At 42.5% G+C, this 72,089-nt stretch overlaps 1 protein-coding gene across 1 annotated transcript; it reads left to right on the top strand.

The window, feature by feature from the left end:
• Positions 1 to 16,651: 16,651 nt before the first annotated feature.
• Positions 16,652 to 48,418, top strand: VGLL3 (vestigial like family member 3). Its single transcript, XM_063127596.1, has 5 exons — positions 16,652 to 16,721; positions 31,303 to 31,558; positions 35,164 to 35,667; positions 46,791 to 47,915; positions 47,949 to 48,418. Exons 2-4 carry the CDS (start codon positions 31,327 to 31,329, stop codon positions 46,832 to 46,834), a joined length of 780 nt encoding a protein of 259 aa, XP_062983666.1. The 5' UTR covers positions 16,652 to 16,721; positions 31,303 to 31,326; the 3' UTR covers positions 46,835 to 47,915; positions 47,949 to 48,418.
• Positions 48,419 to 72,089: the final 23,671 nt, after the last annotated feature.

The raw sequence follows: 72,089 nt of genomic DNA, 5'->3' as shown, positions 1-72,089 counted from the left end.
GTATAATTTTCATCTTATTTTTGTCTTGTTATGTTGTATTTTATTATGAACCATTGAGGGATTTTAATAAGGTAAGGTAAGGTAAGGTAAGGTAAGGTAATAAATAAATAAATAAATAAATAAATAAATAAATAAATAAATAAATAGATAGATAGATAGATAGTTTGTTTAAAGGGATCTTAAACCCAAGGTCTCCAATTTGCCTCAGAAACAGCTGGCACATGGAGGGCCTCTGATTCTCATTTGAGAATAGATGAATCTGCTGCTTTCCACCTGCACAAGATGCCTCTCCTTTCCTGCTGCTCCTTCTTCTTGTCCTAGCCTTCTTAGGCTTCTATGGCTAGGATAGATACATTTGATTCACTTTCTGCCACATTGGACTTTTTGAAATCACAACTTCTTTCTAACCTGTTTATGAAGAACTGGTAAAATGTTTGGTAAATTCTTATCAAACAACAAGCCAAAGGGAATTCTCATCTGATTGTGCAGTCTGAACTCAGTAGGTACAGCTATTCCCACCACAGCAACATGTTGTACATACAAACATAAGAAGAGTTATGCTGGATCAGATTAAAGGTCCATCTAGTCCAGTATTCTGTTCACACAGTGACCAACCAGCTGTCAAAGGGGAACCCATAAGCAGGATATGAATGCAACAGCACCGACCCACCTATCTTCTCCAGCAAGATGGGTGGGACGGCATAATACACACACACACACACATACACACACACACACTGCCTCTGATACTGGAGGAAGCCTATAGCCATCAGGACTTGTAGCCATTGATCCTATTCACATGACATGCTAAGCCTTGGAGGTTAAACATTTTTGAGCTAAATATTATGGCCTAGCATGTCAAGTGGACCATTTGTATTGTAACCATGGTGGCTACATAACCATGGTTTAAACATGCTAATGAACCATTTCCTGCAAAGCGGTTAGTGACCTAACTACGGATTAGTGTATTGTCTGAACAGGCCTATTGATAGCTTTCTCCTCCAAGTATTTGTCTAACTCTCTTTTAAAGCCATCCAAATTGGTGGTCATCACTACACAGCAGTTTCTGCAGCCGAAACTCTCCCCACAGCCTGAGTTCGATCCCAGCAGAAGCTGGTTTCAGGCAGCCGGCTCGGGTCGACCCAGCCTTCCATCCTCCCGAGGTTGGTAAAATGAGTACCCAGTTAGCTAGGGGAAAGGTAGTAACGGCCGGGGAAGGCAACGGCAAACCACCCCGCTATAAGGCCTGCCAAGAAAATGTCAGCGAAAGCTGGCATCCCTCCAAGAGTCAGTAATGACTCAGTGCTTGCACGAGAGGTTCCTTTCCTTTCCCTTTATTTTCAATTCCTTTTCTAATTATACCTTACATGGAATTTGCCTTTTTCACAGCCACTTCACACTGGATTAACATTTTCATTGAGCTATCCACTATAACCCCAAGAGTCACCACTAGCTGGAATCCTCTACTCCCCCTTCCCAATGAGCATCACTTTAGACTTGCTTATTTGGAACCACATTTTCCATTTGGATGCCCATTCTCCCATTTTGGAAAGATCCTTTTGGAGGTCCTTGCGATGCCACTTTGTTCTAACCACCCTAAATAAGTTGGTGTCATCAACAAACTTGGCCACTTCATTGCATACACCTAATTCCAGATCATTTATGAATAAGTTGAAAACTATTGGTCCTTAATACAGATCCCTGTGAGACTCTACAGTTTCATTAAGAGAATTTCTCATTTATTCCTACTCTTTGCTTCCTGTTCTTTAACTGGTTAATGATCCATAAGAGGACCACTCCTATTATTCCATGACTACTAAGTTTCTTCAGGAATCTTTAGTGAAGGACTTTGTCAAAAGCCTTTTGGTAAACAATGTCTACTGGATCACCCATATCCACATGTTTATTCATACTCTCAAAGAAGTCTAAAAGGTTAGGACTTACCTTTGCAGAAGCAATGTTGATTCTTTTTCAGTAGGGCTTGTCCTTCCATACTCTTACTAATTTTATCTTTAATAATGCTTTCAACCAATTTACATTAAGCTAGCCAGCCTGTAATTTCCCAGATCCCCCATGGATCCCCCCTTTTAAATGGTATTGCATTGGCTAACTTCCAGTACTCTGGTACAATGATATATTCTGGTTAGAAGATCAGCATTTTCATGCTTGAGTTCTTTGCGAACTCTAGGATGGATACCATCTGGGCCCAGTGATTTATGCTTTCAATTTATCAATAAGGTGGAGAACAACATCTTTTGTCACCGCTATTTGCCTCAGTTCCTCATATACCCAGATATTGTGTTCAGGCACAAGTATCTGTCCTTTGTCTTCTGCAGTGGAAACCAATGAGAATTCATTCAGCTTCAATGCAATCTCTTTGTCCTCCTTCAGTACTCCTTTAACTCCACTGTCATCCAATGGTCCAATTGCCTCCCTAGCTGGTTTTCTGCTTCTGATATATTTAAAGAATTCTTTATTGTTGCTCTTGATATTGCTAGCAATATACTCTTCAAAATGCTGGTTTGCACCTCTTATTGTTTGCTTGCATCATTTTTGTGCAAGCTGTGCTCGCTTTTATTTTCCTCACTTGGGCAAGGTTTCCATTTTCTAAAATAAGTCTTTGTTTCTCTAATAGCTTCTTTGACATTGCTCACTAACCATGCCAGTGACCTCCTGAATTTGATGCTACCTTTCCTTACCTGTGGTACACATTCTAGCTGAACTTCTATTAGTGTGGTTTTGAGTAACCTCCAGAGCCTCGTGTGGCGCAGAGCGGTAAAGCAGCAGTTTCTGCAGCCGAAACTCTCCCCATGGCCTGAGTTCGATCCCAGCGGAAGCTGGTTCTCAGGCAGCCAGCTCAGGTCGACTCAGCCTTCCATCCGTCTGAGGTCGGTAAAATGAGTACCCAGCAAGCTGGGGGAAAGGTAACTGTGACTGGGGAAGGCAATGGCAAACCACCCCGCTACAAAGTCTGCCAAGAAAACGTCAGCGAAAGCAGGCGCCCCTTTGGGAGTCAGTAATGACTCAAGTGCTTGCACGAGAGATTCCTTTCCTTCCTTTTCTGAGTAACCTCCAAGCATTTTGAAGGTATTTAACCCTATTGATTCCCCCTTTCAACATTTTTTTTACTAGTTCCCTCATTTTAGAGATGTTTCCTCTTTTGAAGTAAAATGTGACTATGTTGGACTTCCTTGGCAATTTAATCTGACAGTACTGCTTCCAATTTGTTCTACATTTCCATCTTGTAACTAGGTCCTGGACAACACCACATATTGGCTTCCAGGATCTCATAACTATGTTTCCCCAAGGCATTGTTACCAACATGGATCACAACCACTGACTCCACCCCAGCACTATTTAGGGTCTAGATCTAAACTGCACAATTCTAAAGATTGGCCCTGAGCTTTGTTGATGGTGATTGCAAACGCCAATCGAACTGGGAATTGCAATCTCTTAAATTGAAATGGCATATCTGTTGGAATCATAGGAATGCGAGGAATGAGGACATCGTCACCTTTGAAAGGTCCTGTCAAGATTGATCTCCGACTATAACAATTGCAACTTCATCTCTAGTTGGAGCATTGAATCTTCACACATGTTCTCCAGCAGGCGTTTTGTCAGCATGAATAACAATCTTGTGTGTATCAGATGGCATCATGTCAATTGCTGTTTTGAACAAATGTACTAAATTGTTTTTTTCGTGAAGTAGCTGTTGCAGTTTTGAAACGATGGACCTTTTTATGCCGGTATAAATTCCGCAGCGTGCATTCAATTCATCATTGCCATCACCAATGAAATACATTTGTAGGAATTTATGTTGACTATCTTGAAACGGAAGGAAGGAGCTGGCTTTATGATAAATTTGTCCTTTGACTTTGAAAGTTGGCATAAATGGAGCTGTGATGATTTCTGCACCGAACGACATCATTTGGAAGCATGAGTTGTATTTCCTGATGTTAGATAGGAAATGCTTTGATTCTGCGGTATATCCGGCAAGCAAAGTTTGTAATGGCTCTGGTGGTTCTCTAAGTTGAGGCAGTTTAATTTTTCCAGCAGCGCAACACATTCCTTTTGTTTCTCCATTAAATTTAAGAGCCTTGCATCTTCCTCAGTCTGATTTGCAATTTCTCGTCGCAGTGCTTCTGCTCCGCGAGTACGACGACCTAAGTGTGATCTTCTGCGAGGCATTATTTGGATGAAGTAAAGCAGATTGTTTGGTTTTTTAAAAAGGATGTTTTTACGGTGAGAGGGTTAGTGGAAACTCCTGGCAGTTACCTTTCTTCAGAACGTGTAACTGTCACAGGTGTGACATCTATATTCACTCAGCCAATTGTGAGAGAACATGCAAATAGGAGAGGAGGCATTGGCAGCGGATTGGCCTACTGGTTGGCGATGTCACAATGATCAGCAGGACTGGTTTTGAGGAGGCCTATTTCTTCGATTTTAAGACAAACCTTTGACCCCATATAGAACATAGTTACATAACAACGCTCGTGTATTCGAATGCAACGTTGTGTCAAAATTTCAAAGCAATCGGTGAAGAACTTTCGGAGATATAACGTCTGTTTCGAACGAACATTTACATTTTTATTTATATAGATTATCTGTTGTTGTTGCTTACTAGGAGGAGGTGGGAAATTTATATATAGTTATTTATTTACAGTTACTTACTACAAAAAGGGAGGGAAGAGTTGACTGGCCTACTCTCCTTGTTGCTACACTCGCATGGGTGTTTAACTCGCTTGTTTGCCGACATTTTGTCACTGGGGCTGAGATGCTTCATCAGTGAGGCTGATTCTTGAACCTGCCTGCCATTTGGCTGTTAGCAATGAGGAGCCTGTCAGAAAAGAGAGTGCGAGAGGTGCCAAACCTAATTCAGCACCACAGACATGGCTGTATACACAGGAATTCAAACCCAGACTTTTAAGACCAAAGCACTCAAAATCGTGGTTTTGCTATCTGTCTGTTTTGCTTTTTCCCATGTTCATGTTTTTAAAATCTCAAGGTCTTTGTGTTGATAAAGAGGTTCTTAACAAAAAATGAACTGAATAAAATTCTCACCCATCCTGATCTATGGCATCAAGTTGAAACATGTGAATGCACAGGGCACCTTGCTGTCCTCAAGGCTGCCTCCTTTGCAAGCACCCCAAGCTTAGCTTGTTTTGATTTTTTTCTCTAGTTTTTGCTATGTAAGGAAGAAGACTGAATAAAAGCCTGAAATGCCCACTTGTGCCATAAAGTGCTTCCTTTGCTAGTAGTGCTTGCCCACTACAAGCTCTTATCTGGAGAGCTGGATCTAATAGCCCTCCCTATGCCTAATGCATCTTCTTGTGTTAACTCTGTATGTAGGTCATGATGTGGCAGGCTAATGCATTCATATATAAACTCTTTTTGTTCAATTTTCTTGAGGATTTGGGACTTTTCTTCTGTTTGTGTTCTTCTTTGTTTCTGGAAGTGAGGGAAGATGCCATTTGGGTTCCCTATGGACAGATGGGAGGAGGAGGAGGAGCGTTCTGTGGAGATAATGGTTTGTTAGACAGACCAACTTGAACTAATTGGGACAGCTTTTGCATTAAAACAAACAAACACCATCCCTGTTTTTATAGCAGTCAAAGCAAAGCTCAGAGTTTGGTAGATTTTTCATTAATTGGTTTATTTTACTGTGACTTTCCCACTGCCTCAATGGAGCTTGAATAAACACCATATTTTTACTTGTTCCAATATTTGATATTCAGCATGAGGCTGATTCTGGATACCAGAATCCATCTTTTCCCGAATGCTCCTGACCCATGAAATCCATCAAGAATGTCCTTGTGCCCAATCACATGTTGGTTATGTCCCCACAGCCATATCAGGGCAGGCTCTACCATTTGGCACAGTGAAACAGCTGCCTCAGGTAGTGGCTTCTCAGTGAACCGGGGGAACACTGGTGGCAACCCCTGTTCTTCTTGAGCCTCTCCTCGGCTCTTCCTCCAGAGCCCACCCCAATATGGAGAGGATCAGGCTGCACAAGTAATTCCTCATAGGTCAATGCTGCAAAAAATGGGGAACAGAGTACACATAAGCCCATAGGGTATACTGTAGCCCAGCATTTTTGAATCTCTTTCAGCCTGACTGATGAATTCAATTCAGGAGCCACATTCCTGTGGGGTGTGGGGTCAAAGACAAAGGGGAGCATGGCCAAAATACTAGCTTGTAGCTTAAAGCTCATACTGCCAGCAACTTAGGCTTAGGAGTGGCAATTTAGCCTTTCAGAATGCGGATAAATATGCAAAACTGATGAAATCACCAAATATTTGGTGGTCAAGGAAAGACGGCATGGCCATTAGGGGAAGCCAGATGAGCTGGATTTATCTTGCCAGGGCTAAGGTTCGCCACCCCCCCCCCCAACCCCCGCAGTCCATGCCAAACGATACTTATCTCGGATCCTGCTGCCACAGTTCTTTGGGAGGTCATGTCTCCAACCCTATGGAAAGAGAATGTAAATGGAATTGTAGTGTGAATCAACACCTGTATCCAGCTTTATAAAGCCATTCCTTTTGGGATCTTGCATGGATAGAAGTCACTTTTATCCCAAGCCCAAGCCTGTACATTTTCTGGAAGCACTCTAAACTTAAACATGTTTAAAGTTTTAATCTTTTGTGAAGTGCCCAGAGAACTTTGGCTGTGGGGCGGTATAGAAATTAATAATAATAATAATAATAATAATAATAATAATGGTTTCTTGTTTCAGCTGCCTTTTGATGACTGTCATTACTGCAGATAATATGGGGCAATTCTCATTCATTATACAATATCCTGGATTTTTCTGTATGCTGGATTAATTATTTAATAGCATTTTAAAAAACCAAATAAATATGAATCTATAGGCCATTCCAAAGATCTGTGAGAGAAGGAAATAGAATTTAAATTAGAATTACAGAAATATAAAATATCTCATTAAAATTCAGTCAAAATCCAATCGAACAGCCAGATAATTCCATATTATTTGCATTACCATTGCTTAATTCAGTTATTGTGTTCCCTCTTCATTAAACATTCTTTCAGAGTTCCTTGTGAGAGGAATAGTAATACATATTATTATCACTGTGACTCTGCTTTGTTAACAAAAGGAAAGTCTTGTTTATTAAATTTAATTATTTTCTTGGTAATTACAGCTTTATCCCCTTGTATTACCAATTTACCACATAAGTGTTATGATTGATTTCTATATTAGTTTTCAAAATATAAAATAACTGTACAACTCTTATCACTTATTTTTGTGAGATAAATCAAGCTGAGAATTATTGATTGACCCAAGGATACATAAATAATTCCATGCATGAGCGATAATTTTGATGTGGGCCTTTTAATTCTGAACTACAGCTCTACTGTGCCACACTGCCTGTGAAAGAGAATACATGGTGAATATAATTTTGAATTAGTATCTGGGATTCAAATAATTCCATAACGAGTTCTGCATGCCCAAAGGGACTTGTATTTCTCTCACAGAAGTCCAGGTTCTGAAAGATGCTTGCACTTTAGCAATTGTTAAGGGGCTTAATACCATTGGGTGATATCCAACATTGTGCAAGGAACTTCAATGCACACAATGGAACTTTCCCCGCCTGTCCTCCCTCCAAGACTTCTCCAGAGGGCCCCCAACCCACAGGAGCAGATTTCAGTGGCACACAGAGGATCATGCGGTGGGGAATTGGGTTTGGTCCCCCTCCCTGTTCTACTGATTGAAGCAATTCCATAAGCAGGAGGGGTACTAATTGGATACTAGTATGGTGACAAAATGCCACCTGCTCTTTTGCGACCTCTTCATTTCCCAGTGAAAGTGGCAGCTGGTTTTCTGCCTCTTCCATTGAGATGTTGAGAATTTCGGAGAAATTTCCCTGGGTGCAGGGCTTCAGGGCTTACCTTGCTGTAAAGAGGTGGCGGAGGGGTTCGTAGGTGCTCTTTATTTTATGATCCCTCACACCCTGGTTCAGATTCCTAGCCATTTCTTTCCATTCCTCTCACTCTCTCCCTCCCTCATTTTTCTCCCCCACCAACAATCAGCCAACACACTCAGGACTCATTGGCCGTTTTGCACTCCCCACTGCTTTAGTTTCCCCCCCTAAAGGTTTGTGGCTTTTTGTGTGTGTGTATTTTTGAAAACTTTGGGGTCTCCTGAAGCACGCTGATACCTCTTATGTGTGTGGATGGTGTCATTTCGTCTATATTAGGATCAGCACTACAAGGATTAAGTTGGCTTAATACATACGATGTGACATCTGCAGTGAGCAACTGTTTCTCTAGCAACCTTTTCCCTTCCTCAATATTTTGTATTGTTTTCTCTCTTTACACTCTGCGTCTCCCCATATACATTTATTTGCCTGCTCCGGAAACAAACAAACGTTGAACAAACTACTGCCACAATAAGCCCTGAATTAGATTAATGCTGTAGCACTAGGAGTGGAGGAGTTAATCCTCCTCCTCTGTCATTTTCCCATTCTAAATTGCATCCCCAGGCTGCTATTTGCTCCACTCTGAAAAAGCATATGTTGAATCATATATTGAGTGTATTCCCTAGCTCAGTGGAAGCCCAAGACCTTTTGTTGCCTGAGGCAAAGAACAAGTTGGCTCCCCCTCCCATTCCATGTACAAAAGCCAATTGGATGGTCAGATAGATCTGTCTTCAACACTGAAAATGGGAAAGTATCATTCACTGCCCCTGAAGACTGTGACAGAAGGTGCAGAGCAGGCCGCATGGCCCACAGCTCTCTCTTCCAACACCTTGCTGCCACCACCCAGCATCTGCTGCCTGAGGCAACTGCTTCACTTTGGTTAATGGTAGAGCCGGTTCTGCCCTAGATAGACAAAGATCAGCTTTGGGGTGGGGCAATTTCAGTCAGGGAAATGGGAGAGGTTAAATTGTTTTTTTAACTCTTTCACTGCCATGACCCTGATCTAGTTGGCAGTGGGGGGGAGGTCTATACACACACACACACACACACACACACACACATCAGGAGATCCAACTACAGACATTTGTGATATCATCTGGTTTGTCCCTCATACATAGGACTTTTGGATTGAAATAATTCATTTTTCCCAAAAAGAAAGATGCCAAAGCATGGACTGATCTGGGACATTTGCTGTTTAATATCGGATGGTAAGGCAGGATACATAACAAATTTTGGAGACATGTTCTGTTTTAATGGCCAATCCTTGTCAGGTCTATTCAGAAGCAAGACCCATTTGTGTCAAATGGGTCTTACTCCTTAGTAAGTGTATTTACGGTGATAGCCTTTATCCTTTTCATAACAAAAATAAAAACAGACTCACAGAACCCTGGCTTCAATTCTGGCAAGTTTGATAAAAGCTAGTGCTTGACAATTCATCTGCTACATTCTAATTCTTTCAGTGACTAGAGCTAGACTTTTAATAGCAGATAGATATATGAAAGCTCTTCCCCTGCTGACTGTCTCTCTGAATCAGTTCCATTTACAAATAACTGAAGGGCTGCTCTCATCTCTCCATTAATGCACTCCCCATCTACACTGCAGACTAATGGAAATAAGAAAACATAAATTATTTCAAGTGGAGTTTCGGAAAACAGATACACAGTGCATGCGCAGAAAAGGTGCCTAGTCCTAGTCATTTTCTCACCTTGCTTAAATGTGTTTGGTAGGCATGTGCTCTGCTCCGATTAGGAGCGGAGAAGCAGTAGCGGATTGGCCTGCTCCGCCTTACCCAGAGGCGGAGTAGAAGCGGACCGCGGACCCCTAGAAGCAAGGCGAAGAGAAGCAGCCATTTTTCGGAGCTCCTAGTTCAGGAGGAGCGCTCCGATCGCCATCTTGAAACATTTCGCCCATAGGATTGCATTGTGGAAAACAATCGGGGATAACTGGGTTGATTTTTAAGCTATCGTTCTGAAAATTCTTGTACACAGAGAGTCATGGATGGGGGTCATTTTGAGACTACTCTCACCTCTCTGCGTCGTGCGGGTCGCATGCTAGAATTTTTTACAAATCAGGTCAACAAACGGACAGCGCGGGTCAAACGGCGGTTTTCGCCCATAGGATTGCATTGCGGAAAACAATCGGGGATAACTGGGTTGATTTTTAAGCTATCATTCTGAAAATTCTTGTGCACAAAGAGTCGTGGATGGGCGTCATTTTGAGACTACTCTCACCTCTCTGTGTCATGTGGGTCGCGTGCTAGAATTTTTTAAAAATCGGGTCAACAAACGGACAGCGCGGCTCAAACGGCGGTTTTCGCCCATAGGATTGCATTGAGGAAAACAATCGGGGATAACTGGGTTGATTTTTAAGCTATTGTTCTGAAAATTCTTGTGCACAGAGAGTCGTGGATGGGGGTCATTTTGAGACTACTCTCACCTCTCTGCGTTGTGCGGGTCGCGCGCTAGAATTTTTTAAAAAACAGCGGGAAAAATACCTTTTTCAAAGGGCTTAGGGACAGAGTCAGCTCCCGGTCATGATCACATGATCCCAAAGTTAGAGGAGGGCATAGGCAAAACGGGTAACTTGGGATTCTGGGAAACTTCTCTTTCTTAATCTGAACAGACTTTTCCCAGTGTTTTTTAACACAGTAGCCCCACCAAATGCACAAACACAACCTGAAATCATATACTAAGCCAAGAATAAGAGATAGAAACACAGCACTGCTACCCACCCTAACTTTGGGGAACAACTGAAAAGATGTGGTGCAAGGGGATGAGCTCCCCTAGGGCATCTCATCGTGGACGTGCCCCCACTCTCTCCTGCACTGGAAGGCCATCAGAGCCTTCCAAAGAGAGTAAAACGGTGGAGCAATGCCTATCATGAGTCGAAGTGAGCGTTTACTTCTTAGTGGTGGAGCGATGCCTATTATGAGTTGAAGTGAGCGTTTACTTCTTAGAGCTCTCATGGTGAAGCAATGGCTTTCTTGAGCTGAACTGGCAGCTGCTTCCCTCTCCCCCGGGCACGTCCCCCTATTGCTGGTAAAAGACAGATATAGCCTTTTAAAAAAAGTTCTTCTTGCTGTTTATTCAGCAACACTGCTGCTTTTAATTCCACCCCTCCTTCGTTTATTTATTTGTTTATTTATTCCATTTTATATGCATTACTGGCTTATCCTTGGCTCACTTCCTTATGCCCCCAGAAACGCCAGCTGCATGCCTGCCTGCCTTCCCTCCCTCCTCCCCTGCCCACCTCGCAGGGATGTTGTGTGTGTGTGGCTTTGACTCAGGGGAGAAGTCCTTCCTGCGCTCACTTGGAGTTTTGGAAGTTCCAAATTTTGCAGGTTTAAGCCCCGCCCAAAAACAGGGGATGATGGGACTGCCTTGAGTCTCGGCGTGCGTATGTATCCCTGGATAAGCTTTCATGGTGGTGATTTTGAGGGTTTTTTTTTAACGTGCAAAATTGACGGAGCTATGGAAAGGGGTGTTGGATTTTCATAAATTCCCCCAAAATCAGGGGATGATGGGACTGCCTTGAGTCTCGGCATGTGTATGTATCCCTGGATAAGCTTTCATGGTGGCGAGTTTGAGGTTTCTAACGTGCAAATTGACGGAGCTATGGAAAGGGGTGTGAATGGGGTGCCCGATTTTCAAAAATTCCCCAAAAATCAGGGGATAATGGGATTGCCTTGAAACTTGGCGTCCATGGGGATACATGGATAAGCTATCATGGTGCCGAGTTTGAGGTTTCTAACGTGCAAATTGACGGAGCTATGGAAAGGGGTGTGAATGGGGTGCCCGATTTTCAAAAATTCCCCAAAAATCAGGGGATGATGGGATTGCTTTGAAACTTGGTGTGCGTGTGTATACCCCCATGAGGTTTCATGGTGCCAAACGTGAGGTTTCTAACTTGAACAGAAAAAAAGTTGTATAATTTTTTAGCTTTCAATGCAAGCCTATGGGGGGGGAAACGGAGCTCCGATCCGGATCCGGAGCTCGGAGCGGAGCGGAAGTGGGCGGAGCGGGGGCGGGGCGAAGCGGCCCACTCCGAAAATCGCGGATCTGCAAGTGAAGCGGAGCGGGGGGTCCGTGCACACCCCTAGTGTTTGGGTTGTTACAGCTGGGGAAAGGACTGTACCATTAAAACTGCACAAGCCCACATGAACTTAGAGTCAGTTAACATTACCAGCCTTATTTGCTTTCTTTTAATTACCAGAGTGCTTTCCACACAGAAAGCAGTTTAAAAGACAGCGGACAGTGCTCATGTGAATCAAACTGTATTCTTATAAGTGTCATGGTAGTTCCTTTTGCATTTCACACCCTTACTTTACAACTATCCCCTTTGCTTCTAGGACTAATATAGCGGGGTCCACCATAAATATTTGGAAAATTATTGTTTACTTCCTAACACGTTGTTGTTTTTTGCACCATCGATGGGACTTCACAGAGCAATTTAAGGAAAGGTGTCGCATGGACTGAACAATTTGATAGGTGAATATGATTTTACACAGGAGAATTCTGGGCAGAGGACTTTGGCGTACCAGTGGAAGACTAGGAGGAAAAGGTTGTACAGTTGAGGTGTGAGATGAACAGATCCCAAACCTGAGTTTTCATCAAGTAGATGAAGAGGAAAGACAAGATGCTTGTACTGTCGTCCTGACTTGGGTGTCATGACTTGATGATGTGGACTGAATATGGGAAGAATAAAAAGTTGCCTCTGGTAGCCTCCTCTTAAATACCTGAGGGTATTTAACATAATCTGAGGGAGAGCAAACATTTATGGCCCTTTTAATGTAAATTCTTAGTGTCTTATTTTAATTCTTTGTATTAAAATTAACTTTTACATATTTGTGGGCACCTTTTAATGAAAACCCTTTTAGTATCTTTTTGTATTTTACTTCTTTGTATTGTAAAGTTTTTGTGTGCTTACCTATGCATTTGTAAAGTTGATATGACCATGACAGTTGAAACAACAAATAAACAAATACTATTTACGAATAAAAAGTTAGACCAAGATGTTGCATCTGATCGACAACATGAATCATGATATTGGCAATGCATGTTGACAGTACTGGATGTTGGAAAAGTTGGGAAGAAAAGTTGTTAAGTTCCATCTTGGTAGGAGGTGTGCACCTTGGATTACTCTTTTAGAGTTCTGACTCGTTCTGATGGAAACCCAGAGCGGATTCACCGCCCCACTGACATTGGAGCCACCAGCCTCCACTGAAAACAACAATGTTCACTGGAAAATTAAATAATCAAAATGTTTTGTAAAATATCTAATTACTATACAGAAATAAACAAAAGGGAAGAAAAGTCTCTCTTGAATATATAAAGAATTTGTAGAAAAGAAAAAGAACATTGTTCTTTGAAAATATGTTAGAGTAGTGTCTTCCTGCTTCATAGGTAATATTTCCCTTCCAACTCAAATACTGCAATTATTCTTGAGAAACAGTTTTTTTTTGTTTATTCATTCAGTTGTTTCCGACTCTTCGTGACTTCATGGACCAGCCCACGCCAGAGCTTTCTGTCGGCCGTTGCCACCCCTAGCTCCCCCAAGGTCAAGTCTGTCACCTCCAGAATATCATCCATCCATCTTGCCCTTGGTCGACCCCTCTTCCTTTTGCCTTCCACTTTCCCTAGCATCAGCCTCTTATCCAGGGTATCCTGTCTTCTCATTATGTGGCCAAAGTACTTCAGTTTTGCCTTTAATACCATTCCCTCAAGTGAGCAGTCTGGCTTTATTTCCTGGAGTATGGACTGGTTTGATCTTCTTGCAGTCCAAGGCACTCTCAGAATTTTCCTCCAACACCACAGTTCAAAAGCATCTATCTTCCTTCGCTCAGCTTTCCTTATGGTCCAGCTCTCGCAGCCATAGGTTACTACGGGGAATACCATTGCTTTAACTATGCAGACCTTTGTTGTCAGTATGGTGTCTCTGCTCTTAACTATTTGATCATATCGAGGCAGTAGCTAAATCCTGTCGTTTCTTCCTGTATAATATTGCCAGGATTCGACCATTTTTGTCTGTTTCTTCTGCCAAGACTCTCGTTCACGCACTGGTTATCTCTCGGTTGGACTACTGCAACCTTCTTCTCTCTGGCCTTCCTTCGTCTCACATCAGTCCGCTGGTCTCTGTTCACCACTCTGCCGCTAAGATCATCTTCTTGGCCCGCCGCTCTGACCATGTCACTCCACTTTTGAAATCTCTTCATTGGCTTCCAATTCACTCCAGAATCCAATATAAACTTCTCCTGTTGACTTTCAAAGCTTTTCACGGCCTAGCTCCTGCCTATCTCTCCTCTCTCATCTCACACTATTGCCCCGCTCGTGCTCTCCGCTCCTCTGATGCCATGCTTCTCGCCTGCCCAAGGACCTCTACTTCCCTTACTCGGCTTCGTCCTTTTTCTTCTGCTGCCCCTTATGCCTGGAACGCTCTTCCAGAACACTTGAGAACTACAAACTCAATCACAACTTTTAAAACTCAGCTAAAAACGTTTCTGTTCCCTATAGCTTTTAAATATTGAGTTTGTTCTGACTCTATACTGTTTAGCTTCACCCTACCCAGTGCCTGTTTACACTTCCCTGTGCCTGTTTGCATTCTCTTTCCCTCCTTATTGTTTACTACAACTTTATTAGATTGTAAGCCTATGCGGCAGGGTCTTGCTATTTACTGTGTAATCTGTACAGCACCATGTACATTGATGGTGCTATATAAATAATAATAATAATAATAATAATAATAATAATAATAATAATTGCTCTCCTCCCAAGAAGTAAATGTCTTCTGATTTCCTGGCTGCAGTCAGCGTCTGCAGTAATCTTTGCGCCCAGAAATACAAAGCCTGTCACTGCCTGCACATTTTCTCCCTCTATTTGCCAGTTATCAATCAAGCTGGTTGCCATAATCTTGGTTTTTTTGACGTTTAACTGCAACCCAGCTTTTGCACTTTCTTCTTTCACCTTTGTCATAAGGCTCCTCAGCTCCTCCTCGCTTTCAGCCATCAAAGGGGTGTCATCTGCATATCTGAGATTGTTAATGTTTCTTCCTGCGATTTTAACTCCAGCCTTGGATTCGTCAAGCCCAGCACGTCGCATGATGTGTTCTGCATACAAGTTGAATAGGTAAGGTGAGAGTATACAACCCTGCCGTACTCCTTTCCCAATCTTAAACCAGTCCGTTGTTCCGTGGTCTGTTCTTACCGTTGCTACTTGTTCGTTATACAGATTCCTCAGGAGGCAGACAAGATGACTTGGTATCCCCATACCACCAAGAACTTGCCACAGTTTGTTATGATCCACACAGTCAAAGGCTTTAGAATAGTCAATAAAACAGAAATAGATTGATTATTCAGAATGGACATAGTCTTAAATAGGTCCACAACTACCAATCCAGCATTAAGATAATTGTCTAAAACTCTCCTGCAGCTGCCTCTGCCAAATGAGGTGAGGCAGATTCTACAAGAGAGAGGGCCTTCTCAGTAGTGGCACCCCATTTGTGGAATGCTCTCCCCAGAGCGGCTGGCCCGACAGCTACCTTATGGTCTTTTCGGCACCAGGCAAAGACCTTTTTATTCTCCTAGGCATTTTAAGAAATGCTTTTAATACTCTTACCTGTTCTGCTTCTGGTTTTAAGACGTTGTACCGATTTTGTTCTTTGCTGCTGGATTTATTTTGGTTTTATTCCGTGCTGATGTTTTTGTTTTGTTTTTGAGTGCATGTACTGTATGGTTTTTAATACAATAAAGTACAATAAATAAATAAATAGCCAAAATTAAAGAAAGCCCCTGAAATTAGACCCACTTAAGCCAGAAATGAAATCTTAACATTCTGTTATGGTGTGGGATCTTTAATAACACAGCTAGAAATGACATGCAATAGCAACACCCAAGCTGGTGGTGCTCTTCAGATGTGTCAGACTACAATTCCCATTATCCCTGTTTGGGCAAAACCTGTTCTAGCGCGATGGGTTTACAACGGCTGAACAGCTGCTCTCATCCAAGGGACTGCGTTGCTGCCACACGTTTGACTCTCCTCGTGGCCGTCGGTCGCCGCCCCGGCCAGCCCTTCCCCAAAGCTCGTCCGGTCCTCCCGAGGCACCTACTGCCCTCCGCCTGACGCAGCCAAATTTTGCGCTCGCGCCCACAGCCTGGAGAAGGGGGCGGGTCTCGCTCTTCCCCCGACACGCCTTCTTTTCGCGCCAATCTCTTTCCCTTTCCAACGCCGCTTTGGCCGGACCCGAACTTTGCTCCAATCCGAAGGCGGCGGGGCGGAGTTTCCCAACTTGGGACGCGGCTCCCTCGCGCCCTGGCCATTGGCAGAGCGCGGCGGCCCCCTCATTGTGTGTATGATAATCAGGCCGGCGGAGGCGTGCTGCCCCTCTCCGGCTCCCCGGAGCGACGGTGCCGCCTCCTCCGCCTCAGGCAGCCCGGGGAGCCGCTGCTCCTGCCGCCGCCGCCGCCGCCGGACTTCTATATAAGCGCCCGAGCGGCACCACGCGATTGCTGAAGATGACGGCGCCTCCGTCACTTGGCTCCGCGGCCGAGCCCGACTGGAAGAAGGCAGCCCTGCGCCCGGCCAAGGCGGTGGCGCCCGGAAGGCACGACTCCAGACAGGGGCAGTAGCCGGTCCCGCTCCTGCTGCCATGAGCTGCTCGGACGTGGTGAGGCACCCGCCGCAGGCGCCGTGCCGCCCGGCCCAGCTGAAGCTGCTCAGCGGCGCCGGGGCAGCGGCCGCGTGTCCCAGGGCCCCGGGCCCTTTTCCTGCGCCGCCCTTTACGCCGAGCCAACAGGTGAGACGGCCCTTCGCTGGCCGGGCAGGGCTGCTTCTCCGCGTGGGCGGAAGAGGGGCCGGCGGCAGCGCGTCCTTGGGACGAGCGCGTGCGGGACTTCCTTAGGAAAGCTGCATGGAATGGCAGGGGAGAAGCCGAGGGGAGGGGAAGGGAGGGGCCCGGCTGGATTAGGAGCGCTGGGAGTGTAACTTGTCAGGGACTCGGTCAATCTTCCTCTGTCTGAACGAACGCGAAGTTGGAGCTGGTTCACACGTGCATATCTGCATCACTTAGTTATGAGTCAGGACGTCCGCGGATTGGGGGGGACAAATTCCACTGAATCTGCGCTGACGCGAGCTGGTGGCGCAAAAGTTCCGTCTTCAACTTGCAGCGGCTCACGCGACACATGCGAGTTATTCCTGCATGCTTTCGTAGGTAGGGGGTACACGTGTGAACCGGTCATAAGTATGCATGACGACCTAGGTATGTTCGACTGCATGAGAATGTTGTTCAAAGTGTCAGTGTGCGTCACTGCTATATGCAAACTCCCACTCATTCCACCCCTTCTCTCTCTCTCTGTCTCTCTCACACACACACCGGTCATATGCATTCACTTGGTTGTAACACATATTGCCAGTGACCACTACTTGTGAGATACAGCGAATTAATAACAATAACACAAAAGATGCAGTGAATTGGAGATACTGTTTGCCCCCCTGTGCATGTGTGTGTGGGTAGTACCCAATGTAGACCCATTGAAATAAATTCGACTTAAATTAGTCACGATTAACTAAAGTCCTATTCATTTCAGGGGGTCTACTCTAAGTAGAACTAACGTTGGATGCCACCGTGTGTGTCCGTCCGCCTAGGACGGAGCAGAGATGCGGCAAGACGCGTGGCATGTGAGCGTGGACCGACAGCCACGGTGGCTGTGGCACCGAGTAAGTGGGCGTACTGCGCCGCTGGCGTGAGAGCATCAGCAGAGCCGGCCCAAGGCCGCTTAGCCCTTGTAGATGATGCGCTGCGTGTGAAAAAGTGTGCCTGGGTGTGAAGAGGAATGTGAACGTGTGTCGCGCGCGAGGACATAGAGAATAGCGCGCGTGTGCCTTTAAAAAGGGAGCGTGGGGCGGTTGGGAATGTGTTACTTCGTGTGTAGATGCCTGAGGAGGTCTGTAGTGTGTGTGAATGTAAGTGTAAGAGAGAGAGAGAATGCGTGTACTTTTGCGGGAGCTTCCCGAAGCCCAGCCCGCCGCCTTTGCGTAAACTAGGACTGCCCTGACTCTGTGCCCGACTCTTGGGGCTGTTCTCTCGACAGCCTCCGGGGTGGGAGAGTCGCGCAAAGTACGCGGAGGCGGGCGAGCTCCACGCACCTCTCTTCTCGGCCCGCACCTGAGCGAAGGGCGGCCCCACGATGGGCCGCCGCGCGGCACTCGGCCGCGCTGGAGCGCGCGCAAGGCCAGTTTGTTGCAAGAGGCGCCAACAGGAAGCGGAGCGACTTTCAAGCTGGGTCCGAGGTTAGACCGATGAGACGGGGAGGGCAGGCAGGGAGCTCCACCGCACCATGCAGGGGCCACGGGGCTTCTCAGGGAGCTGAAGCTGGAGAGGACAGGCTGAGGGCCAGATTACGGCGAGGAGTTGGCGTTTTGTGCATCTTGGTACCTCCTGAATTCTCAATGCACTCTGGAGAGTGGAGTTTGCATTTCCAGTATCCTTGTGTCTTGATTCTTAATCCAGGTCCCCTGAAGTAAATTTCATTGATTCCAGCGGAAATTACTTCCAAGTAAATATGTTTAGGATTCGATCGTCAAGTTAGGCTTTCTGTTTTTTAACAGATTCGACCTGAATACAGTTGCAAAAATAACAGGTCTTCCTATCAATGCTATGTATTTTGGCCAGGGGTCTGTAGATGCTAATGTCCAAGTCAATCTTCATGGGTTCGCTCCTTAAGCTGCAATCCTGGTCAGTTTTATGTGTTAGCCTCATCTCTGTGTCGCCAGAAATTTATCATTGCGATTGCAGAGAGGTAGCTGTGTAAGTCTGTTACAGAAAAAGCAACAAAAGAGAGTTTTGTGACATTTCAAACACTAACAGATGTATTGTGGTTGAAACTTTTGTAGACTAAAACCCTCTTCATAAGATGCGTGTGATGAAGTGGCACAATAAATCTATTAGTCCTTAAGGTGCAACAAAACCCTTTGTTGCTTTTACTATTTTAATAGGTTGTTTTGTATTTTTAATTCAGAGCATTGCTTTTTGGGCTGAAGAGTGTTTTTTTGGGTACTGAACTGAATGCATTGTAACTAGCTAATAATGGCATGACTGCACCTTTTGCATGTCATTACCAGTGCAGCAATCCTAAACACAATCACTAAGCCCCATTGAACACAGCGGGACTGACTTATAACTGAACATGCACAGGATTGCGCTGTAAGTCTAATGTCAGTCATTTAGTTTTTCCTTTTTAAAGCGCTTTGTTTGATTACAGTGTTGATTTAAACTAATCAGTTATTTTTCAAGTTTAAAGGCCATGCAAGAAGGGGGACTGTTTTAAAAAGATTTTAAAAAAAACTAACAATCCCAAACTCTTATTCTTCTAGAAGTTCAGTAAGAACTTTTTAGCCTTTAATTTAAGAATCTGATGTAACAAAGTAAATCAGGAAATTCTTATCAGGCTGACAGCATTTTTAGACTATGCTGTGCGTGGGTGAAGTGGGACTAATATTGACTTGGCCCCAATGCAGTCATCTGAGAATACATTTTTTTGGTTGTTACTGCATTCCATAAGGTTTTATCATTATTATCCACGAAAATTGTTTTCTCCGTACATGGGAAGTGACCCTTAATACCAGCTTGCCTGGGAGACACAAATATGGGCTAAAATACAAAGTACACTTTTTCAAGTTTATTTCCTCTGTATTTATTGCTAAGGAAGTTTCAGCAAAAGTTTGGCTAACCTTTTCAGGACCATCATACATGGATGGCAGAAATATGTAGGCTTTTGTTTTTCTCTCCTTTCAGCTGTATTGAAATTGAGTTTGAGATCTGTGTCTTTAGCTGCTTCTGATGCACACTAAGTTATTGATTTGTAGTTTTACTTTTTAATTATTCCACATTCACAAGTATTATCTGCCAAGAACAAGCTTTAACACAAACAAACAGATGCTCTGCTTTGCCATTGCACCCTAGAAATGTAACACTCTAGGAGTTATGGTTCTGTTCTTAATATTTATTTATAGAATTATTTTTAGGCTGCCCTTAAGGTTAGAACCCTCTCAAAGTGGCAAGGGTACTTTTTCTTCTTAAATTAGCAGGATATCACTACATAAGTCTTTTGTAAGAGAAAACCTTGAGCAATCATAGGCTTAAAGTTGGACTAGTTTTGGTATCATAAAGTTCTCCATGTCTAGGAACTTCCAAGTAATCCTAGATAGATTTGAGCTGTATTGTTTCTAGATTGTCCCTCAAAGTGTGTGTGTGTGTGTGTGTGTGTGTGTGTGTGTGAGAGAGAGAGAGAGAGAGAGAGAGAGAGATGGTAGTGGTGGTACCACAACAAATTTGCTTTTCCTAAGATTTCAGAGATGTTAGTATTAGACATACTGAAAGAACTGTGAAGAACTGGCAGTTAAAAAACAATTGAGGCTATTGGGAGGTATAGAAATGCAATAAATAAATTGGCTATAAATAAATAACCAATGTCATCTTCATAAGTTAGCTTTTATTCATTTATTTAATCAAAATGCCTGGCAGGGCGGGGAAGGGGCACGTTGACTGCTTTTTAAAAAGGAGACTGTAAGGGTTTTGTTTTTGTTTTTTAAATGTAGTCTTATTCTCAGAACAGATCACTGGCTTTCAGTATCAGTACTGTTACTCGAGGTATAGTCTAAACATTATCCCTTCAAGGGATATAGGTTAAAATGACCATGAATATGATAATTTTATTTGATTTTTCAGAGTAAAATTATCAGCTGTTTAGATTATGCTGTGACTAAAAGTAGAAAATGTGCAGCATAAAATATTATATTTTTATGAAGTAAAGGTTTTGAGCATCTTTTTCTGTCTGTGCATTCATTGCAAAATTACGCACTTCCTTTCTTTTCAGGACTGCTGGGTATGTTAGGCCAGAAATACTTTATGTTCCACCTTTTTATTTTTTTGAACTGAAAACTTAATAAAGAGTTAAATGACTGAAAAGAGTATACCCATTCTGAATTTTAGAGTTAATAAAACCTGAATTACTAACAGTTCAATCCTATATGCATCTAATCAGAAGTAAGTGTCATTGTGTTCAATCGGGTTTACTCCCAGGTAAGAAGGAATAGGATTGCAGCCTAAATATTGTATTATGAAACATTGACAAGAACCTAACTGTGACTAATCTATCCTTGCTAGATAGGATTTCCCTTGCTGGGTGGCATTCCTTGTGCCCTCTAGGTTGCTGCACATAACAGAAATCCTCTTAGTGTAGCACCTAAGGCTGAATGTGATGAACTGCTCTGGTTCAGTCCACATATATATCCTGACCTATATCAGCACTGTAAACTTTGAAAACACCAATTATTAGCTGGAACAGAAGCACTGATTATTAGCTGGAGCAGGTGGGCTGAATCCAGACCCTCCCTCACCTGCTCAGACAGGTGGCAGGAACTCTCAGAGCATAGCTGAATGTGCTGACCATCTCTTTAATAGGTGTATGGGGATGTTTGCATGGAGGCAAATGTACATAGGGACCTTTGGTTTAGGGACACTGGCAAATTAAAAAGCAATCAAAATTTCCTTCTATTTATACAATTGATTAGTTATGAAGGGGCTAGAATGTCAACAAATGAAATATGTGCAATACCAATTGCACTGCCAGGAATATTTGGGGGGATTTGGAATATATGTTTGGCTATGTAATGCCTTATAAGCCTGCAACAAGCTGGAAAAAAAACCCTAGCTTACATAAATCCTAACACAAACAACATCTTTAGACAGTTTCCACTTTCTTCTTGGCTCTGTATAGTCTGTTCTGCAGTTGGTGTTGTCAAAATAAAATGGAAGAATTCTAAATTCATTTTCAATAAATTAGAATTTAATCACGAAGATTGCTACAAGCTGATGTTTTCTGTGTTCTGAATAGAAACTGTACAATAGATTACAAAACACATAAGCCTTGATCCAGCCAAAGTTACACATTTTCCAATCCCATTGATTTCAACTGAGAGATTTCAGCATATGCTTAAATTTTTCCTATTGAATGCAATGGAACTGTAACATGCCTTATTTCCTTTTGAAGCAGTACACCACATGCCTATTGTACATGCTTATAAAGATGGTACTTATACAAGATAGAAACTGGCATCAATGTTGCCTAGAGGGCAATGGCCAAAACTACTCCTTATTCTAGGTGGCAATGACTAGATTGTAGTAGCTATCTAGGCTTTCTGCACCATCTATTTAATAGGATGTACCATATTTCTTCGATTTTAAGACACCATCGATTGTAAGACGCACACTAATTTCAGTACCACCAACAGAAAAAACAACCCTAAGACATACCCGCAATTCTAAGATGCACCCCGTTTTTAGAGATGTTTATATGGGGGGGGGGAGTGTGTCTTAGAATTGAAGAAATGCGGTAATTGCAATAGCCTACATATCTAATGTTCCCCATCCACACACTAACTTGCCAGCAAAGGCTCATAGCCTAGTGAGGCTTTAAAACCCAAATAACATTTCATTGGTGGAAATAGAAAGGGAGCAAAGTGGGTAGTTTAAAAAAGATTTCTGGTTTAAAATTCTTAGTAGTGCAATTGATGTGAATGTAACTGCTGCAGGGTCTAAGATTTACTGAGGCATTTGCACTAGGCATGCAATTTGTCCAACACTAACCTTTCCTTCCTGTTTTTAAAATACATGGCCTTCATTCTTGTTTTCAGCTCAGTGGGGTTGAAAATCAAGCCAATCCTATTTTTCAACACTGGAGATGTCTTAGTAAGGTCCATGGGGATGTTCTTTGGAGAGTTTCAGAATATTGTTTCATAATTTGGAGAGGGGCCATGTGCTCCATAAGATGATAATTTTATTGCACACTCGTTGCTGGGCACTCAGGGTTTTTTGTGGGTGCCTCTCACGATGTTGTTGGCCTTCCTCCCGCCACAAAAAAACACCCAGAAAGTCCGATATATTTTTTAAAATGGAAGTTGCTGCTTTCTTCTGCTGTGTGTATGTTGTTTACTTCTTCTTTTGAAAGAGGAAGTATCAAACAAGGAAAGTGGGGGTGGAGAAGCGACGGTAGGGAAGCATGATTTCCCCTGTATGATGGAACTCCATAGCTCAATGATAGAGCAAATAATATGTTTGCAAAAGGTCCCAGATTTATTCCCTGGCATCTAGATAAAAAGGTCAGGTAGCAAGTCAGAGGAGAGGCCTCTGCTTGCAGTATAGAGGGAGAAATAGCCTGACCTGGAATAAGGCATCTTAGGGAGTGATCTTATGCATGTTCAGATAGAAAAAGTCCTACAACTCCCATCATTCCCCAGCTAGCCATGCTGAGAGTTGTGGGACTTTTAGCTGTTTAAACATGTATTCAATTGTGGTATAAAGCATTTTCAACCCCACTGAGTGCTGTGAGTTCTGGGCTTTTTTCCTGCCTAAATATGCATAGGATTGCAATCTTACTAATTTAAAGAAGTGTTGATCTATGAGTTACTTTGATCCTGCAGGTGTGTTCATATGTGATCGTGCATTTAGCAATTTATACTGAGTATAATTGCTATGGCTTTATGCGGGGCATTAGAGCTGTACATTTATGCTGCCTGCAAGTTGCATTCTCTCTGTAAAATATCAGACATAAGAGTTGTATTGGTGTGAGTAATAAGTTGTGGTTGAAAGGTTTTTTTGCGTATCATGGGACTCAATCATCTCTAGTTTCACTGTGTGCCATCCCTGCAAGCTTACTTCTTTACTTAATCCTACACCACAACATGCCTTCTGCATGCTGCTATTTTAGTGCATGCCTCAATGTTGGATGTTTCTGGTTACAGTCTGTTTATTTATCTATTATTTATTTACAATATTTATATACAGCTCCATATCTAAAATAGATTATGGAATGGTGAACATAGTAAAAAGGGTTTTTTAAATAAAATAAAACAGCAAATTAAAATTGATCAATTTAAAGTGTTAGACTGACTCCCAGTCCAACACTTTAGCCACTACATCACACCCTTAGGCTGCTAGTTAAATGCTTAGAGTTTTATCTTGGTTTATATCCAAGTAGCTCTTGGATAGCTGTTAATAAGAAGAACATTTATAGATTCTGCATCTAATACAGTAATACATAAATTGACATTATTTTCTTTTTCAATAGAGAAATCTGTTGAACAAAGTATGTACCTGCTATTTATTAGTACTAATATCTCAGGATAAAAGACAAAAATCAAAGATTCAGTATTGTTTTCTAAAATTAGCCAAAATAACTTTCAGCAATAATGCTTGGGATAGAAAGGATTGAAGTGCAAATGCTGACAGTGTCTTTACTATGAAATGAAGAGCATTCCTGCATAGGGCAGCAGCTCTGGATACAAGTTTTAATTTCCTGAATTCCACTCCCCATACAAACACTAACAGAATTCCAAGCAACAGCATCTGGATCTCAGCAACATGGTTCCACTTTGCCCCCTGGCCTTACCCTTCACCTGTGAATTTCTCTTTTTCACCATTTGAAAACCATCTCAGTAAGCTGAAATGTCAAATTGGTTTCAGTAAAAAGAAAATTTTAAATGGCAAAGTAAAACTGTTATTCTGGGAAATGCACAAACCCCCACCCCTGATTTTAAAACAACAACAACAAAGATTATAATGGAAGGCAGTGAACACTAGAATGCCATTTTCCTCCTCCTGTCTTGAGTTCTTTAAACTTCTGAATCATGCTAACATAGCATGCCATGTGGGAAACAGCAATTTTTAAATCAAAGGCAAGTTCCTAGAAATGTGGTTATTTAAGTATCCAATAGACATATGTTTTCTTGTTCCTATGAAAAGGAACAGTGGGTAAAATACATGTTCTAATTCTAGTGGAAGTAGTATGAATACACACTTGAAAAGAAATGCCTCAGAATACATTGAATTGTGTTTCAATTAGTTCCACACACTTTGGAATTACGTTTAGGCTAATTCAGACATTGCAAGTACATAGAGTGAATACATGGATGGGAAAGGGGGATAATGGTTTCAGGCCTCACCCCTGCTCCCTCATCTGTGAGCAGAGAAAGTATCTGTGCAGGCTCATCCACATAAATGGGAACCCTGCATTTTGTCAGATCCACTCATAGATAAGGGACACTAAGCCATCATGGTTGCCTCTAAGATCCATAGCATCCAAGCTCTTCTCCTGGGCAAGGTTTAGCTACTACTGTATTAGGAATGGTGAAGTATTTCTAAGGATGTGAGAATATGAATACTTGTTTTAATAAGTGGTAGGCATCTTCTGTGGAAGTTCTCAGTGCAATGTTGGTCCATCAAACCCTGAGCTCCTCCTCCTATCCATTTATATTGCAGTGCCATCAGTGTCCATGCCACCTTACAGAGCAGCATAAACAAAGCAAAAAGCAACTCCTTTCCTGAGAAGAAAAGCAATGTTTTTGTTTATTAGAGTCTTGTGACATATTATTTTTCTTTAAAATATATCCCATTACAAAAAAAAAAAGAGTTCAAAATTGCATGGGGGTATTGCAAGTTATACTGTCTTTGAAGTTTTCTTGTAACAGTTAAACAGATACTAGCCTAGCCTGCCTTATGTGCTGGATATCCTCTATCAGTGTGAGGGCTAAGGTTATAGTGACACTTTGTGCAGTCTTCTAGATGAATTATATCCCATTACTGTTTATTTTACAGTTGAATTAATAAAAATTTCAAATTAAGTACCTGGTACTGGAAAGCAAAGTTGTGTCTGAAAAGAAGCTGTGTATTAGGGTTTTGTATTTCCCCAAGTATCGTCTGTGACAGAAACAAAACAGGCAAACTTCCATGAACCAACAACTATGTATGTGAAGAGGAACAATTTCCCATTATAAAGCATACATATGGGTGGGAGAGAAGGCCAAACACAGACCAGACTTTCTGCCAGATGAGGCCTCTGTTTATTCTCCAGAGTGGTCTCCACTCTGGGTGCCCTGTCCAAACTAAGAATTGCTAAGTGAACTGGCCAGATTATAATAATAATAATAATAATAATAATAATAATAATAATAATAATAATAATAATAATAATAATAATTTCTTACCCGCCTCTCCATTCTGATCAAGGCAGGGAACAGCAGTAAATATAAAATACATAAAACTGAATTAAAACATAATATACATTGTTAAAAAATCTTAAAAACATTTAAAAAGCATCCTAAAATTACACTGGATAGGCCTGCCGGAAGAGATCAGTCTTAATAGCTTTCTTAAATGCTGATAGACTGTTAAGTTGATGATTCTCCTCTGGCGGGCCATTCCACAGTCTGGGAGCAGCAGAAGAGAAAGTCCTCTGGGTAACAGTTGTCAATCCAGTTTTTGCTAACTGAAGTAGTTTCTTCCCAGAGGACCTGAGTGTGTGGGGCAGATTATACGGGAGAAGGCGATCCCGCAGGTAGCCTGGACCCAAACCATGAAGGGCTTTAAAGGTGATAATCAACACTTTATACTTCGCCCGGAAACTAATTTGCAACTAGTGAAGAGATTTTAAAACTGGGGTAATGTGGTCACCCCTAGATGAACCGGTGACCAGCCTGGCAGCCATATTTTGAATTAGTTGAAGTTTCCGAACTAATCACAAAGGTAGCCCTATGTAGAGTGCATTGCAGAAGCCGAGCCTTGAAGTTACCAGCACGTGCACTACCCTAGCAAGAGGCCAGGGCTACCTTAGCAGGTGGCATAGTTGGCAGTAATCAGCCTTGGGTTGGGGAGTCCCCAGCAATGAACCTCAAATTTACACACATTCCCTTCTCTCACACAAAAAATGCCCGCTGCCAAGAGGGTGGGGAAATGAACTTCTTGGAAAACACTTGTAAAATAGAAAATCTGAAAAACATATTCCACGTAAAAAAGATATTCCATGCACTAGTTTATTTTGACATTTTGGTTTGATTTGAGAGAAAAACAGGGACTAAATATTCCCGAGGCTTCCATCCAACATTGCTTTTTAATGATTTTCTCATTTTCCTTCTGAATTTCAGAAGGGTTTGTTTATTTCGCACCAATCTCATCACATTTAATCATCTTAGATGTAATATTTTTATAAATTGGTGTTATGTAAAAAAATGTAACATTTGCTTGAATGAGGGAAGAACACAGATTTGTTTTGCATCTTTGGCTGGGTTCTTTTCTTTCTCTTTTGCAGAGGGCTTAATTTTGCCACCCACATCTTTGTGGAGTAGCACCCTCCTCCACAAATGATACAAAGCCCAGAAAAACTATGATGAGTGCAGAATAGGGGAGAAAGCCTGAAACTGAATATGGTATAGCATGTACCACATATTGGGGTCTAAATCTGAAGCTTGGAGAAGACAACCAATAAGCTTCTAGTAGGCAATCTTAAGCATGGCTATCAAAAATAAGTCCCTCTGAGTTTGATAGGGCTTGTTGCCAGATAGGTATGAATAGGACTGCCCTGTGATAATGTATTAGCTGGGCTGGATCAGACCAAGGGTGAACCACCCAGAGAGCTTCGGCTATTGGGCGGTATAAAAATGTAATAAATAAATAAATAAAATCTAGTCCAGCATTCTCTTCACACAGTGGTCAGCCAGCTGCCCATAGGAATGCACAAGCAGGTCAGCACCCTCCTGCCCATGTTCCCCAGCAACTGGTGTACATAGGCATACTGCCTCTAATATCGGAGGTAGCACATAGTCTCCTCCAGGAATTTGTCTACCCTCTGTTTAAAGCCATTCTAATTGGTGGCCATTACTACATCTTGCAGTGAATTCCATAGTTTAACTATGTGTTGTGTGCTTCCTTTTATCTAATCTGATTAGCCCACCTGAGTTCTACTATTATGAGAGAGGGAGGAAAAATATTTTCGTATCCATGCATAATTTTGGACACCTCTATTATGTCTCCCTTACTCACCCTTTTTCCAAGCTAAACAATCACAGTGGCTGTGACCTTCCCTCATAGGGGAGTTGCTCTACCCCCTTGATCATTTTAGTTGTCTTTTTCTGCAACATGAGCTTGAGCCACTTGATCCATTTGAAACAGAGGTATCATGGCTCTGTTGGTAAACTGGTAGGAACTTTAGGATGGTGCCATCTTCCACCATGGATTTTTTCTTCTCAAGGTCTAACCATCCCTATGTACCTTAACTCTTACTCTTTATTTTTCTTTGGAATGAGGTAGTGGCTTAATTTCCTCTTAGTTCTCTGCCATCCAGTGATCATGGGTACTAACTCTTGGAGATAGGCAGGAGAAGGACCCATACAGTTGTTAAGAAAAATGCAGATGAGGGTTTCCACTAGGGGTGTGATCCGCTTCCCTTAGGATCGGAGAAGCAACAGTGAATTGGGGTGATCCTCCTCTGCCTGAGGCGGAGGAGAAGCAACTCGGGGGGCTGGAGAAGCATGGCGAAGAGAGGCGCCCATAAGCAGAGTGCTCCTCTTTTCACGGAGCGATCCGCCTGCCATTTTGGATTTTTTTCGCCCATAGGATTGCATTGCGGAAAAGATTAGTGGATAACTTTTTTGTTTTTCAAGCTATCTATTTGAAACTCGCTGTGCTTAGAGAGTCGTGGGTGGGGGTCATTTTGAGCCTATTTTCAGCACTCTGTGTGGTGCGGTTTGCTTGCTATTTTTTTTTAAATAGGGTAAAAACAGCGGGAGAGGTACCTTTTTGAAGTGCTGAGAGGCAGATTCAACTCCCACTCGTGATCACCTGATGAAGTATCCTCCAATCCCAAAGTTGGTGGGGGGCGATAAGCAAAACGGGATACTTAGTAACTTGGGATACTGGGAAACTTCTCTTTCTTAGTCTCTGAACGGACTTTTCCCAGTGTTTTTTTTAAACAGTAGCCCCACCAAATACACAAACACAACCTTAAATCATATAGTAAGCAAATAAATAACAGATAGGAAACACAGCACTGCTACCCACCCTAACCTTGGTGAACAACTGAATAGGTGTGGTGCAAGGGGATGAGGTCCCCTAGGGCATGTGGACGTGCCCAGTGCACACACTCTCCCACCCTGGAGGGTCATCAGAGCCCTCCAAAATGGAGAGAGACTGAAGCTAATGCCTGTCATGAGTTGAAGTGGCAGGTCGCTTCTTAAAGACTGGTCCCTAGACAGGGCCAGTCAAATTGGCATAATTAATTCCCCCTCCGCCTGGGCACGTCCACTTCCCTCTTATTGGTAAAAGACAGATATAGCCTTTTAAAAAAATTATTCTTGTTGTTTATTCAGCAACACTGCTGCTTTTAATTCTACCCCTCCTTTGTTTATTTATTTATTTATTACATTTCATATTTATACACCCCATAGCCCAAGCTCTCCTGGCTTTTCCTCTTCAGTGAAGTCAGGCAGGCTTTCATTGTGGTTCAACTCCTTATTGTTGTTGTTGTTATTATTGCTATTAATATTAATTAATACTGCTATTATTAACATTATTATTTTGTTTTTGTTTAATAATGGCTGTGATCACAATGCAGTCAATCAACTCTGAAGCAAGGATCACAAAGCTTTACTCTTATCTTCCTAGCCTCCTAGTTATGGGATGCAAAAGAAAAGGCATGTCTCTGTGCTGCTCCCGCCTCACAGGGATGGTTTGCATTACTGGCTTTGAAACAATCCTTGGCTCACTTCCTTGTGCCCCCAGAAATGTCTGCTCTGCTCCATGCCTGCCTTCCCGCCTCCTCCGCCTCCTCTGTGCCCGCCTTGCAGGGTTGGTTTGCAATGCATTACTGCTGGCTTTGAAACAAACAATCCTTGGCTCACTTCCTTGTGCCCCCAGAAATGTCTGCTGCCTGCCCGGCTGTCTTCCCCCTGGGGTGCTGCTGTGGTGGGGCATCTGCCAGGACTGACTCCCCCATAGATCTACGGCATATCTCTGCCTGCCTCTCTGCCCGCCTAGTGCCTGGGAGCTACACTACATGATGGGCTTTCTGGTTCAACCCCACAAGCTTTCAGCATGCTTGCTCCCAGTGCTGCCTGTCCTCCTCCTCTGTGCCCGCCTCGCAGGGATGGTTTGTGTGTGTCTTGCTTTGACTCAGGGGATAAGTCCTTCCTGCGCTCACTTAGACTTTTTGAAGTTCCAAATAAATTTTTCAAGTGTGGAAGAAGATCCATATTTAGGTTTATCTACTCCCCAATTCATGGCATGTTGGGATTTCTTTTGAAATGGCCCCATTGAGCTGTCTGCAATTTTAAATCCCTGAGATACTGGGGTGTCCGATTTTCAAAAATTCCCCAAAAATCAGGAGAGGCTTGGATTTGCTTGAGCCTTGGCATGCATGTGTATACATGCATCAGGTGTCATGGTGCCTAATTTGAGGTTTCTAACTTGAAAGTTGACAGAGTTCTAGCATGGGACTTGATTTGGGGTGAGTTAAAAGGTTAAAGCCCCGCCAAAATCAGGGGATGATGGGATTTGCTTGAAACTTGCCATGAATGTGGATCTAGATGGCATCTGTGAGGGTGGCTGCTTCCAAGTTGTTTATCTGTCAAAATGTCGGAGAAAATCGCATGTCTGAAAATGGGGTGTCTGTTTTTCAAAAATTCCCCAAAAATCAGGGGAGACTTGGATTTGCTTGAGTTTTGGCATGCATGTGTAAACATGAATGAGGTGTCATGGTGCCTAATTTGACATTTCTAACATGAAAATTGACAGAGATATCAAAAGGTGTGTGAATTGGGGTTAGGGGTGATGCGTTAGAGGTTAAAGCCCCGCCAAAAATCAGGGGATGATAGGATTTGCTTGAAACTTGCCATGAATGTGGCTCTAGGTGGCATCTGTGAGGGTGCCTGCTTCCAAATTTTTATCTGTCAAAATGTCAGAGTAAATCCCATGTCCGAAAATGGGGTGTCCGATTTTCAAAAATTCCCTGAAAATCAGGGGATGCTTGGATTTGCATGAGGCTTGGCATGCATGTGTATACATGGATAAGCTATCATGGTGCCGAGTTTGAGGTTTCTAACATTAACAGAAAAAAGGTTGTAGGCTTTTTTGGATTTCAATGCAAGTCTATGGGGGGGGGGAAAGCGGAGCTCCGATCCAGATCTGGAGCTTCGCAGTGAACCGGAGTGGACTATAGGCAGAGCGGAGCGGAGCGGACCCAATCCGGAAGTTGCAAATCTGGAAGAGAAACAGATCAGGGGTCCGTGCACACCCCTAGTTTCCACCAATTCTGGACCAAGCAGAATGGGTTTATTCCCTTCCCTGCCTCTGGTGCTGGCAAAGAGCTAAATGAGGATGGCTGGAGCTTGGGCAGGTGCTCCTCTAAGAGTATGGGTAGAGCTGACCATGAGTAAAATTATAACAAATACATAATGCACCTCAGTTGCCATGTTAAATGAATCTGTTCGATCTGTAATTAGTGTTTTATCTTATTCTGTCTTTCTGGTTTTCCCTCCCTCTCATCTATCAGAATAAGATCGTTGTATACAGCAAGATGCAGGAAGCTCTGGAAGTGACCCTTCCTAACAAACAAGAGGAAGATGAAAAAGAGCAGCCCACGGAGATGGAGTACCTTAACTCTCGCTGCATCCTTTTCACTTATTTTCAGGGAGACATTGGGTCAGTAGTGGATGAACACTTCTCAAGAGCTTTAAACCAAGCTAACAGCTTCAATCCAGAGACTGCCATTTCAAAAAGTAAAACAGGACTAAACCCTCTGTGGAGAGGTAAGGTTTAGAAGCAGCAATATTTTTTAAAAAAACTTGATATGTGTGTTTTTGTGGCCACATGTATTGGGTTTTATTTGTGCCATAGGGCATATTCATGTGACATTCTGTTTAAAAGGGTGGTTCTCATCCAACACCTAAAACACAAATACATAGAGGTCTGGCCTGCTGAGCTAGTGCTGCCTGTTCAGTCTCAGTGCTAATACAAAATTTAGATATTGTTGGGGGAAGTTGTTTTCAGTATTGAACTAGATGTGAAGCAGGAGATCAGTGCACCCGATATTCTGCACTTTCATTTTCCTGACTAGCTGCCCCATGCATCTGTTTTGAAGATTAGGGAAGTGGGACTTGGAGAGAGAGAGACAGAGACAGAGAGAGAGAGAGAGAGAGAGAGAGAGAGAGAGAGAGACAGAAGCCCAGCCTTCCCCAAACTGCCGCCTTTCAAAAGTTGGGTTACAATTTCCATCATCCCCAGACAACATGGCCACTGGCTGTGAAAACTAGTGGGGCAATGAACAAATAAAAAGTATGATTTCACAAAGAACTGGTCACACTGGAGAGATGTAATTTGTTTAGTTTGAAAGAATTAATAAAGACTTGTGAATAGAATGAGGGGAGGTTTTTGCAGCCAACTGAATACTACCAAAGTGTAGTATTAAAAAACTGTTGTGTCTTAATCCCATTGAAATCAATGCATTAAGTTTGTCATGACTAATTTAAGTCCCATTGAACTAAAAGAACTAAAGCATGACTAATTTAGTCTGGATCCAATGGAATATCAGCATGATCTAGTCAAAGTTTTATTTATTTAAGAAATGGATGCCTTACTTTCCCCCCCTGAAAAGAAGTCACTCCAAAGTATAGTATTATTACATAGCACATTCATTAATTTTAGTGGGAGATAGCTTAAATCTTTAAATATGATTAAATATTTCCTGCTGAAATTGAAGGATATTCAAATACTTAAGACTGAATAGATTGCACCCCATGTTAATAGTTGATCTATCACGTTGTATACAATAGTTATGTGAAGGAATTGTGTACTTGGCCTTAGAAAACTATCTCTGGCAATTTATTTAGCCATCCTAAGATGGGATCAAATTCTTTAGCAATAAAATTCTCAGATGACACAAAACAGAGTTGAGATGACTTTTGAGAAATTAAAAATAATGGTAAAAATGCCAAGAGATCATGTCGCTAAAGAGGTCTAGGCCAAAGTGACTTTTCAAGAACAACACAAATATTAAGGGTTATATCAGCCATCCTCAAGCTGGTGCCCTCTAGATGTGTCAGATTACAACTCCCATCATCCTCAGCCAGCAGGATCATTGCCTATGTGTAATCCACCACATCTGGAGGGCACTAGGTTGTTGAAGTCTGGGTTATATCCAAGAATTTAGTTGTGCAAGAGGTGAAATGTTTATGGGCTGGGTGTGGAAACATGACGACATTTCACAAGTATTTCGGATTGTAATTGTACAGCTCACAGACTGAACTTTTTCCATGCACATTCAGCATGAAATATAATTTTATCTATTTGACAATGAACATCTTTTCTACAGAAAAACAGTCTAAGGTCTCCAAAGATTCCAAAGAGGAGAAAAAAAAGGATTTGATTACATTCCTTTCTTTTCTGCAATTTGCTTCCAAAAAAGCAAGGCATATCAGTGTCTCTGCTTTTCATACGTAAGCCTAATGCAGTACCTAATAGTTCTCTGTCATTATACTCAGCATTATGGGAGAACTAAGCAAGAAAAAAAATAAGAGGATTAAAGAAAAAGGATGGGGAGAGGAGATGGGGGGGGAAACCCTTTATAAGGAAGCAGCTCTCTATTTGTTCATTTTAACTGTAAAACTGTCTATCACTCACTGGATTTTTCCACACATCTGTCCAGCAATGGGTGACATTTCAACTATCAGAAAAATAGAACAACTCCACACACCCAATAAAAGAAAAAATGGTGGGGATAGCATGCCAGTTTCCAACTTCAGAAACAGGTTCATCCCAGAAACACATACCCAGTCAGAGAGAAAGAGAGAGAAAAAAGGGGTGCAAGAAGGGAAAAGGGGAGCCTCTGCCTAACACTGGCATGCTATCCCACCTGCTACCAGGTCTGGTTCTGCCCAACACCAGCCTGTGGATCCTATCAGATTATATCTAAAGGAATGCAATCCTCGAGGAGAAAGAAAAAGTTCCAAATGGCGAGTTCAAACAAAAGGCGTTGCGCAGCCATTCTGTCTTTTCCTACTTAAAGGGTCTTTTTTGTAGTAAGAAAAAAAAATGAAAGAAGGATGGGAAAACATGGCAGGGTGGCAAATGGAAGTTAACGTTGTCTAGACCTCCATAAAATTCCATGAATGCGGCAGAGTCACAGGTGATAACATGATAAAAGCCGTCTCTGGAAACAACCTGTTATATTACATTGGAGCATATAGTCTATTTCACCTGAAGCTAATATTTCTTCAGTGCATAAATTCAGCCGCAAGAAAATATGGGATTCTCCAATGGTGTCATTTTGTAATCATAAAGTTTCTCCCATTTGCAGAAACCTTGTTTACATCTTTGTGCAAGTGTCAGATTCAGCCTTTTAATTCTAGTCACAGAAGCCATTGTGCGAGCTGTTGTAGCAAGCACTTCCACAACTCATTATGACTTCCTTATGCTACGCGTTTTGCTAGCACTTGCGCAACCACTAGCAGAACAATTGCACCTCATAGATCTTTTCCACTATTGTTATGTTGGATACAACCCATAGAGAGTACAGCTACGAAGCAATTTAAGTCTGTCTTTTGACAATCCAGGCAAAGGAACCTGTTGAGTTAGTGGGTTCATTACTCTAGTTATGGTAATTGAACTGCATAAAGAAATGAGTGATAATAGTTCTACAAGGTCTGTAAAGGCAGCAAAACAAAAGGCTTGTCACTTGTTAATTTCTAAATATGTTTTTACCCTAGGAGCTTTGGGATTTCTAGTTAAACATTTTATATCTCCATTTTTGATATACAGAATGTCTTGATTGGTTTTTTCAAACAATTCCCCACCACCAGCACCCTTGCTCAAATGTTCTTCTTATCTTTTGATATTTCTATGGCTATTTCTTCACCATTAGCTACAGGCATCTATTATCCTCTTTCCCAAGGCATTTTCATTTCTATCCTTCAGATCAAGGTTTTGGCAAGACACCTAGTAGAATCCATGCCAGCACTATCATTACATAATTAAACATTAATGACTCCTCAGAAGATGGGATTTAAAATATGTGATTTCATAACATGATGACCTGTATTTACATCTTCTTGGTTCTAATATAAGTTAGTTTCCAAGTATACTTGGCATTAAATAGCTTATAACATTCTTTTAGACCCCACACATCATCTAAAATGACATAATAAATCTAATTAATTGGTCACTTTAGTGATTGATCACAAACGCTTGAAATATGGGTTCATATTTGTAATTGTCTGCTGTGTTTCATACTGTGCTTTCATAAACATTTAAAATAGTAATGTAAGTAACCCATATTTCTTTATTCATGTTAGCAATGCTGTTTGTTAGTTAAGAGCCATTTTAAGTATGTATCCTCACTTTGGCTTTTCTTTTAAAGAGAACTCAACAATAGCAAACCCAAGGAGTGGTTTCCCAGCTTCATTTTGGACCAGTTCTTATCAAACTCCACCTCCACCATGTCTAAGTGGAGTTCATCATGATTTCCCAGTTACTGCACCAGGCACCTTCTCAACAGGAGATCCTAGCAGCTGGCCAGGACATGCCCTGCATCAGACTTCTCCTCCTGCACCGCCTAGCATGTCAGAATCTTGGCATTATCCATTAGCATCTCAGGTGAGCCCTTCATATGGACACATGCATGATGTGTACATGCATCACCACCATCCCCATGCACACATGCATCACCATCATCACCCGACTTCGCACCTTGACCCACGGTACAGACCTTTGCTGATGCCTTCAGTTTGTGCAGGCAAGATTCCTCCACCACAGTGTGAAGCAGCAAAGACAGATCCTACTGCTGTCACCAGTGCTACCTCAGCATGGGCAGGAGCCTTTCATGGAACAGTCGACATTGTGCCAACCTTTGGGTTTGACACAGGTAAGCTGCAATTTTCTCTCCTGCGTGGGTCATATTATTTCAGGAAATGTTTGCCATAACTGATCATGTTCTCACCAAACTCTGTTAGTCTTTCAACTGATTTTCTAATATGAATCTCTGACATGGTTAGATAAGGCTGAGATGGCAAGAATGCCAAGATTTGCAAAGACAGCAAAATACTTAGCTGTTGATTCCTACTGAAATAAAAATACATTACATACAGGTGAGCAATTTCAGCTTCCAATCTTTATATTTAGTACAAATCTAATGATATATATCCTGTAGTCAATAAGAACTGTATCACGATTTTTTATGTTACAGCATAAGTACCCTTACTTGGAAGTACACTTCTTTGAAATCAGAGGAATTTAGGATTCTTGTTTGTTTCTGTAAGCATCTGCAATGAATCTGGTTTGTTAATCAGTCCTGTTCAAGAATAGGATGTTCTGAATTCACTCAGTGTAGACCCAAGGGATCATAAAATGTTTTTTCAAAATGCAACCCAAATGTTACGTATAAAACATTCCTCCAACAAGCCAACATAAAATAAAGCTGTTGTTCTACAGGGCAATGGGCAGTATCTAACACTGCTGCTCTACTTACACCGCCCAGAGAGCTCCAGCTATTGGGCGGTATAGAAATGTAATAAATAAATAAATAAATAATAAAATAAATGTAGCAGTAGCGTAAGTGCTATACCAGTATTGTAAACTGGCACAGTAGGTTTCTGTGGAAGCAGAACTGGAGGCCAACTTACTCTAGCACCATATTAATTGTGTAAGCAGAGTTGACAATGTTGGATACTGCCCAATGCTTACAAATGTATTCCAAAAATATTCAGCAATTTTGCTCAAAATCGTTATTATAGATTCTATTTTGCTGCATCTATATGATACAATTTTAATGCTTAGATATACTCACTGAAATGGAGTCAGTTTTCTGTCTTGTCAGTTCTATACTCTGGGCACAGAAACCTCATATTAACTGGATTCACACAACGTGATAAGCCACACTCAGTGGTTGAGTGTGGGTTGTTGTTGAATGGTGGGTTAGCGTATTGTCTTAACCCAGGACATTTTTCACAGGGAGCCTTGTTAACCATGCAGTGTGGCTTCTTTTTCTTGAACAAGTAACCTTGAGAACCTATAGTTTGTTGTTGGGTTGTTCAGGTTGGTTAACAAGCCACCCTGTGGAAAATACTCTGCATTCAGATAACATGCTAAACCATGGTTCAACAATCAACCCACAGTTCAACAACAACCAATACTCAACCATTGAGCATGGGTTAGTGTGAAGAGACCCAATGTGTAGTGCTCAGTGGAGATCACATCTGCTTTGACATTGGTATAGACTTCCCAAGAGTTCAAGATTTAAACAATAATGATTAAATTTTAAGCATACATACCAAGTTGCATTATGATAGTTCAATATTAAAGGTTGATGTCACAAGATAGATTTTCTGGCCCCCTTGAAAACGGATGTAGCATCAAGCTGGAGAGTACCTGAATATGTGAACCAACTAGGGATGGGTAAGAAATTAATTTGGCTCTCATTTCAATATGAATGTACCGTATTGAGACTTTTCCAAACCTAAACCTAATCTGAAATGAAATTTTCTGTTGAGGTCCCTAGATTTCTGAAGTTTATGTATTTATTGCATTTTTATACCACCCAATAGCTGAAGCTCTCTGGGCAGTTCACAAAAATTAAAACTATCCAAAGTATAAAACAAACAGTATAAAAACATGATATAAAATACAATACAAAAGCACAACCTGATAAAATCAGCAGCAGTGCAGAAATACAAATTTAAAATACAAATTTAAAACAGCAAAGTTAAAATTAAAATTATAGACCGTTAACATTCTGAGAGAATAAAAAGGTCTTCACCTGGCATCTGAAAGAATATAGTGTAGGTGCCAGGCAAACCTCCTTAGGGAGCTCATTCCATAGCCTGGGTGCCACAGCAGAGAAAGCCCTCCTCCTGGTAGCTACCTGCCTCACTTCCTTTGGCAGGGGCTCATGGAGAATGACCCCTGAGGATGACCTTAGGGTCCAGGCAGGTACATATGGGAGGAGGCGTTCCTTCAGATAGCCTGGCCCCAACTGTTTAGGGCTTTAAATGTTAATACCAGCACTTTGAATCTGGCCCGGACCTGGATTGGCAGCCAATGAAGCTGGAAGAGGACTGGTGTGATGTGGTCTCGTTGGCCAGTCCCTGTTAGTAAACATGCTGCCCCTGTTTTGTACCAGTTGAAGTTTCCGGACTGTTTTCAAAGGCAGCCCCACGTATAATGCATTGCATTAATCCAAACGAGAGGTTATGAGAGCATGGATAACTGTAGCTAGGCTAGTTTGTGATGCAGTTTGCCAAAAAATGCAAAGAAGAATAGTATACAGTGTATACTTTAAAAAATGCACACAAAAACACACTATTTAAGGTGGGAATGTGTACATTTGCACAAATATGTGCACAAAAATGCATACATATGGGAAAATGCATACAAAAATGCATATTTTAAAATGTGTACGTATTTTCACACAAACTGAAAAACAAATATTTGCAATGCAATGCGAAATTGGAATAGATGGGAAATTTTGAAACTGAGTGAAATTGTGATTGATAGATTTGTCTATCCCCTCCTAGTACCAACTTTGATTCAGATATCTCAATTTAAGACAGATATCAGATGACCAGAATGAACAGAAAGTGCCAAACCATTTACTGTATATGTAAATTCCACCCTAATTTTCAATCCATCTGATACGCTATGGCCTTGTTTGGGATCAGCCCCTTGAAGCACCATCTTGAGGCATTAACCTGAACCTTCAGCTTCTGTGTGGAGTGTTGTGAGAGATTGTCCCTCAACAATCTGATTGTATAAGGTATTACCACTGTGCTGGATACTAGCCTCTGGCTCAAAATACTGCTTCAAACATCTATAGACAGCTTCAGTAGTGGCATTCCAAAGGGTAGGTTGCTAGAGGGATGTTGCTATGAACTCTATTAGATTAAACTGAATCTCAGAACTGCACAAAAAGAGCTATGCCCTATCAAATGGAGGGTCCAGCATCCTGTTTTTCAAAATGGTTGGCCAAAATGGTTGTGTGGTATCTCCAGTATTCAAGGCAGTAAGCCTGTGTGCACCAGTTGCTGGGGAATATGAGTGGGAGGGTACTGTTGCACCATGCCCTGCTTGTTCATCCCTGGCCAATGGCTGGTTGGCCACTGTGTGAATAGATGGCACTTCTCATGTTCTTAGATGCTTTTGTGATGCCCACAAGCAAGGCATAGTCAGGGCATATGTTTGTCCCCAGCAGCTGGTGTTCACTGTCTTGGAATCTGGATGTCCCACTAGCTTATGTAGCTATCACAGAGTCATGATATGTGGCAGGTGACTTAACATATTCTATTGGCATCACCTTGATAAACACATGCAATATGGACAGCCACACATCAGTAAACATATGCCAAGGGGTTATCGACAAACATGGCCCCTATCCCATGGGTCAACTCTGATTGGGCACTGGTCATCCAATGGCAGGAAACCCCTTTGCTCTAATCCTAACTCTAGCCCATCTGTTTTGCTGGATCTAAAGAAGTGTGCTTACTCTCCTTCTGGCCCAGATGTAGAGATGTGGTATCACCTCAGGGTAACACAGATCAGGATAGAAGAGAACAACTGGGGGATAGAACCACATCAAGGGCAGGCTCATGCAAAGGACAATTTAAACAGAAACTCAGTCCTCAGATACCAAGTGTAAATATTGTTTGCTTTCTCCTGTTAATAAAGCGAGGCAGACTATAGAGATTTCAAGCCCTAGCAAGCAGTGCCTAAAGAAAATAATGTAACTTCTTGTACTCAAAAGAAAATAATGTTTCAGTTGTGACACTACTGTCTTTACCATTAAGGATTGGAAAACAAGAAGTTCTTTTCCATACAACTCTGGCATAATTGTTTGCAGTTTTAGTAGATTTTATAGGGAAACAGCATGGAAGACTGCTGTCACTGGCTATATGTCATAGAGTTGTTGTTGCATCTGAATCCGTATGTTTCTCTGGCATGTACTTTAGATACTGTTTACCCATCAGGAGCAGTGCAGACAGTCTGATACATATCAGAAACTTTTTGTGCAATAATTCCATTAAAATATTATTAAATTCTTCTCCATACTTTTAGATTATGGTTACTAGATTTGGGGTTTAGGAGAATAGAGCAGGGGGATTAATTATCTAATTAAAAATGTTATCATGGAGGAAGATTTTTTTTATATAAATAACAGGAGGGTGATTAGCAAACTTTTTTTTTTAACAAAAACAGTACTTTTTTAAAAAAAATGTCAAAAGCTAAACACCTTGATTCCTTTTGTAAATATGCTTTTTTTCTGACTGTCTCTGGGCCTGTTCAGAAGACACCTTAAACCATGGCTTTAACTATGGTGGTTAAAGCCATGGTTTAAGGTTTCTTCTGAATGGGGCCTATATCTTCCTCTGTCTCACTTTACTATGGAGGTAAATGAAGAGAAAGAGGGCTCATTTACACCAAGCAGGATATTCCACAATGAAAGCGGTATATAAAGGGCAGGAGCCACACCAAGCAGCATATAGCAGTATGAAAGTGATATATGGTATGTGTCAATGGGCCCCAACAGTTGTCAGTGCACTTCAGTACTGCTATAAAGCAGTAGTGTGGCTCCTGCCTTTTATATACCGCTTTCATAGTGGAATATCCTGCTTGGTGTAGATGAGCCCTATATTAGCTGCTGCACGCCAGCAGGCTTCATTCTCACATTCTCTTTTATGCAGTGACAGAGTCAAACAGTGCTACTTGTGGCCTCAGGAAATTAAGAAAAAAATAGCATAACTAGAGCATTAAAAGGTCTGGACAATTTTATTGCCATTAATAATGTTTGCAGCTGTACAGACGATAAAAGAGTAATTAAATGTCATGTTCCAGATTGTAAAGTGATCGTCTGCTAGGACTAGGAGCAGTTGTTTTCCTCTTCATGGGGTCTGCCTGTTAGCAAGGCATATTTATTATGAGATTTCAGCTTTCTGAGAAACTCGCTATCATTGGTAGATAGATAGAAAGGTGCATCTGAACTGATAGCAATTCCAGTATTTCCAGTTGTCTAGACAATCACATTGGAAAAAAAGAATCTTGTTTCAAGAAGAATATTTATTTTAAAGGAGAAGACCAAAACCCCAGAAAAGGCTGTAATTTGTTCCTGGGTAACCAGAAGCAGATAGGGAATATTAATCTAATTGGGCTTTTTGTAGTTGGGATTGTGTGCGTGCGTGCGTGCGTGCGTGCGTGTGAGAGGGAGAGAGAGAGAGGGAGAGGGAGATTGTTTTCACTTAGTTTCTTTTGTTATAAATGTAAAATTCAATAAAAACATTTTTAAAAGAATGTAATATTGATGACCCAATCCAACTAACTGTGCCCATGTATACTTTTACCAATCAAGACGGTTGGTGTTGCTATCATTTGCAAAATCAGTCACCTGTCTGGGGTGGAGGGAACAGGCCCCTCACTACCCAAAAAAGTGATTAGCACTATCAAGACTGATAATGTCAAGCTTCCTGACTGGGGCTGCTCTTGTGGTTTCCAACCCAGCAATTGGAGCTGAATACAACACATTAAATCTGGATTTAGTCCTGAACTAACTCTGTGTGTGTGTGTGTGTGTGTGTGTGTGTGTGTGTGTGTGTTTTGCATTTCTTTGAATTCAAAAAAATGTTTTGCCCTAGATATGTAAAACATTGATAACATTACTTGATAAACAGTGCAGATTTATTCCTTGTTTAGGAAGCTTTTTTCAATTGTGAAAGTAATGAGTAACAAATTTATGAGAATTCAAGTGAAGTATATGCTAGTATGAACTACCCTTCGGAATGGATTTTGCACAATCTGTACATCCCTACTAGTAGTCCACTAGCTCCAATCACATTGCAGTAGTGGGATTGACTACTGGAATAATGGGAAGCTAGTGCTTGATACCACTAACCTAGAAAGTAGCTCAAACTGGAGCTCCAGAATGTGAGAAGTCATAGGAGCTGCCTTTTGAAAACTCTGCTGACTTATCCTGCTCTGGAAATGCTAGTTTGAGCTAGTTTCTAGGATTGCACCATCAGTGCTAGCTTCCTATTGTGCTGACGTTACTGCTAGTACAACAGCAATATTAGATACTGCTCAAGATCCCTTGGCCTTTTTCCCATGGAGAAGGATATTGTCATGTCTGTCAACACCTGTACGGGTCAAGAAGTGTTGTAGAAAGAGGGGCAAGTCATAAGCAAGCAAAATGAGAATTGACACTATGGCAGAGGTGAAGAGAAAGGAAAGGAGAGAACAGGGAAGAATTACGGGTAGCAGGTGTGAACCATTAGGGAGTTAAATTTAGTGTTGCATTAGTGGGAGCCTGAGACATGACATGGCTTTTCTCCTTGTCTCCTCTCCTTGCAGCTGTCTGTGCCACCTGAAAACCTGTTCCAATAGGTTTACCAGACCTCCAGAGTAGATGTTGAGGGCATATGGGTGGCTATGGGTGGCGGAGTAATTGCTCCATCACCAGACTGACATGGCTTGGACACAATCATGGCTGTGTGGACCAAGAGTCGAAGAAACAGAAAGCAAAAAAATGCAGTCTCTTAAAAGGATAAATAGCAGAAAAATCAAAACAGATGTTGTTCACACAAGACTAGATCAGGGAAGCAGCTTGTATGATACATTCCAAAATGCTTAGATAGAGCTTTGGAGAAATGAGAAATCTGAAATTCTAATTTGGGGGTCTCCAACATGGTGCTTCTGAGAAACAATGTGTCCGTAGACTCTTGGTGCCCACCAGTTTCCTGCCCCTCCTGATTTTTTTTTGTTTTGTACTACTTAAGGTTTTTTTTTTTTAAAAAAAAAAATTAACTACCCTCCTTTGCCATCTTTATTTGGGTTCAAAAGAGTGTTGTTGTTTTTTCTGTTTTGGAGCTCAGTCCTCACCTCTGCTTTGTAATTAGGTTCTTGGGCAAGTTACTTTTCTTTTATTGTCTCTCCCGTTTGTTTCCTGGGATTTTGTGACTAGCCATGCCCACAATGGCAGCCATCTTATGAGAGGTCCCACAACATTCTCCCAAAATTCCAAAGATGCCCACCAACTCAAAAAGGTTGTGACCCCTGGTCTAATCAGACCATAATCTGCTTCTAAAAATGTAACATTTGACTCATGTGTTAACTTCAGAGTCAAATGTAAACACCACAGCCCTACAGAGAGGCCACCAAACAACATGATGGTGCTCTGCAAACAGGTTTAGAAGTTACTTACTCTGAAATTGGGATGATGCACAGGGAGCTTTGAAATGTTATGCCTACCCACGGTGCATGTTGCTTGTGGAGGGTGGAGAGAGATGCCCCTTCTTTCTACAGAGAAAGGTCTCGCATTTAAATTAGTATTATGTCAAAAATGTCTCCCTCCTTTTCCCAACCATTCTCATTCAATTTGATAGAAAAGAATTTGTTTTCAAAAAGAAATTCAACGGAGAATACATTTTAGAGAAATTTGCTTGTATTGGGGTTGAGTTTCTTGGCTTACCTAACTTAGGAGGTGGTAGGGTGTGAGCAAGTGTCCTGTTCTGGCATCCTGTAGCCGTCTCAGCTTCAATTAAAGCCTAGGAAAAGGCATCATGAGGTAATTCCTTCCACTGGGCCTTTTCAGATCAGGAAATGTAGGCAGCTTGGGATGCTAGCAGTGTTTAGGTCAGCTAAAAACACCACAAAAATAAATTATAAAACACCCTAAGAATGAGGCAGAACAATGGAAGCCTCTTTTATGGGGGAAGAGAACTTTCAGGAAATTGGAGGACAGATTTTGGCTCACCACTAACTCCACCTCTTTCCTAGAGCTAGGCACAACACTGCTCCCAACCCCACCTGAACTGAGGTGGATGCAACACAGCTGATGCTGTTGCAGCACAGAAAACCCAAAACTCGTATGAAAAAAGAAACAAGCTGTGGTAGAAGCCCTGCCAATAGGGAGCCCTATCCATAAGAAACTGTTGAGCATTTCTTCTCCCCCTGGAGAAATTTGGTGAAATTGTCCCATTCCCCCACAATTTCTCTGCCCTCAAATAGGGTGGAGAATTTTGTGAGGCCATTTGCACACAGCTCTAATTTAAATAAGCTTTAAGTCTTGTGGAAGCTGTACACAAACACCTCTGGCACAAACAGCCGCTCAAATTCCCCCACTCTGCCCATTATTGACAAAAAAATCTTTTGAGTGTGCATACTATACTAATGTTTTATTACATCTTAGAAATGATTGCAAATGAAAACACAAATTATGCATTATTTTATTTATTTATTACATTTTAAACCCACTCAGTAACCAAGGCCATAGCTAGACGGGGCAATATCCTGGGGTGATCCCCGAAATTTATTTATTTATTTATTTATTATATTTATATACCGCCCCATAGCCAAAGCTCTCTGGGCGGTTTACAAAAGTTAAAAACAGTAAACATTAAAAAAGTATACAAAATTTAAAAACCCATCAGAAACATAAAAAAAGTATAAAAACAACAGTATTCATTTTAAAAACAACAGTTCTGGGGTCTGTTAGAAAACAAAATTAACGTTGTTAAATGCTGTTAAACGCCTGGGAGAAGAGAAAAGTCTTGATTTGGTGCCTGAAAGATAACAGTGTTGGCACCAGGCGAGCCTCATCAGGGAGATCATTCCATAGTCGGGGGCCCCCCACCGAAAAGGCCCTCTCCCTTCACATGACGCACAGGGGATCCCAGGATCAGGGAGGGATGATCCCTCCCTTTCCCCTACCCTTTGAGCCCAGTTTTTCCACAGTCCCGGGCTCATCCCGAGACCATGGAACGTGTGGCCGGGCGTTGCGGTTTGTCCCGGCTCCTCGTGGTTACTCGCGAGGAGCCTGGACCCGCGCAGGGGCCGCAGAGCTCCTCAGGAGCTCTGTGCCCATCGGGGGTGGTGTGGGGGGGAGCAGGGTTTTTTGTTTTTTGTTTTTTGTTTTTTAAAAAAACCTACCTTTGAGTGCACAAGCGCTTGTGCTCATCTTCTGTTTACTTTTTTAAAAATAAAATGGTGCAAAGAAGCCTCACAGTACAAGTGATTTAAATACACATTAATCATTCCCCCCCCCCAAAAAATAAAAAAATAAAAATAAAATGGTGGGTGTGACGTCCTCTCCCTCCAAGGTTGTCGAGCGCCACATGTAAACAGAGCAGGAGATCTCATGATAAAAATACTGCAAGATCTTTACCCCTCCGTCATGTTAGTCCCTTAGGTCTAGCTGAGGCCCAAAATTCTATAAATTAAAAGAATAAAATGTCTTCATGTGATTTTTGGTTTTAAAAGTTTATAACAAATTACCAATATATAAATGAGCAATACAGCAAATTGGATAAGGCCAAGATCAAACAAGCAGTATCACATAATAAATCCGAAGGTAAAAATAAATAAACAAATCAATAATCCTTACTGACACAATCAACGCATGAACATTATGCATACTGGAGCACTTCTAGCAAGCACATTGCACATCACTAGTACTACTGGTGCTGTTTCTGCTGTGAGACTAGAAAGTTTCAATTGGGGATGTTCTGGAGTTTCTGATCTTGCTTAAGTGAGATTTGAGCAGGGAAGGCTGTAGTGCAGTGGTAGAGCACCTGCTTTGTATGCAGAAAGTCACAGGTTCAATCCCTGGCATCTTCAGGTAGGGTAGGAAAAAGCTCTTGCCTGAAAGCCTGGAAAGTTGCTTCCAGTCAGTGTCAATAACAATGGACTAGATGGACCAATGGTTCGTATGTTACTGCAGTTTCCTGTGTTACTAGCAATAGGGATAAAATGCTACAAAGCTTTTAAAACAATGTTCCTAAAATGCCTGGTAAAATAAAAATGTCTTCAACTGGCATCAAAAGGAACATCATGTAGCTGCCCTGCAAACTTCTCTAAGTGAGTGCATTCCACAAATGGGCACCGCCACTGAAAAGGCTCCATCTCTTCTAGTGACTTCCCTTGCTTCATTTGGCAGGGCATCTGGACAAGAGCCTCAGTGATGACCGGGGTAAATATGGGAGGAGCTGCTCATTCAGGTAACCTGATCCGAAGCCATTTAGGATTTTAAGGGTTAAAACCAGCACTTTGAATTGGGCTCATAAATGGATTGGCAACCAGTGAAGATGACAGAATACTAGCATAAGGTGATCATATCGGCCAGTCAGTTTTCAGGGACAAATTATGTGCATTCAAAAGGAACATTCACCAAGGGAGAATGACTGAGAAAAGTTATATTGTGTCCTAAAAGACTGTAACGTTGCCTTCAGGCTGAATTGCTCTTAGCCCCAGAGAAAGACATTTCCATGAGCTAAAGATGCAACAGTTGAGATATGAATCCTAAATGCCTTTACATAGCTTTTTTGATGTTTAAAGTTTATAAAAGTAAACATAAATTGATCTGGAACAGTTCTATCAAAGCATAAGGAAATGATTCAGTAGTAAGTAATTTCAAGAGTGTAGACATTTTTTCCACTTTTGAGTGCACAGTCTTCAATTTCACAGTAATAATTTAGTTGGATTTAAAGTGGAGACAGATATTAGTTTTCTCTGTTTAATTTTAATAGTTTTTTTACTCATTTATTATTCGGTAAATAATGACTCAGAAGTCAACTATTATTTTTTCCTATTAAACTTTTTATCTTATTGTGCTGGGAAACATTTTTATTTTTTATTTTCTATCAGTCTGCTACTTTCTGATTGTTGTTGTTTAAAAAGAATGCTGGGACCCTCGGGCTGCAAGTGGATTGAGAGGCATAATTTCTGATGGTGTGCACACGTTTCATTTGTCCCACTATCACTTCTAGTCAAACAGACTGTGCAAGTTTCTGATAGTATACATCAATCTGCCAAACTGTGTATCAGAAGCAAAAGTCAGATACTTATTTCTGAGTAAAGCTGTATAGCAGAGGGGCGGGAGACTGTGAAAGTTCCAGGAGCCATTTGCTACAATCTAAGCCAGAGTTACAATCTAAGCCATAAACCACTGAAATCATGTTTTAAGAATGTTTTAAGTGTAACCATTTAAACATTTCCTCTCATCCTTTCAAAATAGGCATCCAACATCCGGACAAAAGTAAGGATACATCATGGTTCTGAAGTACAAATGGCTTTTACTAGTAACCAGCGTCGAGGATTTCTACCCTTGTGAAGGTGATACTGCAGTCTTTCTTTTTTACTGTCACTTCACAGTGACACCGGACATACTGCAAAATGGATGTTGAACCAACCAGCCATGATTTTATGATTGAGCCTTTACCTCCAGAAGGCTATTTCTGAATCCCAGGACACTGAAAAGAAAAAAAGTGCAAACAGCTTTCTGTTGTATATCATTTGTCATCTGAGCCTGCTGCAGCATTTCGGCAACCTAACTTCTTTTTACTCCATTTAACAGTGTTTTGCTTGGTTGTGTGTTGTTGTCTATACTAATGCACAGCCCTGATTATCAGGAGAGACCTAATCTTGACTAGTAGTCATCCTTCAGGAATACAGTTTTTTGTAGCTCTTATGTGCACCTATTTTTGTAGAAATACAGAAAGTTTGCATAAGCATTGATGGGCTATTTTAGAACAGTGTATTTTTTTAAAATTTAAAGTATGAAAAATTTAAAGTTCTGTTTAAAGAACTTGTTCGCAGAAATGCACTGGGAAAATGTTTTAAATGCATAGTTTTTAGATATCTGATGTGCTTGTTGTGATAAAACGAGTCGGTCCTTCAATGTAACAATCCTACAAGGTCTTGAATGTACTTTGCTTTTCGCTTAAGCAATCATTCAAATGTAAAACAGTTTCCATAGCAGTGCTCTACCACTGAACAAATGATTATTTGTTGCTTTAGATGACAACTTCGAGTTGGCCAACCAATGAGAACATTTTGTTGAAAAACAAGGGGCAGATGGTTTTCCAGTGAAATCCTAAGCATAAGGGTAGCTTCATCGTTTAAACATTCTGCTACAGCATTGATTAACATCACAATAGTTGAAAACATCCAGTACCTTGCTGATGGTGAGAAGCTCTCTGATCCTGTCATGCTTCCTTACTAGGTTCAATCTGTAACTACTGATTGAACCTAGTCTTGCCTTCAAAGAGTAACCTTTGGTGGGTCCAATCCCTGTGGAATTCTTAACTTTTCTCCTCTTGCGGGAAAGCCCCCCATCCCATATCACAAACTATTTTAGAAGGTCCATACTCATAAAGTAGGATACTGCAGAGAGGCACTAGTACAGTTGTGTAAGTGCAAGCATGAACACAGTGCAGCCATTTACTGCAGCTCCACTAATTCTGGAGATAATTCCTCATAGTACTGCTAAGGCTGTTGAGTCTTGTCCCATGACCTGCTGTGAGACAAGGAACAGGGCATTTATTAAAAATGTCATTAAGAGTCTATGGGGCTATAAAAAACAAAACAACAACAGATATGTCAAATATGTCACAAATTGTATCATCAAGCCATGAATCAACTAGCTTATAGCAAAACTTACAAGCTTTACTTGGTTTTGGAAAACATATTTCCAAACTGATTGCACTTGCTATTAGAAATGAATCTAGCAGGAATCAGAGGATGGAACATATTCTGCAGGTATTAATAGAAACTACATGCCCAGTAAGAGCTTTTGCATTCTTGATCAGGCCTTCTTTCTGTGAAAACTTTGTATATTACAAAAAGTTCAATACTATTAAATACTGGAATAAAGCTACTCATTTTTCATGATGAGTTTTCACCTTACAGTCATTGATTGCCTTCTCCACTGTTTACATATAGAATTTAAATTAATTATTAGGCAATACTGAGTTAACCTCATGGTTCAACAAGTCTCTTAGAACATGTGCTAAGATGAACTTGGGCTTCTTCACCAGTCTAAAGTTGCAATCCCTTACATATTTACAGGCTCCATTGATTTGTAATGAGATTAACAAATGTGTATACCTGTGCTCCTTTTCCATAGGTACAAGAATCAGCATGCATACAACAGGACTTATGATTTCTTTTGCTAAGCAATGGCTCCCTGGCACCTGTTGCAAACTGCTTTTTCAGCTTGAAGGCGCTTCCCGTGTAGTGCATGTTTCTTGTGCTTTCGAAAAGGAAACAAAAGCTTCTTTGTATGTGCAGACCTCTTACACATTTTTCTGGGTGATGGACCTCACTTGAAAGCAGGCTCCGCTTATTTCAATGTGGCTGCTAAGTAGTTTGTGCAGGACTGGAATGTGAATATCCACTACTTTACCTCTTGCTTTTAATTTTGTAAGGCCTCAGGTAACTCCATAGTTCTTTTCTGTCAGGTAATCCAATCAAATCTCACCACTTTGTGCCATCACAAGCAAAGTGACATCCTATCCTATAGGACTAGAACTGATCCCACCTCCTTCTACACTCACCCCAAACCCTCTTTACTTCCATCGCAGAGTTGCCCCTGCACCAGGAAGAGCTCGGCTGTTCCAGTGTTCCTGCGAAGGCCTTTCATCCCAGTGCTTACTGCAATTGCGTGCAGCTTGGGAGCATGTCAAGGAGGTATTCCCTTGTGCCTGCACAAGCAGCTTAGCACTCAGTCATATGTTTCACTGCCACTGTGTAGGTGTTACCAGGACTTGTTCTCTGTGCTGACTCTCACTCAAACCACAGAATTTCTGCTGTGCATCTGCTAGGGTTAGTTTTTTGTGTATTAAGTAAACTGATTTCCCTTGGGAAAATATTTAGTGATGGTGTGTGTGTGTGTTTTACAGAAGTTTTCAAATATTTAGTGATGGTATGTGTGAGCATGAGTGTTTTACATAAGCTTGGGTTACATGCAATCTGTGAATAGACTTCCGTTCATGCAATGGGACTTTCCCTTCTTCCCTTAGTGTAGCCCAATATGTGCTACAGAGAGCCCCCCAACCATCTGGGACAGATCTGTGGGGTGCAAAGGGGGGAATCCATTGCGCTAGTAGATTCTGTTTTGCTGGTTGAGGGACAGAGTTTGATGATACCCTTCTTTACTTATCAGAATAAGCATTGCTCAAAAAATATTGCAGATTAGACTCTTGGAGCACAGTAGAAATTCCTGGTTTTGATTTTGCTGGAAATGTTAAAATATTGGCTTTGACTGGTTCTGAGAAATCGCTGAAATATCACAAGAAAAACAGCACCAAAGTACTAATCTAATTCTTAAAAAAAAATTAAGCTTCTTTTAGAGTTTTGTTCACTTCATCTTTTATCACTTTGCCTCTAGACACATCTGCCAAGTCACGGTTTTTCCAACTGTACATAAAGGTCAAATCTCTATAGAGGTCAGGATTCTGAACTGTCAAAGCATAGCACTGATGCCAGAACCCACTCTGACATGTATAAATATTGATCCACTTGAATCCCTGTGTGTTAAGGGAATAAGTGATTGGTGAAAATTATGGTTTATCCAATATTTGTTAACGTGCAGTGGGCTGTTTTACATTAAGCAAACAATGTGTTCATAACATTGTAGTGAGAGCAAACCAAATGTCAAAGGATATGTTTCTCTATAGTCTAAAGTTCCACACAAACCCCTCCATAAACCAGCAAGTTTCAACTGTTGCACGTCTCACTTCTAAAATATGAAAATGCTTTGAAAAATGCAGCATGTGCAGACAGTTGTCCAAACTATTTCTAACTGAGGACAAACATAATAAAGCCCTTAAAAGTAGGTCTCGGTGGCTTGTAAACATTAGTATAAGAAACCCATATTATACCATACAGCTTGACATCTCTACACAGAGTCATGACTGCTGTACGTGCTTTGATGGAGATACATACTTCCTTCTGGAGGCAAGCATGGAGAACTATTTGCAGCTGACTTCTTCACACAGCACATAGTTAAATTATGGAACTCACTACCACAAGATTGCCACCAATTTGGATGGCTTTCAAAGGGGTTGGTTAAATTCCTGAAGGCAAAGGCTATCAATAGCTACTAGCCTTGATGGTTGTATGCTATCTCCAGTATTCGAGGCAGTAAGCCTGTGTGCACCAGTTGCTGGGGAACATGGGTGGGAGGGTGCTGTTGCACCATGTCCTGCTTGTTCATCCCTGGCTGATGGCTGCTTGGCCACTGTGTGAACAGAGTGCTGGACTAGATGGACACTTGGTCTGATACAGCATGGCATTTCTTATGTTCTTATGTTAAGAGCAAATAGTGATCAAACTCATGTACTTGTTTGCCACACACAGATCTTATATAACAGGGAAGGCTCCAATGCACGTCCACTTCAATATCTGCCTGGAATTGATTATGCAAATGAAGCTGTATATATGTAGGGCTCTTCGTACTTTTCCAGGATTCCCAGTTGCACATACTGGAAGTCTCTTCCTGTTAAATGCATAAACCTATGCACACTTACCAGGGAGTAAGGCCCATTGAACTCAGTGGTTTGTACTTCTAAGTAAACCGCCCAGAGAGCTTCAGCTACTGGGCGGTATAGAAATGCAATAAATAAAATAAATAAATAGGATCAGAACCCTTTACAGCATCTGCACTAATCCTTTTACTAATAATGGAGCTGGAAAACTAATTGGATCAAGGCCATGCTTATGGATTCCTCCTATATTTTAAATCATGAAAATTCAAAGGGCAATAATTGGTTGCTTGATAAAGCGTTACACTTCAGTCAGCATATTTAATGTATCACAAAATGAATGGTGTAAAAGTACTAATTAAACACAGTTGTGGGTTTGGTATTCATTACCAAAGGAGCAGAATGTTCCCTCGAAACATTTAAAGCACCAGCATAAATAGATGATTAGAACTGAGAGTAATCCAAAGTTGCAGTTCACATCAGTGTTGCCAGCCTGCGTTTGTGACAATCTGGATCACTGCTGTAGTAGTCGCAATTTCATTTTCATGTAAATACATTAATTTGTGAACAGTGCATTTGCAAATAAATGCATTAAGAAATGTGACACTGCTGTTGACACTGTGAATCATTTTTAATACATGTAAAACCATCAATAACTATTTGATAAGAGAAGTCTGAGTGGTTGGAAGACAGTGAAACATTATGCCTGCAAACTTGAATTTGACTGTAGTCATTATTTGCTCGTTATTGAGAAATGCTCAGGGTTTTGACATGTCACATTCAAACTCACTCTTAAAGTCAGTATACAGAGAGCCAATAATCCAGTTAATTTCTGTTGACATTTTAAACTCAGCATGCTTTCAGTCAAGGCATTTGTCATGCAACCCCCTGGCTTTCATTCATGGGATATTAGAATTGGGGGTTGGGGGCAAATGACATTGTATTCACTTTGGAGCTGAACTTTTCCAACCACACATACAAAAAATAAAATAAAATAAAAATGCTAAGGAAGAAAATATAGAATAGCCGCACAATACCTTTTGATTTTCAGCCCCTCAGTAATATAATGGTTATGACCTACAATGACCCTGTTCAGACATCACACTAAGCCCTGGTGGTTAAACATTTTAAGCTAAACATTATGACTTAGCATGTGATGTGAACCATGGTGATTATATAACCTCTGTTTAAACATACTAACCATTTGCGGCAAAAGGGTCAATGTCCTAACAAGGCTTAGTGTGTTGTCTGAACTGGCCCATTATTGGTTCTACTCCCCCCCCCCCCCCGGCCATTTTCTAACAACCTATGTTGCTCCATGACTCATAAGTGGAAGGAGATAGAGAAATGCTTTTCTTTCCACATAAAACATATGTCTCTGTTTTACCATAGCCTGATTGACCCCTCCTCCATACTGTTAGTGGACCCAGGAGTCTCTCTCAAAGCCCACTGGACACATGGTTTAATGGGATTCAATGAAAGCTATAATCCAAACCATCACTATGCAAATACCTAGGGAAACTCTTTGTTTGATGTTTTTGTCATAACCTACTGCCAAATAGCCACACTTCTGTTCGGGTTAAAAAGCTCATCCCTTCGGCAGTGAGAGAACTACTACAGTAACATCAGTCATATCCTGGTGTTCAGATCTCCTGCACAATTAGAATCATGTGACAGCCAGTGAGGACAAGCACAGTAGCTCCACCCTCCTCTATCACTGGCTCTGTGTCCTCAGCATGTTGTGGTAGGCTTCTTGGGAAATTTAGAACTCTTGCTTAAATCCCTATATGGGTAGAGCAGGTGCGTTTGCCTTTGAACACAAGGGGGTGACAAGGCTAGCAATGAGGAAACAAGGGGAGAATTAGTGTGTTCCTACCCATTCCTGTTCATGCAATTCTACTCAAATGAGAGATTTGGACAGGATCTACACTATTGTTTTAAAATGGTTTATAGCTGTAGTGACAACTGTTGGGGACACACTCCATATACAGTTTTGAAACCATTTTCAAAATGTCATATCCTGCTTGGTGGAGACCTGGCCTTGAATGTCTGAATAGCGCTATCCCTGAACAAAGATCTGGCTGTGTGTATTGTTCTTGTGTACATGCAGATCACATCTTCAGATTAAATTTAAGTCATTTGTACTTTCAGGTAAAAAAAATCTTCATACGAAATCATTACCACAGTATTTTTGTTGAAGATCTGCTCAGCTTTCTTTTGTCCCCAATAAATTTATTTCACCATTTGTAACACTCAAAAAGTAAAGGGAAGATGCGTTCTCCAAAATCGCACTTGCAAATCCACCCTTTTTTGTAACCTTTATAAAACTAGTGGAGGACACTATATTTAAAAAATTTGTAAGCGTTTGTATAAATAACTGAATACATATATATATCTGAAACAATCAAGGTGTTATTGGCCTAGGGGAGAAATGGTTACTTTCTGTTGCTTTGAACAGTGCTGCCATTGCCCTTTGTTGGGTGCGGGGGACGTCTCCTCCCTAAATAGTCCTACTTCCTCTTTGTTGTTGTTGGTGGTGGTGCCCATTCACTTGCCCTCTTTCTCTAGATAGAATTCACAACACTGTCCAGAGGAAGAGAGCAAGGTGAACACGGGTTGCTGTTCCTTCACTGCTGACTTGCTTGAAGATGCCAAATGAACAGGCAACATCAGCGAAGAAGATGAGTAGCATAGTTGGAAGTCTCTGGGGCAGAAGGCCCCCTATTCAAGCTGGGGCCTTTGCAGATGCCAGCCCTGATTTTAAGGGGAACACTATTATCCAGACAGTGGTTGGGATGCTGGGAGTGATCAGTTTCATAATAAAGTCAGCACTTTACATGCAAAATCCCAAACAGAGATGTAACATTAATGTGTGGAATATCTGTTTCTTAGAACTTGGAAACATTTTTGGTCCCACTAGGGACCAAATAAAATAGTTTCAAGGACCCACATACAGCCTGCTGGCAGGCCATCCCTGGACAAAGAATGGGCTAACTTGACAGCTATATTATCCTTACCTTTGAAATGAAGCATTCCCTATCTCACTGAACTCAATGGAATACATTTTACTTATTAGAATAGCTATGGATTGCACAGCAAAAGAAATTATACATTTTATTGTGGCTTTGGATATCAGAGTCCAGGGGGAATATCCAGTGCTGGTGGTCCACCAGTGCCAATCATGTGGCACTAGCAGGAATGGCCACTAGTGCAACAGGAAGCTGGCATTTCATAGCACAACCCAGAAACTAGCTCAGACGAGTGCCTTCAGAATGGGATAAGTCAGTGATGCTCCCTTCTGGGAGCTCCACTGACTTGTCCCATTCCAGAAGTGTTAGTTTCTGGTTACAATCAGGCGCTAGCTTCAAATTGTGCCAACATTCATTCCTACTAGCACAAGGACAGTATTGGATTTTGTTCTAGGTTTTCTTTATTTGTTTCTGACATGTTCTGCACCTTGCATACAAATGTGCTTCCAAAATTCAGGACTTTTCCAGGAACAAGCTCCAGCTATTGGGTGGCATAGAAATGTAATAAATAAATAAATAAATAAATAAACAAATAAATAAGACAGTCACTACCCTGTGCAGCCACACTTGAATTTTCTAAATTGATGTCCAGTGATTGATTCCATATCACTTGTTAGCACTTTATTATTTCAGCTCAGCCATGAACAAAACAGTGCTACTAATGCAGAACTCCAGCCACTGCCAGGGACTTTTTATTACCATGAGTTGTTAATGAAGGATGCACTTTGGCAGTACTATGGCAATAAAATAGCAATAAAATGTAGGCCACATGTGGTGTGTTTAATTTTAAATAGATACATAATATAAGAGGCAGAAATTGCAGAGAATTCTGGGACACTCAAGCTCTCGATTCATGTGTGGTTTCTTGCGCTACTGAAGCAGCATGACTCTTATGGGTACTCAGCCCGGCTGCATATGTTGGGCTCTAAGGGCAAGCAGGGGCAGGCCAGAAAACCTGACAGATGTCACCCTATTTTGCCTGTGCTGGGGATGCCTGCTTTATTTTATTTATTTAATATACTTATCATCCCACACTTCACATGACAAGGCTCCCAGAGTGGATTACATACAAATGTTAAACATCACAATTACACCATCTGATTGAGGTGTTCCAGTAGCTGCCAGGCTCCCGCTGGCAGTAAGTAGATCTCTTTGTCCCTTTGATCTCAAGGACCTAAAAATATGGATTCTTCTCTTTGGGTTGCAGTCTATAATTCAAACATGATCTTGCCTTTATTTGGACAAGGCAGCAAACTGGGTAGAGCCCAAGACATCTGGTAAGAATTCTTTCCAGCCAAATTATGCTTTCTTTGGGGAATATTTTGACTCTCTCTCTGTGTGTGTGTGTGTGTGTTGTTGTTGTTGTTGGAGTATACAGCCATCCTGTAAATTCATTTTTTTAAAAAAACACAACGTGAAACTTAAATAATAAATTGTTTATAAACGCTAAATCTGTACATCAGAAAGCCTTTCCTCTCCGATAACAGGCACATGCTTAAGACTCATGGATTTCAATGGGACGTACATATGCTCAATTGAGTGCTGGATTGTACCCAATTGCTGTACATCTGCAACTGGTTTTGTTATTGTTTTGTACTAGCAGGGAAAAATTGAGTCAACCTTCTGTCGCTTTTCAAACCATGCTTCATGAATGCTTATTGTACCATTCCATTACAAAAGCAGGCATTTTGTTTCTATAATGCCTGAAGACCACAGCTTGTTATTTGAATTCCTCTTTCACCTTCGGAAATCTAGAAACACAGCCCCAAAAGCCAAATAATATGAGAAAGGTTTCTACTGAAAGGTTTCTACCGGTAGAACTGTGGAAGTTTTGTCTTTCATGCACAATCAATTATTTTCTTCTGCATAAACAAAGGAAAATAGGACTGCATGAATCAGCAAAAAACAATTTCATCGATCTCCTCCGAATTCCTTCTTGAAGTTCTTTCTGACACATGCCCATATCATATCACAACACATTTTTTTAATTGCATGAAAATGTGTATGTACCTTGGGGCAGATTCCCCCGCCCCCAAAAATGTATGCATTTATTGTTGTTGTTTTAAGTACACATATTCTCTCATTGATTAAAACAAATTGAAATTAATCTCTCATACATCCCTAAAGAAAAACATTACCTTGTACCTACATAGCTGCTTCTGTTGAGAATCCCCTCCCTTTCCCCACTCCTATTGAAAGGCAGATTTTCTGATTATTTGAAATATTTTCTGATTTTCTGCGTGGCATCTCATCCAACAATTATGCAGCAAATTTCCATTTATTAGAGTGCCAGACAGAGGGAAATTTTCAGACAAGTACGATATGAGGACCAAGTACTACGTTGATGAAAATAAAGAGTTGATACAGCAACACACGATGGTGGGTTGTATCCCACACTAAGTAAATTAAATGTACCACTGAAATCAGTGGCATTTAAGTAACGACTAACTTGGCCTATTGATTTCAGTGAGACCTAAGTTCATTAATTTAGTATGGATTCATCATGGTATATTCTTTTCTATTCAGAGCAGCTAGGATCATGTGGAATGCCACATCAGCTGTCCAAACACAACAGGATCTGAGTAACTACTCTGGAAGAACAACTATTAAGTACAGCTGGGATAAGCAGCGTCATGCCCACAGGCACCTCTATACCTGCAGACACCTTTTTTGGTGCCCACCAATGTGTCCTCCTCCTCCCACTTTTTTTTTTTAATTTACACTTTTTTATCGGCAGCTGGGATTGCAATGAAATAGATTTCTGTTGGTGCTTAAAACTGAGGGTTCAATGGAATTGAACTCTCAGATCCCAGCTCCACCTTGTAATCAGTTTTGGGGGGCAGGTTACCTGTCCTTTGCCATGCCTCCCATGGCAGCCATTTTGTGGCGAGGCCCAGGAGAATTGTTGAAATTGCAAAATATGCTCAAGGCCCCCAAAAGGTTGCCTAACCTGCTCTGAAATAGAGTGTCAATTTCAAAGGTAGTACGTCCCTCCTCTCTGAATGTGAGGACATGTGATAGATTTCTCTCAGAACAGGGGCAAAACATAGGGGAACAGCAGCCATTTATCCTCAAGTGATAGCAGAAATAATTCAGAAATGAAGTCATTAGTTCATTTGTTGTAAACCACTTTGGAAAGCTTATGTAGAGGAGTGGAGTAAAAAATAAAAACCCAATAAGTGAACAAAGCGTGGCAGGGGGGACACCTCTGGGGCACCAGAGACAGGGCTTTCTTAGTAGTGGCTTCTACCTTATGCAACTCCCTCCCCAGGGATGTATGGGTGGACCCAGTGGAGACTGGTGGTTCCAATGTCAGTGGAGTAGTGAATCTGCTCTGGATTTCAGTCAAAACCAATCAGAACTCTAAAGGATTTGGTTTAGGGTTAGTGATTGCTTCTTTAGCAACCACTATCCCTTTGTTTCAATCAGTCTGGTTCTGACTGAAACCCAGAGCAGATTCACCATCCCACTGACATTACAGCCACCAGCCTCCACTGGCAAGGGCCCCTCAGCTTTGGTTTTTATTTACTTTATTACATTTGTATACCACCCACCTATCAGGATGTTTTACAAAACAAACTTAAAACTGCAAAATACAATAACTTAGAAAACATAAGAACATAAAAATATAATTGTAAAACCCCTGAAACACACACACAGAGAGAGAGAGAGAGAGAGAACACTGCAGTACACTACAAAGGCACACAACCCAAGAGCAAGCCATGCAAAAGATCCTGGGCTTATTGTGAGGTGTGAAAGATATACACTCTCCTCCCCAGCCAGGAAACACATAAATAGCCCAGTGCAGACAACCTGGCAGTAAAGCAATTCCCACCACTTCACCACAGGAAACACATCAGACAACATGGATGAAAGGAGGTGCTTCTCATCCACAGCTGGAACAGTTGGGAGCCACCTAGCATCCGTGGGGTGCAGGCTTTTGGACAGGGTTCTGCCTTCAGTGCAACTGTGGTGTTGCTTGGATCCATACCAGTTGGACAGCCACCTGTGCAGAGAGAAGGGAGGATGGATGGATATTGGGAGAAGGCAACTTTGAGCAGTAGGGAACATCTGTGAGACTTTTGAGGGTGCTGCCCACCTGGGCAATGTATGGCAGTGGAGGTCATGTTGTGGTGGAAATGGGTCTACCTGGGTGTGGCAGTGGATGCTCATGTATCAGCCTCTCCTTCTGCCATGAGGTGAAAGGAAGAAAACATAGTGAGTTTGCTGCGGTTCCTCCTATTGTACTCTTGTGGCTTGTGATGTGCCTCTGTCGGTGGAAACTACCTGCATGGCTTTGGGCTTCCAGCCTCTGTTGCTTCAAAACATAGTGGGGTGGAGATAACCTGTGGTCAGGATGGAGTACAGAGGAAGCTGCCTCAGATCATTGGTCCGTCTAACCTAGTATTGTCGACAATGTTAGCAGATGGCAATTCAGCTGCAGTGGACGCACGTAGAAAAGGGTGCCTGGAGAAAGTGTGAAGATTCAGCAGATAGTCATGGTGGTATGTGCCCCTCCCACCCCTTAATCATTGGAAGCGGGCTCTGCCTTGCCCTTCCTCCCCTGTGTTGTAGGGATGGGATGATGTGGCTTACCTGGGTGCTTGTGTTATGGTAGCACTTGGCTACTGGTGGGAGGAAAATGTTTCACAGCAACATACTTTGGGCAATGCAATTCAGGCAATACGGCCTTCCCCAACCAGGCACCACCCAAATGTTTGGGATCACAATTTCCAGCATTCCTGATCATCGCCCATGCTGGCTGGGGCTGATGAAAGTAGAAGCCCCCAAAATTGAGATGGCACCAAGCTTGGGAGGGCTACAATAAACAGTATCAATGGGGGTAGCTGGGTCTGAAGATGGGGGGGGACTGCATCTCTTCCCCACATTCCCTGCCTACCCTGAGCGCTGCAGCTAGGTGGTCTCAGCTGCTGGAGTGGGTGTCCGAACTCAGACTCAAACGCAATCTTGGCCAAAGCCCATACATTTCTGAGCTTTGCACCTTGAATAGCTCCTTTAGAATTCAGACTCATTCTGACTGTAACCCGGAGTGGATTCCCCACCCCACTGGCATTGGAGCCACCAGCCTCCACTGCCAAGGGCCATCCAAAACCCGGAGCTGGCACTGAACATCAGCACTTGATTCCTGCCTCTTACACCTATCCATTAAAAAAAAATTTTTTTTTTGATTCCTCAAAATTATATAGCTCTCTTGGGAAGAGAAACAGAAATACGAGGGAACCATCAGCCCAATCACAAGGATGTGTGGTTAAACACGTTTCTTTGTGGGGGAGGCTGATTTGGAAGGCCTATTTAGTCCAAAAATGATTCTCCTTGTTAACATGACTGCCTCATTTATTCATAATGTCCACATTGGTTTTGCCTTTGACTTTACTGGAAGCAGGGCTGAGTCTACAACATTTTTTTCAAACAGTTTCCAGAAAAAAATCACCCAGGGAATACATATCCAGAGAGGTCTGTGTTGCCAAACCTATTAGTGATGGATTTTAAAATAAACACTGGGATGTTTGGAAATATTTGGTGTATGCAAATATGCAAAACATGCAAAACAAGGCTAACAGCTGTGGGGTGTTCTCGCAGTCCACATGAATAGTGTTTGTGCAATCCTACACTGGTTTTCCTGCATAACCAGCAGACACTTTTAACTGGTTAGGTGATAGCAGCTTTGCCCTGGAAGCAGGATGGAGTGTAGTTATAAGATAGAATCTGGCTTTTCCAGATGGGTAAAAGAACGATGCAAACTTCCTGGAACAGCAGAGGGGCATTTTGTTCTTTCTGGAGCAATTCTTTGTTTCTGCCAGATACTAAGAAGCACGGACAAACACATTTAGAAAGGTTTGTGGACCGTGCAAGGCATGCAATAGCCTATCTTAGAGCCAAAGTATCATCCCTCAATGACCCAATCTAGGCACTCTTTACATGCACAATAGTTTTGTGGCGTGCCAGGAGTTCACACCCACCCAAAGGCCTTGCTAGGTTTCAGCAGCCTCACATTCTTTATATCAGGATGGGGCACCATTTTTCAGCCTGGGGCCCAAATTGGTTTGGAGGTGAGCATAATGCCGTCAAATGGGTGGGGCAACCCCACTGCTGACATGCAGCCCCCACATGATTGCCCAGATTCCCATTTTCTCTCTCTCTCTCTCTCTCTCTCTCTCTCTCTCTCTCACACACACACACACACACACACACACACACACAAACTCATACACACATATGCTGTCTCCAAGCCTGTTGAGACCTTGAGGCTTGAAGAGCAGAAGAACTGCCCTGCCACGAGGCGGTGGGCTGCCTCGGTCAGGGCATCCCCAAAGGGGGCGACACCAAAGGGGGGGGTGCCCCTTTGGTTTTCCCCTTCGGGATGCCATGAGGGTGAGGGTGATTCTCTGTTTCTCTGTCTTCCCTGGGCTGTCAACTGGCTGCTTCTTTTAACCATTACCTCAGTTGTGTGAGAAGAGTTTCCCTGAGTGAGAGCAGGGATCTCATGGGAAATGATATAATTACTTCTTGTGTCCTCCCCACCCTGAGTGACAGGCAGAGGTTGGGGGCTTCACCTATTATAGCTGCTTCATCTGCCCAGAGTGAGAGGCTGTGGTACTTGAAGCAGGAGGCTCCCCTGTGTGAGAGCCAGGGGGAGGAGTGTGGCCACACATCAGGTAGTAGTAGAATTAGCAGTTACTAAGGGAGGGAGATTGTGGGGGGGGGGAAAGCACTTTATTGCTTAGTTGGTAGTAGCCTGATGTCCATCTGTGACCAGTGGCTGGTTACCACAAGCGAGAAATGTGACTGTGTTGTTTGTATGACTGAGTGTGGGTTTGAATGGTGAGTGAGTGCATAGGTGGTGTAGGTAAAGATTTTTTGGGAAGCCGTGATGCAGGGACACATGGAGGGGGAGCCACTATTTCAGTGATTTGGGGCAGAAGGAGATATGGCAGGAGGAAGGGGTTGCAACATCAGCATAGAACGGGTTTCAGGTGTCTTCACACTGTTCCCCTTCTACCCTCCTCCTCTAGTTCTCATGTACCTGGTAGCTCATCCACTGAGCCCTCCTTCCTTGTGGTGCTACTCTTTAATGCCAGGTCAGTCCGCAATAACACCTCTCTTATTCATGATTTAATCCTGGATGAGAGGGCTGACCTGGCGTGCATTACTGAGGCTTGGGTGGGTGAGCTGGGTGGGGTTGATCTGACTTAGCTCTGCTCATCTGGGAACTCAGTGCAGCACCAACATAGATTGGAGGGACGGGGTGGGGGAGTCACCGTGATTCATAGATCTTCCATCTCTATCACCAGGAAACCACTCCATCTTGGAGCAGGCCTTGAGGGTTTGTACCTGGTGTTGGGCCAGAGAGACCGATTGGGGATGCTGCTGGTATACCGCCCACCCTGCTGCCCGGCATCCTCCCTGACTGAGCTGGCAGAGGCAGTCTTGAGTGTGGTGTTGGAGGAACCCAGGACGGTGGTTCTGGGCGACTTCAACTTTCATGCTGAGGCTGTCTCTGGGGCTCCGGCTCCGGCTCCGGCTTTATGGCCTCCATGACAACCATGGGGCTGTCTCAGTTTGTCATTGGCCCAACACATGAAGCAGGGCATACCCTTGATTTGGTTTTTGCTCCAAGCTGTGAGATGGGTAGTCTGAAGATTGGGGTGTTTTTTTCCCCAAGTAACCCCATTGTCATGGTCAGACCATTTCCTGGTGAGATTTGAACTCACAGCGTTACTACCCTCCTGCAAGGGTGAGGGACCCATTCGGATGGTCCGCCCCAGGAGGCTGATGGAATCCAATGGATTTCTGAATGCTCTTGGGGATTTTCCAGTGGAGAGAGCTGGTGATCCAGCCGAGGCCCTAGCCTCACTGATTGCACCTGAGTGCCCTCTCCAGTCCTGTAAGCTCGCTCTGCTCCTTGGTATACTAAGGAGTTGCAGTCAATGAAACAGGCTGGACGTCGGCTGGAATGCGAATGGCGCAAGACTCGAAGCGAAGATGACCGAGCACGCTGTAGAGCACATAATCGTGCCTATTGCATGGCAGTGCGGGCAGCAAAGAAGGCTTATTTTGCTGCCACCATTGCGTCCTCGAGTAGCCGTCCAGCGGAGCTCTTCTGCGTGGTCCGGGGGCTGCTAACATAATCCCCAGCAAATGGGGCCCTGGCCCCGTTGAGGACCCCCTGTGACCTTTTTGCATCACACTTTGAGGACAAGATCACTTCTCTCCGCAATGAGCTTGACATTGTTTTTAGTGCAGCTCCAGTTGAGGTGTCCAATGTCACCATCTGCCCGATTTTGTGGGATCAGTTCCAGTTATTGTGGCCTGATGATGTAGACAAGGTGCTTGCAGCAGTGCGACCGACCACTTGCCCTCTCGATCCCTGTCCCTCCTGGCTTATAAAAGCAAGCTGAGGGGGTCTGACTGGGTGGGTCCAGGGGGTGATAAATGCTTCTCTCCGGGAAGGGGTGGTCCCTGCTGTCCTTAAGGAGGCAGTAGTGTGACCACTCATGAAGAAGCCCACCCTGGACCCGATGGTATTAGGCAACTACCGCCCAGTTGCTAACACTCCTTGTACTTGAGAGGGTTGTGGCGGAGCAACTGCAGGCACTCTTGGAGGATAATGATTATCTAGATCCATCCCAGTCTGGGACTGAATCAGCCTTGGTCGCCCTGATGGATGACCTTTATTGAGAGAGGGACAGGGGGAATGCAACCCTGTTAATCCTGCTCGATCTCTTGGCGGCTTTTGATACCATCAACCATGATATCCTCCTGGATCAACTCTGTGGGATGGGCATCGGAGGCACTGTGTTACAGTGGTTCCGGTCCTACCTACGGGGTCGTTTTCAGAAAGTAACATTGGGTGACCAGTCCTCGGCCTCTTGGCAATTGAGCTATGGAGTGCCGCAGGGCACCATCTTGTCCCCAATGTTATTTAACGTCTATATGAAGCTGTTGGGAGTGGTCATTAGGGGATTTGGAGCTAAATGCCATCAATATGCTGATGACATGCAGCTCTATCTCCCTGTGACAACTGAATCAGGTGAGGCTGTGCAGGTCCTGGACTGGTGCCTAGACTCAGTAATGGACTGGATGAGGGCCAATAAACTGAGACTGAATCCTGGCAAGACAGAAGCCCTGTGGGTGAGTGGTTCCCAAGTCCGGGAGACAGGCTCATTGCCTGTTCTGGATGGGGTTGCTCTGCCTCTGAAAGAACAGGTTCGTAGTTTGGGGGTACTCTTAGACCCATTTCTGTCCTTGGAGGCTCAAGTAGCCGCCACGGCTCGGAGTGGCTTTTACTATCTTCAGTTGGTTCGCCAACTATGGCCTCTCCTGGACAGGGATAGCTTGGCCACGGTGGTGCAGGCATTGGTAACCTCAGGATTGGATTACTGCAATACGCTCTATGTGGGGCTGCCCTTGAAGCTGCTCCGGAAGCTGGAGCTAGTGCAGAATGCTGCAGCTCGGCTGTTGTCTGGAGCTGCCCCTTTCCAGCATGTAACTCCCTCTGCTGAGGGAACTGCACTGGCTGTCTATTCGCTACCGGGCCAGGTTTAAGGTTCTTGTACTTGTGTGTAAAGCCCTAAACAACTTGGGAGCAGGATACCTGAGAGAGCGCCTTCTCCCTTACCAACCTGCCCTGTCACTGAGGACATCCGAGGGCCTGCTCCTGGTGGTTCCACCTAGATCCATCCTCCGACTGGAATCCACCAGGGGAAGAGCCTCCAGCGTGGTGGCGCCCCTCCTGTGGAATTCCCTGCCTCTGGCGGTCAGGCAGGCACCAACCTTGTACTCCTTTCTGCGCCTCCTGAAAACATCTTTATTCCAAGAAGCCTTTCTTTAACATGCAGCCTTGGATTTCTGTTTTTGCTTCTTAAATTTTGTTTTAACTGTTTTATTCTGTTTTTATTTTCATTTTACCTTGTACACCACTCCAAAATTTTTCAATGGGGAGCGGTATATATTCTAAATAAATAAATAAATAAAATGCACTGGAACTCCCTTCCCAGGGAGGCTAGGCTGGCTCCCTCTGTGCTACACTTTCAGAGGCAGGCAAAAACTTCTTTGTTCCAGCAGGCTTTTGCAACTACTCTGGACCTGTGCTACTCTGACTGCAGTTGCTGAGGGGCAATTTTTCAGGGTTTTTTTTTAAAAAAAGGTTTGTGTTGGGGAAAGTTAGCCCTTCGTTCTCCAGTGGTGATCCTTCCCCAGTCCCCCATGTTCATTAGGCTTTTGAAAGCCTCCATTGTCACCAATGACAGCTCTTTTAAAAAGCCCCACTTGCTGATTGGGAGGAAAGAGGGGGGGGGATCCTTTATCTGACTGGACATAAGGATGGGGGCCCAGATGGGGACCTGCCACAGGCCATGCCCAACCTGTTGGCCACAGTTCCTTCTTTCTGTTTTAAGTTAATGATTCTAAAGCCAAAAGTTATTCATTTTTCATCTGTTGCATAAAATGGACCAAATGAAAATAATGTGATAGCTGAGCTAAATAAAAACAGTTTTGACCCCAAAACAGAATTGCCCCACTCAGTCATAGTGGACTAGCAAGACGGTGCTTGGATTCCTCAGTAAAGAGAGCAACAGAACAGATTGATATCCACAGCTGGGCACCCAGAGTTGGAGCCAAAACAAACTGACAACAACCATGGGGAAAGCACTTGCTCGTGTGTGCTTCGTCGCATATGAATGCACTTTCCACGTGAGTTGTCCAATGCACATGTAGAATTGACCTGCCAGTTATGCTAACATGCCTCAGGCTTTATGCCCATATGCTAACTTCACAAGCAAATGGGCTGACCTACATAATAAGGATGTTTGTCCACAACTGGGCATACGTTGAAGCCTCTACACACAGGCAGTGTGATTTAGCAGTGCCGTTACCTGATCTAGCCCTCATATGCAAAGCTGGCATCCTCACCTGGCAATGCTGCACAGCTGACCATCAGGGCCTATCAGATGCCTGTTTGGGCCCCCAGCTTGCACATTCCCTATGTAGTGACTTTGGGCACCTCAGGGCATTGTGGGAAATTCTAGTCCTGGAAATTCTGCCCATGGCCAGAAGGGCACGTGTTGGGCAAGCCCCTGAAGGCCACTTTGACATGGGCCCTGTCAATTCTGTGGCTGGCTCAGCTCATACAGACCCTCTAAAATGCAAAGTTTATCTTTGGACCAAAATGGCCTCCAACATCCTCGTTCTCTATGAAATGAATGTGCTGTTTACATATACAGGAAACTTCTTTAAGTTAGCTTCATCAGTTGCCGTGGGCTTTATGCCCATATGGACCTTTTGCCCTCTGATACGGACCTTTTTTCATAATATAGATCAGCCTTCCCCAATCGGGATGAGTTGGACTGCAAAGCCTATTATCCCCAGCCATGCTGGTCATGCTGCCTGGGGATGATGGACATTGTTGGTCAACACATCTGGAGGGCACCAGGCTGGGGGAGGCTAATCTAGATATGGTGGCCTCATAGTTTCAGTGAAATCAAATATGTTTATCAACACATTGGACCATTGCGAAGTGCACTCCACTTAATAGAACGTTTGCATCTCAGTCTCAAAGTGATCCTGCCAGAGATATAAAGCTTGCCCCATGCCTCTGTGTAGTTTCTGTTTTTCACCCTGCGCTGTGTTACAGTGACTGGGCGCAAAAGAGAATGATATGAGAAGGTGGCTGAAAGACCAGTGCTGAATCCAGGCATGTTGATTATTCCCTCTACAGCTGGCGGGCAGCATGAAGAAAGCTAAAAGAAAAATACAGACATTGAAGTGGTACCTGGCCTCAATATGCTCTACAATGACACAAACTCTTCTGAAAACCACAAACAATCCATTTCCTTTATAAGAAATCAGCTGCACTATAATTTTACCTCAGTAGGAGTGGGGGGTGGGTGGAAATCACTATCCCCTTTCTGTAAAATGACTGGCTATCTTGGTAGATAGATCAGGTTTAAAGCATCTGCAGGCAGGAAAACTAGACTGATTGTTTTTGATGAAAACTTCTGCAGCTGTCAGGGTGTGTATGAGACAGGCCTGATGACTGGAAACAATGGCTGGACGCACTGTGCCGTCTGGGTGCAAGAGCAGTGGAAGAACTCCATGTGGCCAGCTATTAGTTGGAGAAGATGAGGCTAAATGAGGTGAAAAACACATTGCTGAACAACACTGCAAAACTTTCTAGAAGGATTTTTTCCATCCTTCCCAGGCACGGTCGAACTATGCTTTGTATTCCATTCCGACTAGCCCTGAAAAAAAAGTTGCCAATGTTGCCGAGTTGATATGCCTCTTAGGAGGTTTCCTCTTTCACTACATCCCATTGCAATCCTCGAGATTTTCTTCTAAGCTACCCCACACTTGTGCCACATTCATTTCCATTCCAGTCTTCTCCCACTATATCCCTTTTGATATTTGGAACAACGGGGGTAGTTTAACAGCGAAGTGCAAGCCCTATAGAGTCCCTACAGTTTTTACCAGTGACAAAACAGTAGTAAGCTGCTAGTGTAAGTGCTTCTCTACATGAATAATTCATTGCATGCTCATTATTGGCCACTCACAGAAGTTCGTGGGTCCTTTACGTGATGTTGTCAACCTCCAGGAGGTCTCCTGCACCTTTCGCAAGTAATCTCACTTTAAAAAAGATCAGAGATAATGCACTACTTAAAATATCATGGGCTACTATATGGTGCTGTTGTATTTAACTTTATAGAGCATTACCAAGAGCAGAAGTTTTCAATTATACATCACGTGGTCCCAGTGGTTATTGCCTAAAGAAGCCATTGTCAATGCAGAAAGACCGCAGAAGAAGAGAAAATGGTAAGGGTGCAGCTTTTGCCCTTAATGTAGACTCTCTAAATGTAGTGATGTGATCTTCACCAGTACAGAATTCTCACACTTGACAAAGTGCAAGCTTGAGAATTGCCAGGAAGAAGTGAAAGAGTTCCTTATTGCTCATGTTGGCTGGAGCTAAGCCAGGGCACTATTTTTCCGGGGGGGGGGGGGGGTGTTAAGAGAATTATATTTTTTGCTTTCTGGCATTTTCTTACTGCTGGTGAATGATAGCATTACAGCAAGTCTATCAGCAGTGATTCATCAGGATGTCCTTTTCATGTTCAGAATTGTCTTGTCTTTCTTTTGAGAAACTGATTATAGTTTGCGACCAGAGTCCAGGTGACATCACTCAGTGCCAAAGTACATGTTACCTTAATTATGCAACTGAACCATATCTTATTTTTTTACTCTAGTGTAAGTGTGTGAGGGCCAGATTTGGATCTGCACCCTCCCATCCCCATCCCAAGCCCCCGACCCCATTGCCCTAAACCAAGATTCCTTTGAATCTTTTTGATCTCTCAGGAGAATTTGGTCAATTTCATTTACAGTTTTGACTGAATGTCTGGTTAACTGTTCAGCTGGATACATCGTGTGTTTGAATTCAACTGTCAAAAAGAACAGGCAGAATACCAGAAGTCATTGCATTAGTGTCATTTCCTATTACCCTATCTGGTTTTTAGAGAGAAAAACAGAGCAGTAATTGCACTGTTACTCAGTTATACAACAATTTAATTTTTAAATTAGATACAAAATATAACTCCAAGGTGATTGCATACTCTAATGCAAATGGTCAAAAACACAGGCAGCATAACACACACCCAACTAGACTCTTCTCCAGTTGCCTAACATGCCAATCCTCCCAAAATATAAATTAGCTGCCATATATTTGTCAGGATCAGACCTGTTTGGGGTTTGATCAGACTCAGAATCTGAAGAAGAAGGAACAGGAACAGAAGTATACCAGCCAAAACAGGAAGTGGGGAGGAGATTCTCCAAGACACTTCAGGAGTCAAGGATGAATCTTCCCAGGAGCTTATCAGACAGAATGCTGAAGGCTCAGAGACCATCTGTCTCTGACTCTTGGGAACTCGGCCTCTATCTGAGGAGGAGAGGACTTCAGAGTTGACAGATACCAAAGTCCACCACAGGATCAAACAAGCAGAGTTGAGGGTAGCCACTCACCAAAAGGACTCCCCCCTCCCCCGGAGGTGGAGTGCCCAGGAATCTCCATTTTAGTCGAAAGGCAACTGCCTAGCTAATTAAGCTTAGAGGATAGCTCATAGCCTTCACACTCCCATTACTGAATAAAGCTTTGTCTTTATTGTCTCATATCTCAGCGGGAAGGCTTGGAATCATGACAATACTGGACCATCTTTCTCAGCATTGCCTGTACCGGAAGTGTTGAACCTCTTTCAACCTGAGAGCCGAATTCCATTTCAGAGAAGCTTTCACTGGTTGCATTCCTGTGGTGGGTGGAGCCAAAGGCAAAAAGAGCAAGGGCAAAATATCAGCATATTTTAGCATTTCAAACTTTTAGAATGGGGACAAAACTGCACAATAGTTGGGAAACTACAAAATGATCAGTGGTGAGGTGGGGCAGAGTGTTGGATAATAGGATTCTTCTAGGCGCTAGGGGGCAGTAGAGAAGAGTCACTTACCTTGTTCAACCCCCTTCTTGTCCTGTGACTTTATCAGTTCCTTTCTCCTACTCCCTCCCCTTCGCCTCTGCATCAAGCAACACTTGCTCTCTCTCTGAAAGAAGCAAGTCACCATATCTCATGCCTCCACTTACTTATACTCACGGGTCCTCAGACTCTATTTGGAGCTCCAATATGGTTCCCACACTTCAAAAGTTCTCTTGAAGGAGTGCAACATCTCTACCTCAGGCTTATATTTGAAGTCCCTAGATGTGTTTCTGGTGCTGCCCTCAACTTGGAGGCTGGACTAAGTACACTTAAATGCCAAGCTTGGATATTCACCATACATTACTGGCTCCGCTGTCACCTAACGCTCACTCCCAACTCCTTGGTTACCAAAGTCCTGTTAGAACCCTCCGAATCTCACTGGTCTAGGGCAGTGGTGCAAAAAGTAACCTCAATAGGGCTATCCCCTTTTTTCCTGCTATCTCTGGACTTGGACAGCGCTAAACAGATCACCAAACAGAGACTACTGGATATAGACCACCAAGAGCTCCGGGGAACTGCCTGGGGACCATGTTCCCCCCAATCATTGGGTCTCCTAGTCCCTTCTTGCAAAGATGGAATGCCATATCTGGGTTGGTTAACCATTCCCAAATACAGGAAAGCATTCACCCTAGCAAGATTTAATGTCCTCCCCTCCAAGTTGCTGGAGGGCAGATATAAGAAAATTCCATCCAAAAACAGATACTGCCCATGTAATAACATTGAGGTGGAATCCATTTTTCTTCCATTGCAATTTTTACCAACAGGCAAGAAAAGACCTATTATGTCCTATTATGCAATGTCTCCCTGGACGATCCCCTGAGTCACTCCTGATTAGTCTACTTCAGGGCTCCAGTAAATCTACCACTGAGCAGGTGGCCAAATTCCTGAATTTGGCCATCCGCACCAGATCGCTTATGGATGTTGATTGCGTTTAAATCCACAGATTAGCAATTTTATTATCTATATATCCCTCCCTTTTTCACTATGCTAGGCCCCAATAACCCAATTCTGTTCCCTTTTCAGAAACCAACAAATAACAATCTAGTATCTTTAGTGATTTTGTAACACTCCTTCTTTTTATCCCTACTCTATTGTTTTATATAATGGTGTATCTTCTTGTTTTATATTGGTCTGTTGACTGTAAATAAAGAAATACAATATACTCACGGGTCCGATTTTAGGAGTTGCTTCGAGTTAAACAGTGCTAGATTGCCTTCTTATGTGTATAAAAGTATTAATCAAGTAAGCCGATTTGAACTTCTTCTAAACTGTCTCTAGCTTGTGTTTATTTCCTCTAATACTAAATGCTGTGTTACCACACTTCCTTTGTATAAAGCAACTCTGCTGTAAGTCACACCAGTCTTTCCAACATGGGGGAATGGGGCACGGCTTTCTGGGGAATTCCAGAGGGCAAGGTTTGGCTCCTGGGCCTGAGATTCTGTACCCGTGGTCAACACTAATTAGCAGCAGCTCTCCAGGATTTGAAACAGGAGTTTTTCACAGCCCGAACTGGAGATGTCAAGGATTGAAACAAGGATTGTTTGCATGCTAACCAGGTGCTCTACTACTGAGCCCTCCCCACAGTCTATTCCCATTTCCCCATCTCTCCCTGCCCCCTCCCCCATAACTCCTTTCTTTCAAGGGAACCATAGCCCTCAATTTGAAATACATATTTTGATATCATAAAATCAAGACCATCTTACAAAAATACTGTGCCAGGTTTCATCAGAAGTCGTTCAGCGTGGTTCCATTCATTTTAGTAACCTTCAGTCGATTTATACAGGTTTAGGATTTAGCTGTAAGGCTTTATCAACAGGAAGTTAATGGCTGCATATTATATTTATGAATTGCTTGTGTATGCTTTAACACTGGTATAAGATTACAAATCCCAAAGCAGCATAACATGCCAATTGACAAAAAAAACCCAAAAAACAACACCACCACACCATTCACTCACATACCCCGAGAAAAAATAATAATAATTTCCTTGGGATGTAGCAATCAGTAAAAATGGAATTAAGGACAGAAATCAATCCATATTCCATCACACTGCAGATCATTACAAATTTTTTAAGGTTACTTTCTTTTTTTCTAGACTCTAATTAGTCGCCTGTTGGGAAACATGAACCCTGAGCTGTCAAAACAAAACTTTTTTTTAGAGCCACATTCCGATATAATTAGATGGCTGATTAGACCAACAAACACAGCCACAGCTGTTTGAAGCCCAACACTACTTAAGCTTCACTGGCTTTTCTTTTGACAACTACTAAGACATATGGTAATGATACACTATTTTCTCTCCTTGTGCTGTTAAGCTAGACACTTCAGTTCAGATGCCAAAGCCATTAGAAGGAGAAGAGAAAATTAAACAAACACTTTGGGCTTCTCCATATTTAGCAAAAATTCCACAGCTTTACTAGGGCTTTGTCTTCCAGAGTCTTCATGGGTTTAACAACCAGCACAATACACACGTTCACACACACACACCTGCCATTTTTGCAACTTCCTTCCTATATGTTTCAATTACACCGCTAGCAGGTGGTGCTATTTTATTGCATGAATTCAATTTATTACAGCATTTTTGGGATTTTATAAAATGGCGAATTTCTGCTTGAAAGTGGCTGGAGAGGCACTGGCGGTTGACAATGTCATGAAAAGCACCTGAAAACTTCCATGAATGACCAATCATGAGCTTGCAATAAATCACACATGTGGAGATGCTCTTTGGCTTTTGGTTTCCCCATGCTATTTCATTCTCCCTTTCCATCTTTGACCACCCCTTCCACTCCCACATTTTGCTGAGTATACTTGCGATCTGAAAATTAAAGAACAGTTCAGTTTACTGGGCTTGCCTTGGAAATAACCTTAACTACATGCGTCAGGGGTGGGCAACTTGTGTCCCTCAAGATGTTTTGACCTACAACTCCCTTCAAACCCAGTCAGCACAGCTAAAAGTGAGGGATCATGGGCTAAAACATCTGGATGGCCACACATAAGTCATCACTTTCCTGCTTCAGGAGGCAGACGTTATAATCCCTCCAAAGTAGGATGAAACTAGATGTGGTTCTAATCACATGATTGCCCCTGGTGCATTTGCTTTGAAAAAATAAACTATAGCTGTGGCATTGGGCAAACAAGATTGTAGCCATGGTGTGGGAAGAGAGAGGTGTTACTTTTTTGCTCCTACCTTTGACACAAAGGTGGGGTTAAGCCAGATCAACCCCACCTTCCCAACTGCTATGTGCTCCAGGAGGAAGTTTCCATTGGTGTTAATGAGAGATTCAACCCTAAAACAAATAGCAGTTACTGGTGGTGGTGGAAGGACTCTGCAGTGGGGAGGGGCTGTAGCACAGTCCCAATCCAGATCAGATCTCGTGCAGTTTCTCTTTAGTAAAAAAAGAAGCACCTATGCAAGGGCCAGTGATTCTGATTTCTACATGCATTCAAAGATGGATGCATTGGGTAGGCCTGAGGATGTCAATTTAACATTTGC

The sequence above is a fragment of the Elgaria multicarinata genome, chromosome 5 (assembly GCF_023053635.1).
Source record: "Elgaria multicarinata webbii isolate HBS135686 ecotype San Diego chromosome 5, rElgMul1.1.pri, whole genome shotgun sequence".
Taxonomy (NCBI): Eukaryota; Metazoa; Chordata; class Lepidosauria; order Squamata; family Anguidae; genus Elgaria; species Elgaria multicarinata.
This window is presented reverse-complemented; position numbering and strand designations above follow the sequence as displayed.

What these genes read in the sequence shown, in the direction of transcription:
- VGLL3 (XM_063127596.1), top strand. Translation starts at nt 31,327, where the DNA reads ATGCAGGAAGCTCTGGAAGTGACCCTTCCTAACAAACAAGAGGAAGAT. An exon ending in ACTAAACCCTCTGTGGAGAG is followed by an intron (nt 31,559 to 35,163) that starts GTAAGGTTTAGA and finishes TTTCTTTTAAAG; the next exon opens with AGAACTCAACAATAGCAAAC. An exon ending in AACCTTTGGGTTTGACACAG is followed by an intron (nt 35,668 to 46,790) that starts GTAAGCTGCAAT and finishes CTTTCAAAATAG; the next exon opens with GCATCCAACATCCGGACAAA.